Here is a 67,983-nt window from a genome sequence, read left to right on the forward strand (position 1 = left end):
GAATTATGTCCAAAAAATAACTGCATTCAAAAATAAAACAATGTAAAACTTTAGAGCCTACAAGTCCACTCGGTCCTATTTCTTGTTCAACAAATCGCTAAGACAAACAAGTTTGTTTACATTTATGGGAGATAATGCTGCCCACTTCTTATTTACAGTGTCACCTGAGAGTGAGAACAGGCGTTCACATGGCACTGTTGCAGCCGGCGTCGCAAGATATTTACATGCCGGATGCACTAAAGATTCATATGTCTCTTCATGCTTAATCCACCATTCCAGAGGACGTGTCCAGGCTGATGACAGGTTCTGCTCGATAATAGCAGAGCAGACCGACGCATCATCTGAGTCAGTTGCCACCAGCAGAAGTCTGATTTTCTTTTTGGGTGGTTCGGGTTCTGTAGTTTCTGCATTGGAGTGTTACTTTTTTAAGACTTCTGAAAGCATGCTCCACACCTCATCCCTCTCAGATTTTGGAAGGCACTTCAGATTCGTAAACCTTGGGTCGAGAGCTGTAGCTAACTTTAGAAATCACACATTGGTACCTTCTTTGTGTTTAGTCAAATCTGCAGCAAAAGTGTTCTTAAAATGAACAACATGTGCTGAGTTATCATCCAAGACTGCTATAACATGAAATATATGGCAGAATGTGAGTAAAACAGAGCAGGAGACATACAATTCTCCCCCAAGGAGTTCAGTCACAAATTTAATTAAAGCATTAATTTTTTAATGAGCGTCATCAACATGGAAGCATGTCCTCTGGAATGGCAGCTGAAACATGAAGGGGCATATGAATGGTTAACATGTCTGGCACATAAATACCATGCAATGCTGGCTAAAAAAGTGCTGTGCGAACAAACGCCTGTTCTCACTTTCTGGTGACATTGTAAATAAGAAGTGGGCAGCATTATCTCCCGTAAATGTAAACAAACTTGTTTGTCTTAGCGATTGGCTGAACAAGAAGGAGGACTGAGTGGACTTGTAGACTCTATAAAGTTTTACATTGTTTTGTTTTTGAGTGCAGTTATGTAACAAGAAATTCTACATTTGTAAGTTGCATTTTCATGATAAAGAGATTGCACTACAGTACTTTTATGAGGTGGACTGAAAAATACTATTGATTTTGTTTTTCATTTTTACAGTACAAATATTTGTTTTCAAAAATATTAATATAAAGTGAGCAGTGTACACTTTGTATTCTGTGTTGTAATTGAAATCAATATATTTGAAAGTGTAGAAAAACATCCAAAAATATTTAATAAATTTCAATTGCTATTCTATTGTTTAACAGTGCAATTAAAACTGATTAATCATGATTAATTTTTTTAATCGTGATTAATTTTTTGAGTTAGTTGCGTGTGTTAACTGTGGTTAATTGACAGCCCTAAAAACTACTGCTAGTAAAATTTGCTGGTGACACAAAAATTGGTAGCATGATAATGATACAGGCAGGTCAAATATACAGAGCAGTTTGGAACACTTGATAAGTTGTTCTCACTTGAACAACTTGCGTATTAGTACAGCCAGACACAAGGTCACATATCTAGGAATGAAGAATGCAGGTTACATTGGGGGTGTGTGGGACAGGGTGGGGCTGACTGTATTCTGGAAAGCAGGGACTCAGAAAAGGATTGAGGAGTGATGGTGCAAACCAGCTGAACATGAGCTCCCAGTGCCATGTTTTGGCTAAGAGGGCTAACACAATCCATGTATATACTAGCAGGGGACTATCCAGGACCAGTAGGGAGGTGAGATTACCTCGGTATAAGGCCCTGGGGAGGGCATTACTGGATACTGTGTCCAGGTCTTGTGTCCACACTTCAGAAAGGACATTGACAAATTGGGTATGGTTCAGAAATGAGTCTGGAGAACTGGTCTTGGAGGGAGAAATAAAGGAGCTCAAGAGAAGATTCAGGGGTGATGATCTGTAAGTACCAACATGGGAAAAGGGGATGGGAGGAGAGGAGGAGCTGGGCAAGAGGGAACAGGCAGGGAAGCAGAGCTGGGAACAGGCAGGGCAGCAGAGCTGGGCAAAGGAGGGGGAGGCAGAACTGGATGATGGGGCAACAGGAAGGGAGGTAGGGGCAGGAGACGGGAAGGGGCGGGGAGCCTGGGTGGTGGCAAGGGGTGAGGAGCTGTCCGTTTATTAGTCTCTATCAGTGTGTGCTCCGTGTGGGAAACTGTCCCCTTCAGAGAGTCTGGCAAGAGCTAGTTGGAAGCCGTGGCAGAGACTCACATTAGGCAATGCTGATGAACAGTCTACGTTTGTGCAGGGAGCTGGGATTTCCAGCTCGCGCGGACAGACCCAGAAGCACCTATGAATAGCTGTGTATCGTGGGTGGCTGCTCAGGCAAGGCAACTGAGTACATATCCAGGGATCGGAAGGGATTTTAGTCAGGGCAGGTAGCCCGAGCAGCCACCAAGGCCACGCTGCCATTTTAGGTGCTACCTCATGCAGCTCTCGCGTGGGTGTGTCTGCGGGAGCTGGCAGTCGCACCTCCCAGCTCAAATATAGACGTACCCTCAGTGAAGCAGAGCTTTGTCAGACTCCCTGACTCAGAGCGATCATTAGCTGCAGAAACCATCCTGTCTTGCAGACTCCATCTACTGCGGCTGAGCCAACTTCTCCCCACACCTAGGAATTGTCCCCAACTCACACACGTGCACACCCCACTTCCCCTGTGGCTCGAATCACTTCCTCCTGCCTTCATTCCACTTCTCCCCTTGCCTTCAACAGCCTCTGCCCCTGCCCCGCTAGGTCAGACAGCCCTGGCCAGCTGCTGCGGGGGTTCAGGTGGCTTCCTGCAGTTTGCTTCCTCTGTCTCAATCTCTCAGGTGCTACGCTAGCTTCCCTGCACTGGGGACTCTAAACACCATACTTGAGACCTTTCCTCCTTCAACTTTTTCCCTCTGCTTTTCTGGGAATTGTCTTTAGCATGAGGCATTGAAATCATTTGCGTGGGTCTTCCAGCCATTTTGAAATCCAGATGCTGTAAACAACCTACCAGCCCAGGGAACCAGCCTGGAAAAAGACTTTTTACAGCTATACCTCAGCCCAGCCTCACTACTGTCAAAAGCTTTAAAATTGTTCTTTTCTAGTCCCTCACTGCTTCAGAATTCTTGCAGGCACTCACTGACCTTCCCTCTTCCCACAGCCATGCACAGCCAGCTCAGGCGTCCTGCTTTTTATCCAGGATGCCCCAGCTCAGAGCTCTGCTTGACAGATTCTCTGAATTAATGGAATACCACAGGGGCCCCTTGCAAAAAAAAAAAAAAAAAAAACACAACCTGGGAAAATTTGATGTTTGCTTCCTTGCTCTGAAATATTTCCCAGATGTCCTTTAAGAAGCAACCTCCTTTTTGCAGAGGTTTGACCTTTCTGGAGATGGGAATTCACCAAGGTATTTCCCATTGGCTGCTCAGCAATATTAGACCTGCAGCAACTCACAGCAAGACTCAGAAAGAGTCTGACTCAGTTTTATTTCTTGCACTGAAAGTAAGTCACTGAATGTCTGTTTTAATCCATTAGAAAATGCAGGGGAATTTGGAGCAGTCCCACAGCCAGATACTGGTCTTATCTACACTAGTGTAGATCAGAAGTTAGTCCTCTGAAGTCCATGGAATTAGAAGAGTGTAAAGCAGCGGAAGATTAGAGAGATAGTCGCAGTCTCCAGGGAGATTTCCACCCGAGAACATCAGTAGCTAGCTGGTAGGTGTTTGCATTATCGGTGGGAGTTTATGATTGGCAGATTATGGACAGACTTTAGCTTCTCTAATATCTGCAAATGAAAAAATCAACAGCAATGTCCAGTGAGCGGAAGGATGGGTTAGCGGTTAAGGCACTGGCCCAGGACTGCTTGTGTGACCTCAGGCAAGTCATTTCATTTCTGTGTGGCTCAGTTGCCCACCAGCACGATGGGATAATAATCCTTCCTTTCTTCCACCCTCTGTCTGTCTTGTCTAGAACTCTTCATGGCAGAGTCTGTCTCACTGTGTGCAGCACTCTGGTGCCCTGAACTTGGGGAACACCTCTCGGCACTCTCACGATATAAATACAAAACTGAATAAATGCATTTCTCAAAACCAAACCCTTCCCAGCAGCTCTCTGATATGTCGGCTATTCTTGCAGGTTCCCTCAGGTCTCTAGCTTGCCCACTCCTTCCCCAGCTTAAAGCAAAGGAGCTTACCTGGAATGGATTCTCCTGTGGGTGTGGTTATTGTTCTGTGCTCAGTACTATCACCAGCCCCTTTCTCCAGGGCTTTGAGCTGCATGGGTCTGCCAGAGCAGATGACACTGGGGTCTCCTCTATGTATTTCTGGAGATCATCAGGGCAGGAAACTGGAATGTTCCACAAGGAGAAGCTACTTTTCTGATGGACAGTCAGGTGATCCTTCCACAGAGGATGTGGAAAAAAGCTAATGTACTCAATGCTTTTTTTGCCTCTGTCTTCACTAACAAGGTCAGCTCCCAGACTGCAGCGCTGGGCATCACAACATGGGGAGTAGATGGCCAGCCCTCTGTGGAGAAAGAGGTGGTTAGGGACTATTTAGAAAAGCTGGACGTGCACAAGTCCATGGGGCCGGACGAGTTGCATCCGAGAGTGCTAAACGAATTGGCGGCTGTGATTGCAGAGCCATTGGCCATTATCTTTGAAAACTCGTGGCGAACAGGGTAAGTCACAGATGACTGGAAAAAGGCTAATGTAGTGCCAATCTTTAAAAAAGGGAAGAAGGAGGATCCTGGGAACTACAGGCCAGTCAGCCTCACCTCAGTCCCTGGAAAAATCATGGAGCAGATCCTCAAAGAATCAATCCTGAAGCACTTACATGAGAGGAACGTGATCAGGAACAGTCAGCATGGATTCACCAAGGGAAAGTCATGCCTGACTAATCTAATCGCCTTCTATGATGAGATTACTGGTTCTGTGGATGAAGGGAAAGCAGTGGATGTATTGTTTCTTGACTTTAGCAAAGCTTTTGACATGGTCTCCCACAGTATTCTTGTCAGCAAGTTAAGGAAGTATGGGCTGGATGAATGCACTATAAGGTGGGTAGAAAGTTGGCTAGATTGTCGGGCTCAACGGGTAGTGATCAATGGCTCCATGTCTAGTTGGCAGCCGGTGTCAAGTGGAGTGCCCCGGGGGTCGGTCCTGGGGTCGGTTTTGTTCAATATCTTCATAAATGATCTGAAGGATGGTGTGGATTGCACTCTCAGCAAATTTACGGATGATACTAAACTAGGAGGAGTGGTAGATACACTGGAGGGCAGGGATAGGATACAGAGGGACCTAGACAAATTGGAGGATTGGGCCAAAAGAAATCTGATGAGGTTCAATAAGGATAAGTGCAGGGTCCTGCACTTAGGACGGAAGAACCCAATGCACAGCTACAGACTAGGGACCGAATGGCTAGGCAGCAGTTCTGCGGAAAAGGATCTAGGGGTGACAGTGGACGAGAAGCTGGATATGAGTCATAGAATCATAGAATATCAGGGTTGGAAGGGACCCCAGAAGGTCATCTAGTCCAACCCCCTGCTCAAAGCAGGACCAATTCCCAGTTAAATCATCCCAGCCAGGGCTTTGTCAAGCCTGACCTTAAAAACCTCTAAGGAAGGAGATTCTACCACCTCCCTAGGTAACGCATTCCAGTGTTTCACCACGCTCTTAGTGAAAAAGTTTTTCCTGATATCCAATCTAAACCTCCCCCACTGCAACTTGAGACCATTACTCCTCGTTCTGTCATCTGCTACCATTGAGAACAGTCTAGATCCATCCTCTTTGGAACCCCCTTTCAGGTAGTTGAAAGCAGCTATCAAATCCCCCCTCATTCTTCTCTTCTGCAGGCTAAACAATCCCAGCTCCCTCAGCCTCTCCTCATAACTCATGTGTTCCAGTCCCCTAATAATTTTTGTTGCCCTTCGCTGGACTCTCTCCAATTTATCCACATCCTTCTTGAAGTGTGGGGCCCAAAACTGGACACAGTACTCCAGATGAGGCCTCACCAATGTCGAATAGAGGGGAATGATCACGTCCCTCAATCTGCTCGCTATGCCCCTACTTATACATCCCAAAATGCCATTGGCCTTCTTGGCAACAAGGGCACACTGCTGACTCATATCCAGCTTCTCGTCCACTGTCACCCCTAGGTCCTTTTCCGCAGAACTGCTGCCTAACCATTCGGTCCCTAGTCTGTAGCTGTGCATTGGGTTCTTCCGTCCTAAGTGCAGGACCCTGCACTTATCCTTATTGAACCTCATCAGATTTCTTTTGGCCCAATCCTCCAATTTGTCTAGGTCTTTCTGTATCCTATCCCTCCCCTCCAGCGTATCTACCACTCCTCCCAGTTTAGCATCATCCGTAAAGAAGGATGTGGAGTAATTGGAGAAAGTCCAGCGAAGGGCAACAAAAATGATTAGGGGTCTGGAACACATGACTTATGAGGAGAGGCTGAGGGAACTGGGATTGTTTAGTCTGCAGAAGAGAAGAATGAGGGGGGATTTGATAGCTGCTTTCAACTACCTGAGAGGTGGTTCCAGAGAGGATGGTTCTAGACTATTCTCAGTGGTAGAAGAGGACAGGACAAGGAGTAATGGTCTCAAGTTGCAGTGGGGGAGGTTTAGGTTGGATATTAGGAAAAACTTTTTCACTAAGAGGGTGGTGAAACACTGGAATGCGTTACCTAGGGAGGTGGTAGAATCTCCTTCCTTAGAAGTTTTTAAGGTCAGGCTTGACAAAGCCCTGGCTGGGATGATTTAGTTGGGGATTGGTCCTGCTTTGAGCAGGGGGTTGGACTAGATGACCTCCTGAGGTCCCTTCCAACCCTGATATTCTATGATTCTATGATTTTTATTAGCAGTCCTTGAACAGCCATTCTGCCCCATTTGCATCTATGCAAGCCCTGGGGCCTCAGACTCCTGGCATTGGTGGCTAGTTGGTCACACTCCCCATTCCTAGCGGCACACCAAAGGGCACCCTGTATGCTGGAGGGCAGGGCAGCACTGCAGCTGGTTGCAGCTGGCTTATGTTGCTGGGTTATGGCGTGTTTAAATAAAAATAATGTGCCTGGTAACACCAGCTCCTTGTGCCTGAATAGGAAGAACACACACCACTCTCCAAGCCCTACAGATGAGCTCGGGGCAGCACCTTTGCCCATCTCCCACTCAGCTCTGCAGGTTCTGACCCACAGGTTCTAACGCACTCCTCTGCAATTTGGCAAGATGTTGATTTGAAACCCCAACCACACTGCAAATGCAGATGACTGGCAACGACGACATCGGCTCTAGCAGCAGCATTTGGGCAATGAACTTTCCTGTGTCCCCTCCAAGTGTCATTCAGTAGAAACTCAGGAGGTTGCTGGACTCTGGCTAGCCCACAGTGGCAGCCCTGTCCCTACTGATAGGGCCTGAGGGAGACCCTGTGCCCTGATTCTCTCTAGCAGCAAGAGGAGTAAGTTCAGTGTTTGTCACGAGCAGATTCAGCAGGCAGAGGGTGGGTTGATTTTAAATGCCAGAGTTGTATGTGAACCATGATTTACTCAGCTTCCCATGGCCTTGGGTAGTTTTCCATTTGTTTATACCTAGCACATTTCTCCCTCCAGTGTATTTTGTCTCCATCTCTAGCATCTCCATTTTCACCACGGCGTTAGCACTGGATTGCCAGTTTTCACAGGCTGCATAAGCCTCTTTTTGTCAGGGCAGCCTGGAATCAGCACACGGGTAGTAGCCCTGCAGAAGAGATCATAGAATATCAGGGTTGGAAGGGACCCCAGAAGGTCATCTAGTCCAACCCCCTGCTCAAAGCAGGACCAATTCCCAGTTAAATCATCCCAGCCAGGGCTTTGTCAAGCCTGACCTTAAAAACCTCTAAGGAAGGAGATTCTACCACCTCCCTAGGTAACGCATTCCAGTGTTTCACCACCCTCTTAGTGAAAAAGTTTTTCCCTAATATCCAATCTAAACCTCCCCCACTGCAACTTGAGACCATTACTCCTCTTTCTGTCATCTGCTACCATTGAGAACAGTCTAGATCCATCCTCTTTGGAACCCCCTTTCAGGTAGTTGAAAGCAGCTATCAAATCCCCCCTCATTCTTCTCTTCTGCAGGCTAAACAATCCCAGCTCCCTCAGCCTCTCCTCATAACTCATGTGTTCCAGTCCCCTAATAATTTTTGTTGCCCTTCGCTGGACTCTCTCCAATTTATCCACATCCTTCTTGAAGTGTGGGGCCCAAAACTAGACACAGTACTCCAGATGAGGCCTCACCAATGTCGAATAGAGGGGAACGATCACGTCCCTCAATCTGCTCGCTATGCCCCTACTTATACATCCCAAAATGCCATTGGCCTTCTTGGCAACAAGGGCACACTGCTGACTCATATCCAGCTTCTCGTCCACTGTCACCCCTAGGTCCTTTTCCGCAGAACTGCTGCCTAGCCATTCAGTCCCTAGTCTGTAGCTGTGCATTGGGTTCTTCCGTCCTAAGTGCAGGACCCTGCACTTATCCTTATTGAACCTCATCAGATTTCTTTTGGCCCAATCCTCCAATTTGTCTAGGTCCTTCTGTATCCTATCCCTCCCCTCCAGCGTATCTACCATTCCTCCCAGTTTAGTATCATCCGCAAATTTGCTGAGAGTGCAATCCACACCATCCTCCAGATCATTTATGAAGATATTGAACAAAACCGGCCCCAGGACCGACCCTTGGGGCACTCCACTTGATACCGGCTGCCAACTAGACATGGAGCCATTGATCACTACCCGTTGAGCCCGACAATCTAGCCAGTTTTCTACCCACCTTGTAGTGCATTCATCCAGCCCATACTTCCTTAACTTGCTGACAAGAATACTGTGGGAGACCGTGTCAAAAGCTTTGCTAAAGTCAAGAAACAATACATCCACTGCTTTCCCTTCATCCACAGAACCAGTAATCTCATCATAAAAGGCGATTAGATTAGTCAGGCATGACCTTCCCTTGGTGAATCTTCCCTTGGTGAGATGCCAGGGGCAAGAGAAGTGTGCTGAGCCACCCCTACAGTGTCCAGTGAAAGCGGTCTGCTAGGAATCTGGGGGGTGGGGGGTTAAGGGCCTCTATCCAGTTACTCAGATCAGCAGCACTGGCTGTAACTGTATCAATGTATATGTCTCTCCTGATACCACCATATTCATAGATGGCCAGCAGGGACCACAAGTCTTTGGACAGGAAATCTGGCAAGACTGCATTTCTCGTGTCATGTTGTCAAGGTTCCTCCCCCACTCTGAACTCTAGGGTACAGATGTGGGGACCTGCATGAAAAACCTCCTAAGCTTATCTTTACCAGCTTAGGTCAAAACTTCCCCAAGGTACAAAATATTACACCTGTTATCCTTGGACTGGCCGCTACCACCACCAAACTAATACTGGTTACTGGGGAAGAGCTGTTTGGACGCGTCCTTCCCCCCAAAATACTTCCCAAAACCTTGCACCCCACTTCCTGGACAAGGTTTGGTAAAAAGCCTCACCAATTTGCTTAGGTGACTACAGACCCAGACCCTTGGATCTTAAGAACAATGAACAATCCTCCCAACACTTGCACCCCCCCTTTCCTGGGAAATGTTGGATAAAAAGCCTCACCAATTTGCATAGGTGACCGCAGACCCAAACCCTTGGATCTGAGAACAATGAAAAAGCATTCAGTGTTTTACAAGAAGACTTTTAATAAAAAAATAGAAGTAAATAGAAATAAAGAAATCCCCCCTGTAAAATCAGGATGGTAGATACCTTACAGGGTAATTAGATTCAAAAACATAGAGAACCCCTCTAGGCAAAACCTTAAGTTACAAAAAAAATACACAGACAGAAATAGTTATTCTATTCAGCACAATTCTTTTCTCAGCCATTTAAAGAAATCATAATCTAACACATACCTAGCTAGATTACTTACTAAAAGTTCTAAGACTCTATTCCTGTTCTGTCCCTGGCAAAGACGACTACAGACAGACACAGACCCTTTGTTTCTCTCCCTCCTCCCAGCTTTTGAAAGTATCTTGTCTCCTCATTGGTCATTTTGGTCAGGTGCCAGCGAGGTTACCTTTAGCTTCTTAACCCTTTACAGGTGAGAGGAGCTTTCCCCTGGCCAGGAGGGATTTCAAAGGGGTTTACCCTTCCCTTTATATTTATGACACACCCCCCAAATCTCAGCTAGGGTGAAACACTGGCTGGGATTTCTTCCTGGAGCTCTAGGAAAACAGAGTTAATAAGACACATGCATCTCTAAATATACTACCAAGTACATAAAGACTAACAATATTTTCCACATCTCAAGGACGATTTTAACCAGTTGATTCTGGGAAACTTTCACAGGAGAGTGCATCAGCCACTTTGTTAGAAGCTCCTGAGATGTGTTGGATGTCGAAATCAAAATCTTGGAGAGCTAAACTCCACCGAAGATGTTTTTTGTTAGTTTCTTTGACGGTGTGAAGCCACTTTAGTGCAGCATGGTCGGTTTGCAGGTGGAAACGCCGTCCCCAAACATATGGGCGTAGCTTTTCCAGAGCGTAGACAATGGCATAACATTCTTTTTCAGTGACTGACCAGTTGCTTTCCCTCTCAGACAGTTTTTTGCTGAGAAACACTACAGGGTGGAATTCTTGATCAGGTCCTTTCTGCATTAAAACTGCTCCCACACTATGCTCGGATGCACCTGTGGTTACTAGGAACGGTTTGTCAAAGTCTGGGGCCCTTAGTACAGGGTCAGACATGAGTGTCGCTTTAAGCTTGTTAAAGGCCTTCTGACACTTTCCGGTCCACTGAACAGCATTTGGCTGTTTCTTTTTGGTTAGGTCTGTCAGTGGGGCAGCGATTTGGCTGTAGTGTGGTACAAATCATCTGTAATAACCGGCCAAGCCTAAGAAGGATTGAACCTGTTTCTTTGACTTTGGGACAGGCCACTTTTGGATAGCATCCACTTTGGCCTGTAGGGGGCTGATAGTTCCTTGACCCACCTGGTGTCCAAGGTAAGTCACTCTGTTTAGGCCTATTTGACACTTCTTAGCCTTAACAGTCAGTCCTGCCTCCCTTATGCGCTCAAGGACTTTTTGTAGATGTTCCAGGTGGTCTGCCCAGGAATCCGAAAATATGGCCACATCGTCAAGGTAGGCGACTGCATATTCTCCTAATCCCGCTAGGAGACCATCTACAAGTCTTTGGAAAGTGGCGGGTGCATTTCGCAGCCCGAAAGGGAGTACATTAAATTCATACAGCCCGAGATGTGTGATGAAGGCTGACCTTTCCTTGGCAGATTCATCTAGCGGTACCTGCCAGTACCTCTTGGTTAAGTCCAAGGTAGAGATGAACTGGGCCCGTCCCAGTTTCTCTAATAGTTCATCTGTGCGTGGCATTGGATAGTTGTCTGGGCGAGTTACAGCATTTAGCTTACGGTAGTCCACGCAAAAACGTATTTCCCCATCTGGTTTGGGAACTAGAACCACTGGAGATGCCCATGCACTTTCAGAGGGGCGGATTACACCCATCTGTAACATATCCTGGATCTCCCGTTCTATAGCAGTTTTAGCTTGAGGAGACACCCGGTAAGGGTGGACCCTAATTGGGTGAGCATTACCTGTGTCAATGGAGTGGTATGCCCATTCAGTCAGTCCTGGGGTGGCTGAGAACGTTGGCGCGTAGCTAGTGCACAGCTCCTGGATCTGCTATCGCTGCATACGCCCAAGGGTCATGGAGAGGTTCACCTCTTCCACACCACCAGCACATTTCCCTTCGTAGTAGACACCTTCAGGCCACTCAGCGTCGTCTCCTCCCTGGGCTGTAAACTGACAAACCTTTAATTCTCTGGAATAAAAGGGCTTTAGAGAATTAATATGGTACACCTTAGGCTTTCGGTTGGAGATGGGGAATGCTATGAGATAATTAACAGCTCTCAGGCGCTCCTGGACCATGAATGGCCCTTCCCACGATGCTTCCATTTTATGGGCCTGGAGCGCCTTTAAGACCATGACCTGGTCTCCTACTTTGAAGGAACGCTCTCTGGCATGTTTATCATACCAGGCTTTTTGCTCTTTTTGAGCATCCTGTAAGTTCTCTGGCAAGGGCTAAAGAGGTTCAGAGGGTGTTTTGTAGGTTGGTTACAAAGTCCAGAATATTAGTTCCTGGAGAAGGTGTAAATCCCTCCCATTGCTGCTTCACCAACTGCAATGGCCCCTTAACCTCACGGCCATATACAAGTTCAAATGGGGAAAACCCTAAACTGGGATGTGGTACAGCTCTGTAGGCAAAGAGCAACTGCTGCAATACTAGGTCCCAATCATTGGAGTGCTCATTTACGAATTTACGTATCATGGCCCCCAAAGTTCCATTAAACTTCTCCACCATGCCATTTGTTTGATGGTGGTAAGGAGTGGCAACCAAGTGATTTACCCCATGAGCTTCCCAAAGGTTTTTCATAGTTCCTGCCAGGAAATTAGTCCCTGCATCTGTGAGGATGTCGGAGGGCCAACCTACCCTGGCAAAAATGTCTGCTAGTGCCTGGAACACACTTTTAGCCCTGGTGTTGCTTAGAGCTACTGCTTCCGGCCATCGGGTGGCAAAATCCATGAAAGTCAGTATGTACTGCTTTCCTCTGGGTGTCTTTTTCAGAAAAGGACCCAGAATATCCACAGCTACTCGCTGAAATGGAACTTCAATGATGGGGAGTGGCTGGAGAGGGGCTTTGACCTGGTCTTGGGGTTTTCCCACTCTTTGGCACACCTCACAAGACTGGACATAGGTAGAAACATCCTTGCCCATTCCCTCCCAGTGGAATGACCCCCCCAAACGGTCTTTGGTCCTGTTCACCCCAGCATGGCCACTAGGGTGATCATGGGCTAAGCTCAAGAGCTTGGCCCGGTATTTAGTTAGAACTACCAACTGTCTCTGAGGATGCCAGTCTTCCTGGTGTCCCCCAGAAAGAGTTTCCTTGTATAAAAGTCCTCTTTCTACAACAAACCTGGATCGATTAGAAGAGCTGAGAGGCGGTGGGTTGCTCTGTGCCGCCGTCCAAGCTCTCTGGAGGCTTTCATCTGCTTCCTGTTCGGTCTGGAATTGTTCCCTTGATGCTGGGGACATCAGTTCCTCATTGGATTGTGGACCTAGGCTTGGTCCCTCTGGAAGCGATATAGGGGATGGAGCTGTTTCTGTTGACTGTGAACCGCTCTCCGCTGGTGCACTATGTTGGGATTCAGGCTCCGGCTGAGCCTCTTGTGTAGGGTTATCGGCTGCTGCCAGTTCAGGTTCGGTGGGGCCCTCTGGTGTTGAGGTTGCAAGTACTGGATTCAGTGCTGGCACGGGGTCTGGTGTTGGTTGTTTGGCTGGTTCCGGTTCTGGGACTGGTTCCGTCTGGGTCTCTGGGACTGGATCCACTACTGCTGTTGCAGACATTGGCCTGGGGTCCAGGTCCATCACCTCTGACTGGGTCCTGATAGAAGTTTCCGGAACAGAGCTAGGCCTCACGGCTTGTTTAGCCTGGCTGCGGGTGACCATTCCCACCCTCTTGGCCTGCTTCACATGATTGGCCAAGTCTTCCCCCAACAGCATGGGGATGGGATAATCATCATAGACTGCAAAAGTCCACATTCCTGACCAGCCCTTGTACTGGACAGGCAACTTGGCTGTAGGCAAATTGAAAGAGTTGGACTTGAAGGGTTGAATCGTCACTTGGATCTCTGGGTTGATTCAATTGGGGTCCACTAAGGAAGCATGGATAGCTGACACTTGTGCTCCGGTGTCCCTCCACGCGGTGACCTTCTTTCCGCCCACACTCACAGTTTCCCTCCGCTCCAAGGGTATCTGGGAGGTATCTGGGCCTGTGGACCTCTGGTGTGATTCCGGTGCAATGAACTGTAATCTGTTGGGGTTCTTGGGGCAGTTGGCCTTTACATGCCCCAGCTCGTTACACTTAAAACATCGTCCAGCTGATGGGTCACTGGGGCGAGGAGGGTTGCTGGAGAACGGGGTGGTGGGACGATAAGGGGTCTGGAGGGTTCTTTGGGAGGTAGGTGGGGCTTTGGGCGGCCCCCGGTAATAGGGTGTGGTCTGGGGTGGTCCCTTCTGGTCTCCGCTCCAACTGCGACCAGTTTTCTTCTTCTCTGCCACCTCCACCCATCTGGCTCCAATCTCTCCTGCCTCAATTACAGTTTTGGGTTTCCCATCTAGGATGTATCTTTCTATTGCCTCAGGAACACCCTCTAAGAATTGTTCCATTTGCATTAGGAAGGGCAAATTTACTGGAGATTCAACACTTGCTCCTGATATCCAGGCATCCCAATGTTTCACAATGTGGTAGGCATGTCGGGTAAATGACATGTCTGGTTTCCACCTTAGGGCTCTGAACCTCTGACGAGGCTGCTCGGGTGTTATCCCCATTCTGACTCTCGCTTTGGATTTAAACAGTTCATACTTGTTCATGTGTTCTTTAGGCATTTCAGCTGCCACCTCAGCTAAGGGTCCACTGAGCTGCGGCCTCAGCTCTACCATGTATTGGTCAGTAGAGATGTTGTACCCAAGGCAGGCCCTTTCGAAGTTTTCTAGGAAGGCCTCAGTATCATCGCCTGCCTTGTAGGTGGGGAACTTTCTGGGATGGGAAGGATTACTAGGGTTTGTTGGGATATTCTGCTGAGCCTTTATCTTCTCCATCTCCTCCACATACTTCCTCTCTTTTTCCTTCTCGTCCAGTTCTTTGTCCCTCGCTTCCATAGCTCTCCTGTGAGCAGCCGCTTGGTGTTGTTCTGCCTCCCTTTCTTGTTCCTTCTTCAGCTGCATGAGTTCTATCTGTCTTTCATGTTCCCTTTGTCTTTCCTCAGCCTGAAATTTGGCTAATTCGAGCTGTAGTCGAGCCACAGATTTTGCCATTCTAACCTCTCTGTTTTTACTAACTTTACACCCGAGGTTTAGAAATAAACAAACAAAACTTGGCTGTAAAATTTTGCTGTGCTGGAATAGAATACCTATTCTCTAATAGTGATTGTCAGCCTACAGAAAAAGACAATTCCCTTGTCTCTGCTCTGGGCCCAAATTAAAGTAAAAAACCTCCAACTACTTGGAAACCTGCTTACCCAGCCCAAAGAAAAAAAAAATTCCTTTTCAAACCTGTGCTCCTTGTAATACAAAAGAAATCAAAATCCTAAAAAAAAAAAAACCCTGCCACTTTTGTCTCCAGGCAAATGGGTAGAGCACACACCCCCTATTTACTTTTAGGAAGAAAAGAAAAAAAAAAAACTCTGGGTTGGAAGACTGTGAATTTCCCTGCAGGAGTTAAGTACCCTGCCTCCAGGCAAAGAAAACCTGCAATTCACAAAGATAATCCCCTTTTGTCTCTGCTTGGCCACAAAGCAGAGAAAAACCAAGCTGCTTTCAGTTTCAAAGCTTTCTGGACTTCTTAAAAATTCCTTTTTAAAATCTGTATTTCTAGTTCAAAAAATCTCAACTGGATCTCAAAATGATTTCAGGTTAATCCCACCACTGTGCCACCATGTCAAGGTTCCTCCCCCACTCTGAACTCTAGGGTACAGATGTGGGGACCTGCATGAAAAACCTCCTAAGCTTATCTTTACCAGCTTAGGTCAAAACTTCCCCAAGGTACAAAATATTACACCCGTTATCCTTGGACTGGCCGCTACCACCACCAAACTAATACTGGTTACTGGGGAAGAGCTGTTTGGACGCGTCCTTCCCCCCAAAATACTTCCCAAAACCTTGCACCCCACTTCCTGGACAAGGTTTGGTAAAAAGCCTCACCAATTTGCTTAGGTGACTACAGACCCAGACCCTTGGATCTTAAGAACAATGAACAATCCTCCCAACACTTGCACCCCCCCTTTCCTGGGAAATGTTGGATAAAAAGCCTCACCAATTTGCATAGGTGACCACAGACCCAAACCCTTGGATCTGAGAACAATGAAAAAGCATTCAGTGTTTTACAAGAAGACTTTTAATAAAAAAATAGAAGTAAATAGAAATAAAGAAATCCCCCCTGTAAAATCAGGATGGTAGATATCTTACAGGGTAATTAGATTCAAAAACATAGAGAACCCCTCTAGGCAAAACCTTAAGTTACAAAAAAGATACACAGACAGAAATAGTTATTCTATTCAGCACAATTCTTTTCTCAGCCATTTAAAGAAATCATAATCTAACACATACCTAGCTAGATTACTTACTAAAAGTTCTAAGACTCCATTCCTGTTCTGTCCCTGGCAAAGATGACTACAGACAGACACAGACCCTTTGTTTCTCTCCCTCCTCCCAGCTTTTGAAAGTATCTTGTCTCCTCATTGGTCATTTTGGTCAGGTGCCAGCGAGGTTACCTTTAGCTTCTTAACCCTTTACAGGTGAGAGGAGCTTTCCCCTGGCCAGGAGGGATTTCAAAGGGGTTTACCCTTCCCTTTATATTTATGACACATGTACTGAATGAGTGCATTGACTGGGGGGAGGGTGCGGGGCTAGCAGATTGCTGCTAGTGTTCTGATCCAGAGCTCTTCCCTGGGGAATGCCTGGCAGCGCTGTGCAAAGCTTTGGATATGCAGGCCGGACAGAATGCGGGCAATTGATTCTCAGGGAAAGCATGCAGCCAGCTGGACTTGCGCAGGCCTTCCCTGAGGGGCACCAGACTAATCTGGGGGGTAGAGGAGGGGAGCAGTGGGGTGAGGGACAGCGTATTCATAGAGTGAGAACCTCCCACCCCTGCTCTAATGGTCATTCCTGCTCTCTGGCCTGGCCTAGGTCTCCCATCACTGCTGGAGAGGGGCAATGGCCTTACTGTGCAGGGACAGGGCTGGGCAGCTGGCCTCAGAGTGTCCAAATCTGATGGAAACAGGGAGTTCATTAGACTCTCCTGGAGAAAGGTCCGGAATACTGGTAGCTTTTATGCCCTGCCTCCAGCTGCTTTAACACCTGCACAACAGCAAGGGGTGCTTCTAGGAGTGAATGAGAAAGGTCCCCTGGCAGTACGACCACCAGCTGGGGAGAGCGCTCCTCCACCCCAGGGCCTGTTAGCAATGAACTGAGACCTCCGCCTCTGGATAGGGGCTGGCTTCAGCAACTCTCCCACCTGCCTTGGCCTGCTGCTCTCCAGTGTATGGTGCAGAATGCACAGACTGGGAGAGCATTCCAGGAGCTGACTACTCGACCTCCTCACATGGGACACAGGGCACTATGATGGCCACTGAATGCAGAAACACTGGCCGGTGCTGGCCGGACCCCAGCTGTCAGGCTGCTATGCATGGAGACTGCAGACCCCCACTTGCCTTCCAGCTCCCCCTGCAGCCACTTTGGGGATGCTCTCTCTGAGGGTCCCATGCTGCTTCTGTGCTTTGCACTGAGCACTCATGGTGCCAGATTGCTAGCGGGCATGATGCCAACTGGGACTGTCTGGGAGGCTTCATAACTCCACAAAGGATGGGGGAGGGAGGGGGCTATTGTTTGCTGTTATGGTTTGTTATTGGTGTGCAGAGCAGCCCTCTGGCCCAGGCCTCGCAGGGGGCAGGTGGGAAAAGCTGCCCCAAATCCCAGCACAGCAGCTTCTGGCACCCTCAGCCTGTCCAGTTGCTCACATGCCCTCTCCTCAACCCTCCACCTGTCCTCCTCCTCCAGCTTTCTCTGCCGGGATCAGGGCAGATGCCTGGCTGGTTGTGTGCTCTCTGCCTCTGAGGGGCATGGACAAGCCCGTATGCACAGCCTGCTCCGAAACCTTGCTCTGTGTGGTCCGACAGAAATATGCAAGCTCTGATAATCCCACTGGGGGTTCAGTGGAATGGCCGCAGGCAGCAGAGCACTCGCCCTCAGGCCACCCCGCAGTGTGAAGCCCTCACCACCCGCAGCCCATTGCTAAGGCACCCATGGCTGGCTCATACAGGGAGTCCATTAGCATATGCTGCACCAGGGCCGTCCGCAGGGAAATCACCTGTGAGGCCAGCTTGACATTTTTACTAAAATGCAGAAGGCGAAATTTTCACCTCATAAATTTCCCTCTCAGGTGTCGTGAGTCTTTGCCATAACTTGTTGCCATCTGTTGTTTTTGCTGCGTCAAAAAGCCCCTCTGCTGAGCACCAGCCTATGAAATATGCATGAAGTGCCTTTCCTCCCTTCCAAACTGTCATCTCCTCCAGCACTGAATCCGCTTCTCATCTGTTTGTCTTGCATTCATTTTTGTTTCCTTAAATTTTATGGATTCTCAGTCCATCAATAATAGACTATTCCCCGGTGTGGCATGATCATCAAGGTGTGGCTGAGCAGCCCAGGGAGATGGGGAGAGATTCATGCTCAGTTGTCTCTCTAGAGGAGCGAGGGCCCTTGTCCTCTGGGATTCGCCCCCCTCCGTGCCAGATACCTGGAAAGGCAAGGTGCCATTGTATCCATGGGGTAAGTGAAGATCAGAGAGTGGGGATGGTGCTTATCTGTTGATCCACACCTGGTTTGTTCTAAGAGACAGGAAATAGAAGGCTGTCGGAGGTGTGATTTCAAGCCCAAAGAGATACCCCCAAACTGCCTCTGATTGAGCTAGCATGCTACACTACCACTGTGGCATCAGTGGCAGGAGGGACCAGCTGCCTGAGTTTGGGGGTTTCAGATGGGTATGTACTCAGTGAGGCTAGCAACTACACTGCTGTGGCTATGCTGCTATTTTTAGTGTACTAGCTTGATCGGCGTGACTATGGGTATATCTCATGGAAATCACACCCCTGGCTAGAAGTGTAGAAGTGCCCTTAGAGGTTGGCCAAGTAGAAGGCCCTGCTCATTCTGGAGCTGGCAAGGGGGATGGTCCTTCACTGAGCAGGGGTGGAGGGAACAGCAGCTGACAGAGGGCTCAGCGCTTGTCAACAAGGAGAGATGGGAGGGTTTGGAGGCTAGACCTGAGGGTCAGGCACAAGTGACTGAGGGGGACTCAGGATATTTTAGCAATTAGGGGGTCCAATAAAGTTCTTGAAGTGGGGAAGGTCACAGATCCAGCATAAAAACAATTAAAAATTGAGCTGGGTTGCTGAGGGCTGCGCTTTCAGTACTGTCTTCCCAAAGCTCCTACTCCCAGATTATGATAGTGCCTCACTTTGTTCAGATCACTTTAAGGACTGGGTCATTGTTTTATAAATTCATATTCATAGATCCCAAGGCCAGCAGGGACCATTTTGATCATCTAGTCTGACCTCCTGTATCGCACAGGCCAGAGAACCGTCCCCAAATCATTCCTAGAGCAGAGATTTTAGAGAAACATCCAATCTTGATTTAAAAATTGTCAGTGCTGGGGAATCCACCACGACCCTTGGCAAATTGTTCCAATGGTTAATTACCCTCTGGGACAGGCTGTACCAATCCCTCACAGGTGAGGCAAGCATTAAAGAGCTGCTCTGGGCCCAAGAGGCCATGCCCCCCTCGACTCTGCTGGGCATGATCCCAGTGGAGGGAACATTTAAAAGGGAACACAGGAGGGACCCCAAATCCAATCCGTGATGACATCGAAGGGACTGAAACAAGGTTAGGAAGTGACCCAGGGAGTGCCTTAGGGAAGAGGTCCCCAAATTGTGGGGCGCATCCCCCTAGGGGGGCAAAGAGTAACAGCCAGGAGTGTGTGGTGGAGCCTGGGCCAGCTCCCCCGGGGGACAGGGAGGGAGCACCACCCAGCCCCTCCCTGCCCCCAGCTCTGCTCTGGTCCCATCACCAGCTGCATCCCTGACTCCCAGCCCCTGCCTCAGTGTGGCTCCACTTCCACCCCCACCTCCAGCCTTGGTCCCTGGTTGCAACCCCACTCCCAGCCCCTGACCCACCCCAAGCTGTGGCCCCAGCCTAAGTCCCCTTACTCATGTCCATGCCCCCCCATACCCACAGCCCCACTCCCGGCCCCCTTTATGGGGGCAGGAGGGTGCGGACAGGGGCAAGGGGGAGTTACCCTCAAAAGTTTGAGGACCACTGACTTAGGGCCCTGAGCCCTGTGCAAGGGCCACTGTTTCGAAAGACCCTGGATTGGAACCCAGTGGAGTAGGTTGGGCCCAGGTTCTTCTATCCCCCCACTCTCATCAGCAGGGGACACACCCCAACTATTGCTGCCAGGCAAAGTGGCCTTTGGACTCTTGCCACTGGGTGACACTACCCTGAACTGAAATTGCCAGCAGCTGGGAATGGGCGACAGGGGATGGATCACTTGATGATTCCCTGTTCTGTTCATTCCATCTGGGGCACCTGGCATTGGCACTGTCAGAAGACAGGATACTGGGCTAGATGGACCTTTGATCTGACCCAGTATGGCCGTTCTTGTGTAAAGTGACTCTTGGACTCTCACAGTTAGGCATTTCACCCCCAAGTATCACCATTAGGCAGTACTACCAGCCCAGAGCACACAGCCAACTCCCGACACCCTCACTGCCAAAAATGTACACATTATTTCAAGTCTCAGTTTGTCTAGCTTCAACTTCCAGCCACTGGATCACGTTAGACCTTTCTCTGCTAGACTGAAGAGCCCATTATTAAATATTTGTTCCCCATGTAGATACTTCTAGACTGTGATCAAGTCACCCCTTAACCTTCTCTTAGTTAAGCTAAATAGACTGATCTCCTTGAGTCTCTCACCCTAAGAGGCATGTTTTCCCAGGACATGTTAAGGACATAAGATTCTTCCCACTGGGATATGTGGGGATGTGAGCACTTGAAGGGCACTCATTGCAATATGGAGGGAAGCAGAAGAGTCTGGTCATGCTGGTGATGTTTTTCATCTGTCCGGTTATAGGTGTAAGCCAGGTCTGAATGAGTTCCAGCATGACAGCTAATGATGAGCTGGGGGAAAGGCTTTAGGACCAGCATGTGTTTACATGAATACACCCCCTCTGCCTAGGTATCCAGCTGACAGAGCTGTGTTGCCTAAGTGATCAATTTTGGCTGTTGTTACAGATCACTTTAGTAGAATGCAGGGGTAACAAAATGTTGTTATCCTGATTGTACAAGTGAAGGGCAGCAGAAGTGTGCTTGGCCTGTCCTGATTGAAGGGGTCACCCTCAACTGAACTGCACTCGCTAAGCCGGGGGTTCAGCTGCCAGAGCCCAGTGGGGTTGGGGGCGGGGGAGAGAAAGAGAGACAGGTCAGGTCAGGTGTTGTTTGTGTTTGTGTTGTGTTTCTGCCTGTCTAAAAGAGTCGTAGGCACCATTTGACATGCCCCTCTCCACTGTTTAAAGACAGAGCCATTTGTTTTTTTAAATAACCCCTAGAACTGAAATCACTGATAATCAGGTCTAAGTGCTCAGCCTGAGACCTGCTGCAGGACAACCTTTCTGCAGAAAAGACTGCCCAGCCTGCACTAGCAGTGAGGGTCCCTCCCACTAGCTGCTGAACTCACTGAGAGCTGAGTGGAACCTCAGGAGACTGACTCATAAAGGTCACAGTAGAGAGGCAGGTGGCAGTATAAGGAGACGGTGCTGGACTATCGGCAATGGAGCAGATGATGGCGCGGTGGAGCAAACAGTGACATGACAAACAACAGCATTGGAGTGAATAACGGCATGGCAGCAGGAAGTGACACAGAGTGGACAGCAGCAACTGTGAGCCAGTCACAGTGGCAACAGCAGTTGAGGCATTGCTTGACATTCCTCCTTCGAACCCCAGCCCCCCATGTGGGAGGTGAAATCATGTGAACGCACCTCTGAACTCTGGGTCTCCACTGACCAAGGGCAGCAGCTGTGAATGGAGGGAGAGTGGAGTACTGTGTTAAAGGACCTTTTTTTGGTTGGACTTTCACACTGTAAGGTGAGAAATGGAGAAATGGAGGCAAAACGCACCGCCCAACGTACTCTAGGCTGGGTATTTGCTCATGGCCAGATGTGTTCAGATCATGGTTGTGGTATTTTCTCAAATTAATGCCAGCTTCCGTTCCACTTTTATGGTTTTCTCTGCTATACACAGACTTAGTGCTTGCAAGTGAGGAAGTATTGCCTCTTAGAGGCGCCTCGGGGTGGTGGTTAATTTTCTCAGATTACTGGGTGGAGTCTCGAGCTGGAGCTGTGTTGTATTGTTAAGTGGGACCCCTGGACATTGATCCCGGCCCTTGTTACTGCCAGCTCCACCTGGCAGAAGGGTTACATAGGTTGACATATCCATGGCATGAGGACATTATGGTCCAACAGGGCTCTCATTCAATGCAAGGTGGAATCCTACCTTGAATGGTCCCTTACAAAATGAACTAACTACTCTTGCTAAACAATCTGTTCCATCTGACCTTTAGCTGTGATGCTCGGAGTACCTTTCCCAGACCAGAAGAAGAGCTCTGTGTGGCTCGAAAGCTTGTCTCTCTGACTGACAGAAGTTGATCTGATAAAAGCTATTCCTCCCCCACCTTGTGAATCCTGGGATAGTGGGACTGACACACTGCATATGTTAAGTCCATGATATTAGCCCCATTGCAGGTGGATGTTAGGGTCTGCCAGGGCACTAGTCACAATATAGAAGGAAGTATTAGAGTCTGCTTGTTTCATCCAGGTACAAAACATACCCTTGTGCTCCCGGGAATGCACAGGAATGTGAGGACTGGGGGTAGGATTAGTGCTAGGGTTAGGTGTGGAGCAATGTTAGGGTCAGATTCTGACTGATTTTTTTTTTATAATCTAGTTTATTTTAAAACATCAAATAATTTTTTTTTTAAATTTTTTAACCTCGGCTTTCTGGATTTAACACAAATCACAATGTTTTTACTCTTTTTTACCCTCAAGTTCAACCCACTATGCTGGACTTGGTGTATTTAACCCCCCTGCAGTAATGATGTTCAAAGGAGTTATTTCCATAACGCTATTAAAAGCCTGCTCTGTAGCTCGCTCCTAGGGTCACATTATGGGAATGCATGGAAAGGGTGTTTACAAAGGGAAACGTTGAGCTATGTCTACACTAAAAGAATTCTTCCATCAACCTCGCTGTGTCTCGCTGTGTCTCGACCTAACTACAGTGCTCAGGGTGTGAATTTTTCACAGCCCTGAGCAATGCAGCTAAGTGGATCTAATTTTTAAGGGTAGACTTCTACAATCTTCTACAATATGAATTTAACAAAATATTTTCATGAAACCTCAACAATTAGGTATAACTATTAATTCTTAAATTATTTGTGAAAATAATGGATATATTTCTGTTTGGTTTTGAAGGAAAAATGTGTATTTTTAAAATTGCTCATTTATTGCAAGCTTCCTCTGGTGACCAAACTTGGACATTCCGGGCAAAAAATATATTTAAAATTGGCAGATTTTGAATTAAAAAAACCCCAAAAAACTAAGTGTAAGTTCACAACCCCCTACAAAAATTCAGGGTGGGGGGTCTAGTACTTAAAAATAATGCAAACTATTTCTGTCACAACCACAGTCTAATCAAAATGTGCTTTCAAATGCAAACAAATACTTGCAGGTAATTTCTGCTACTGCTTCATCGGTTCTGCCTAATAGAGGGCTCCTTCTAAGGCCATGTCTATACGTACAGTGCCGCAGCGGTACCAGTACAGCTGAGCCGCTGTAGCGCATCTGGTGATGGGAGAGTGCTCTTCCATTGGCATAATAAAACCATCTCCGTGAGCAGCATAAGCTATGTCAGTGGGAGAAGCACTGGTGCACGTGCGCACATGTGCCGGTGTAACTTATGTCACTCAGAGGGGTGGAATATTCACACCCCTGAGAGACATAGGTTTTGCCAACATAGGTTGCAGTGTAGACATGGCCACATACACACATGTGATTAGCATAACTAGCCACTAGATGTCACTGGGGCTCCCAGAATAACAGAATCTCTTTGAGTTTGTAGTTCTCCATTGGATACACAACACATTTCTATGGGGAATCAGGAGCATGATTCAGAGCCAGTCCAGGGCTCCCCTGGAAACGAGCCCAGTAGGTTTGAAAATAATCATATTGAATTGTAACTCTAGAGTGACTTCCATTCCAGGATCTCAAAGAGGCTTACAAACACTGGAGAACTAACAACACCTCATCTGCCCATAGAGAGTGTGTCTCACAGTGGAGTGGGCCAGTGACACAGCAAAGCCAGGGCTTGATCACAGCTCTGGCTCCCAGTCCACTGCTTTAACCAGTAGGCCATGCTCCTTGTGAATGCAGGGGAGCTCAGATAACTGAAAGGACATTCACTGGTACTAGGGTTGCCAGGATTGGCCTGGAGTCTCCAGGTATTAAAGATTAATATTTAATGTCATGTGATGAAACCTTCAGAAATACGTTCAACCAAAACTGGCTACCCTAACTGGTACCTTTCTGTCTAAAATGGTCTCTGTGCTGAACAGCAGCCTGGTCGGTAGGAGCAGGAGTGGGCTGTGCACAGGGGTCTGTGGAATGGACTGTGCAATGCTGCCCTTTCACTCCCTCACCGCCTCCGTTCCCCAGGGCCTGAAGCGCCCTCCCCTTCTCCTTCCTTCCCCTTGCCTGTGCTATCTGGATAAGTGTGTCCAGCCTAGCACAGGAGGAGATGGTGATAAAGCAACTGTTTGCTGACCCAGCATTAAGCAGTTAGGGAGGGGCTCCCTCTGTTTGCTAGGCCTTTGTATTGAGATTGACTGTCCTGTCCGGGAAGAAGAAAAAGTCGGGTAGATGGGCTGGAGCTGTTGCTGTTGCCTTGTCAGTGTCTGATCCTATTTCCTCTAGGACAAAACAAGACAAGCATGCACAGAGGGAAGAAGACGGAAGGGAAAGCGACTTGTTCCCTGGTGCTGGCTCTCACTGGCAGCTGCGCTGAACGACCTGCCCAGCACCTGCTCTAATCAGCCACCTCCAGCCCTGCAAGCTGTACTCACTGCCTGGCTGGTTACAGTGTTGCCATGGCTGCCTCTCTGCTCACAGCGCTGGTACAAGGGGGAGCCGTCAGTATGCATCCGATGAAGTGAGCTGTAGCTCACGAAAGCTTATGCTCAAATAAATTGGTTAGTCTCTAAGGTGCCACAAGTACTCTTTTTCTTTTTGCGAATACAGACTAACACGGCTGTTACTCTGAAAAAAAGACTCCCCTCAGAGGCAAAAGGAGAGACAGAACGGAGGAGAAAGAAGGTGGGGGAGAAAAATGAGCCATGGGAGTGCAGGGACAGCAGGAACCTGGACTCTCAGCCCAGGGGCTGCAGAGGTCTCAGCTGGAGGTGCTGCGGTCATCGGTTCCCTCTCTGGCCTGGTGTGATTAGAAGATCGCTCAGCGCCAGGGCAATCAAGGCCTGGTGTTGCCATGGTGGGTCACCTGGGAAGCTGGGGGTGGCAGCGGCCAGGATGGTGAAGCTTCCACCCTCCACTCCTCTGCGCCCCGGCTTTTCAATGACCCTCAGATAAACACTGGCCTGAGAGAGCAGCAATCTCCTGCCATTGACACTCCCCAGTCATAGCACGTCGGCCAGTCCAATGAGAATTGTTGAGCAGGGGGTTGTGACCTCCTGAGGTCCCTTCCAACCCTGATATGCTATGATATTCTGTGAACCACCCACCATCTCTCCAGTCGGCCAGTGTGTTGCCATGCCAACTGCGACAGCCGGCCCCATGGAGCCCCCTTAACAGCATCCACTTAGAACCCGTCCCCTGGAGGCACTCCAGGGAGCTCAGGGAGTCGACTCATAGAGTGAAATCTGCACACGGCAACGAGAGACCCTGACTCCATGGGGATGTTCTCACCCCTTCCAGCACCTTCCTTCCCCTGCTCCTTCCCCCCAGCACCTCTCCCCGCTCCTCCCCCAGCACCTCCCCCCCACCACTTCCCCCACTCCTCCCCCCAGCACTTCTCATCCCCTCTCCTCCCACCCCACCCAGCACCTCCCCACTCCTCCCATCCCACCCAGCACCTCCCCTTGCTCCTCCCACCCCTCTCATCCCCGGTCCTCCCCCCAGCACCTCCCCCATTCCTCCCACCCCTCCCAGCACGTCCCACCCCCCAGTCCTCCCACTCCAACGAGGACCTCCCCCCCGCTCCTCCCCCCAGCACCTCCCATCCCCTCTCCTCCCACCCCACCCAGCACCTCCCCTTGCTCCTCCCACCCCTCTCACCCACCGGTCCTCCCCCCAGCACCTCCCACTCCCCACTCCTCCTACCCACCCAGCACTTCCCCACCCCGCATTCCTCCCTACCCCTTCCACACCTCCCCACTCCTACCTCCAGCACCTCCCACTCCTCCCACCCTGCCAACACTTTCCCCCTCCTCCCGCCAGCATTTCCCAACCCCTCCCCGTCGCCCCTTCTAGCACATTCCTTCCCTCTACTTAGCCCCCAGCACCTTCCCACCCCCCACTCTTCCCCATATCTCCACTTCTCTCCTCCCAGCCCTTCCCCAGGCCCCCACTCCTCCCCACCCCATCTAGCACTGACGATCAGGAGCACCAGCATTGTAAATGTGTTAAACAGGCCTGAAAATTCTGATGCCAGCCAATGACAAGCCAGCACTACTCAGAGGCCACGGCTAGCCCTGACCTCTGACACAGCTTAGAAAGGCCCCCTGGACTTTGCTTTGGCCCATGTTTACCCTGCCCTAATCACCAGACACCTCTCCTGCCTCCTGGATTAATGGGGATTTCCTCCCCTCCCTCTTCACGGGTAACAACCCTGAGGTGTGTTACTGCGTCTGGCCATGCAGGATTATTGGAGCAGAGGCTGCTAGTACAACTGGAGCAACCTCCATCCTATCCCTGTTTCCATACACTTTAGAGGCTGGAGCTGTCAGCTGTGGTTGTGTCCAAGGTGCATTGTGCGTTGTTGTGTTGGGAAAAGGCCCTTAAAAATTCTAATTATGATGCCCAACAGGGGCACTTCACTTAAGTGCCCAATGCCCGGGCCTTGCCGGGCCGTTTGATCTCCTGTACAGAATCATAGAATCATAGAATATCAGGGTTGGAAGGGACCTCAGGAGGTCTAGTCAGGGGTGAAAGTAAGTCAAGTGACTTACCTGTACCCTGGGGCCAGCTCTGGCTCCCAGAAGGGGTGGGGCCTAGGGCAGAAGGGGCAGGGTTGAGGGGGTCAGAGCCAGCCCCAGCCCACCCTGTAAGGTAAGTGCCCCCCCACCAGGGTAGCAGCAGCAGCCTGGGGCTCCGGGGGCTATTTAAAGGGCCCAGGGCTCCCCTCTTCTACCGCTCTGGCCCTTTAAATAGCCGCCAGAGCCCTGGGGAAGCGTCGGGGCTCCAGCGGCTATTTAAAGGACCGGAGCGGCAGAGGCAGCTGGAGCGCCAGCCTTTTAAATAGCCCCTGAAGACCCCGCTACCCCAGGGCTCCGGGGGTTATTTAAAGGGCCCGCGGCTCTCCTGCTTCTACCGCCCCGGTCCTTTAAATAACCGCTGGAGCCCTGAAGTAGCGGCGGCGGGGCTCGAGTGGCTATTTAAAGGGCTCAGGCGTAGAAGCAGGGGAGTCCCAGGCCCTTTAAATAGCTGCCGGAGCCCTGCAGCCGCTACCCCAGGGCTCCAGCAGCGGGGCTCTGGAGGCAATTTATAGGGCCTGGGACTCCAGCCACTGCTGGGAGCCCCAGGCCCTTTAAATTGCCCCCTGGGGAAGCCAGGCTGCCCCAGTACGGTGCACCAGCTCTTGCCGGTACGCCGTACCGGGGCATACCAGCTTCCTTTCACCTCTGCATCTAGTCCAACCCCCTGCTCAAAGCAGGACCAATCCCCAACTAAATCATCCCAGCCAGGGCTTTGTCAAGCCGGGCCTTAAAAACCTCTAAGGAAGGAGATTCCACCACCTCCCTAGGTAATGCATTCCAGTGCTTCAACACCCTCCTAGTGAAAAAAGTTTTTCCTAATATCCAACCTAAACCGCCCCCACTGCAACCTGAGACCATTACTCCTTGTTTTGTCATCTGGTAACACTGAGAACAGTCTAGATCCATCCTCTTTGGAACCCCCTTTCAGGTAGTTGAAAGCAGCTACCAAATCCCCCCTCATTCTTCTCTTCTGCAGACTAAACAATCCCAGTTCCCTCAGCCTCTCCTCATAAGTCATGTGTTCCAGTCCCCTAATCATTTTTGTTGTTTTTCTTGTAGTGTGGGGCCCAAAACTGGACACAGTACTCCAGATGAGGCCTCACCAATGTCGAATAGAGGGGAACGATCACATCCCTTGATCTGCTGGCAATGCCCCTATATATACATCCCAAAATGCCATTGGCCTTCTTGGCAACAAAGGCACACTGTCATATCCAGCTTCTCGTCCACTGTAACCCCTAGGTCCTTTTCTGCAGAACTGCTGCCTAGCCACTTGGTCCCTAGTCTGTAGCAGTGCATGGGATTCTTCCATCCTATGTGCAGGACTCTGCACTTGTCCTTGTTGAACCTCATCAGATTTCTTTTGGCCCAATCTTCTAATTTATCTAGGTCCCTCTGTATCCTATCCCTACCCTCCAGCGTATCTACCTCTCCTCCCAGTTTAGTGTCATCTGCAAACTTGCTGAGGGTGCAATCCACGCCATCCTCCAGATCATTAATGAAGATATTGAACAAAACCAGCCTCAGGACCGATCCTTGGGGCACTCCGCTTGATACCGGCTGCCAACTAGACATGGAGCCATTGATCACTACCCAGCTTTCTATGCACCTTATAGTTCATTCATCCAGTCCATACTTCTTTAACTTGCTGGTAAGAATACTGTGGGAGACTGTATCAAAAGCTTTGCTAAAGTCAAGGAATAACACGTCCACTGCTTTCCCCTTAGCCACAGAGCCAGTTTTCTCATCATAGAAGGCAATTAGGTTAGTCAGGCATGACTTGCCCTTGGTGAATCCATGCTGACTGTTCCTGATCACTTTCCTCTCCTCGAAATGCTTCAAAATTGACTCCTTGAGGACCTGCTCCATGATTTTTCCAGGGGCTGAGGTGAGGCTGACTGGCCTGTAGTTCCCCGGATTCTCCTTCTTCCCTTTTTTAAAGATGGGCACTACATTAGCCTTTTTCCAGTCATCCGGGACCTCGCCTGATCACCATGAGTTTTCAAAGATAATGGCCAATGGCTCTGCAATCTGAAGACTGGGTTTGATTAAGGAAGGCAAAGCCATACTGGGTACGTGCAGAGCATGGTGGGCTGCGGCACTGCAATAGTCACACCTTTCCCAAGAGCTGAAGGGGGACCAGGCAAGATCCTAGCTCGCTGTGTTGTTCTTATGATGCATGGCCATTGGATCCCAGATTCCCTGCAAATCCCTGGGTGCACCTACTTTCATGCCCCATAATGCACTGAGGCCTTCACAGCCTGGGGAGATGGAAATGTAACCAGGGAGCTGCTCTTTGATTTCTTTGACACCATCAGGGGCCTGTAGTAGGTTCAGGTCTGAGGGGGCAGGTTAGGGTTTGGGGCACTGTCCCTAGGGGCAGGTTAAGGAGTGTGTTGGGCATAGTCACTAGGGGCAAAATAGGGCGGTTGGGTTACAGTCCCTAGGGGCAGGATGGGGGGTTGGGGTACTGTCCCTGTTGGCAGGATAGGGTGGGTTTGTGCCACCATCCTTAGGGGGCAGGTTAGGGGGGATTGGGTCACAGTCCCCAGGGACAGGCTAGGAGTGCTTCGGGACTAGGGTGACCACCTAGCAACTATGAAAATAGGTGGGGGGTTAATGGAGGGGAAATAGGTGCCTGTATCAGACAAAGCTCACCAGGAACACAGGACTGGAGGAGAGGGGTCATGGAGTGCAGCCCCCACCCCTCATGTAGGGCCCTTCATAACTCTGACTGTGGGTCCTGCTCTGCTGTGCCAGCTCACCAACAGGCGACAGGGGGCGCTGCAGGGAGGGGGCGGGGCTACACCCTAAGGGGGTGGAACGCTCCAGATAGTGGGCGGGGCGTGCCAGGGGCGGGGCGGGGCTACGCACTAAAGAGGCGGGGCACTCCAGGGAGGGGTGGGGGCAGAGCTCCCTCTATTTAAACCGGCTCAGGCCGGCGCGCGGCGGTCTCCCGCATCATGGCGAGCGGTGCCCGGCTTCTGGTGGTCCGCGCCGCCTACAGCCTGCACGCTCCCCGCTGCCTCCGCTCCACCGCCGCCGCCCGCCAAGAGCAGCCGGGGGAAACGCCGCCTCCGCCGCCTCCTCCTCCTCCGCCGCCGCCGCCCGAGCGGGGCTCGGCGCGCAGCGAGCCCGGCCCGCGGGGGACGCCCCGAGTGCAGCCGCAGCCGCCCGCCGTGCACTTCGGGGACGCGCGGGAGGCGTTTCGCAGCAAGCGCAGCGCGGAGCTGGTGCGGGCTCTGGTGGTGCTGGGGCTGTGCACGGTGGAGCCGTTGGTGGCGCGGAGTCGGCAGGTGAGCGGAACCCCGGGGCCCCGTGCGCGGGGCGGGGGGTTCGGAGCAGGCTCGCCGGGGCTCGGCTGCTGTCCCGCGGGGCTGAGCTGGGGCCGTCTTGGGAGCGGTCTGGGCCCCTCAGGGCTGCTCCTGTGGCCGCACATCTCCCGGCGCTCTGCAAAGCAAGGTGTGGGCGTCCGGGCAAGGCACAAAGCCTCAATGACACCCCCCCCGCGAGTCAGCTAGGGGATCCCTCGAGCCTGCCTGTGACTGATGCCTTCTGGCCTCCTTCCTCCCTTAGACGCGGGCACTGGGGTGTCTCTGGACGGGTGCTGGGAGAGGGGGTCTGGGGTCAGGTGCTGCTAGGATCTCATCTTTGGTACGTTTCAGAGTAGCAGCCGTGTTAGTCTGTTTTCGCAAAAAGAAAAGGAGGACTCGTGGCACCTTAGAGACTAACCAATTTATTTGAGCATGAGCTTTGGTGAGCTACAGCTCACTTCATCGGATGTCACGGTCTCACTGTCGTCGTCGTACCCCCCCCCCCCCCCGGGCAGCGTGTGGTCCAGTGCCTGGAGCGCGGGCCGAGACCTGGGCTCCATCCTGGTGCTGGTACGGAATGGTTCTGGGACCTCGGGAAAGATCATGTGCCCTCCCTCCTTTCCCTCCTCTGTATAAATGGGGATCGTGATTTGGACCCTCTTAGTGGCTCTAAAGTGCTGTGGAGGGGCAGAGCTCTGGTGTGACCAGCACTGGCTGGAGCCTGAGGTCAGACTAATCCAGGCCCCTGCAGCTACTGGTGCGTCTGGGTCTTGGCATTCCCAGAGCACTGTTTCTGAGAGTTAATGCAGAGTTGTTACCCCAGGTATGGCGGGGCAAGAAGGTGCCTGTGCTGGGGAAAGCTGTCTTACACGGGGAAAGCTGTCTTTGTGTCTTGCAGCTGATGAACCTCAGCCAGAAGCTGCTGGGGCAGCAGCTGTTTGAGAAGCTGATGAAGATGACCTTCTATGGGCAGTTTGTGGCTGGCGAGGACCAAGCGGCCATCAAACCCCTGATCCAACGAAATCGTGCATTTGGGGTGGGCTCGGTGCTGGACTATAGTGTGGAGGAGGATCTGACGCCAGAGGAGGCGGAGCGTAAGGAAATGGAGTAAGCATCTGAGTGCTTCTCACTACTTGTTTGCAGATTGCAGGCAATTAAAAGCAAAGCTTTAGGCAACCTGTGCTGAGGGATGTGAATAGAATCAGAGAATATCAAGGTTGGAAGGGACCTCAGGAGGTCATCTAGTCCAACCCCCTGCTCAAAGCAGGACCAATCTGCAATTTTTGCCCCAGATCCCTAAATGCGCCCCTCAAGGATTGAACTCACAATCCTGGGTTTAACAGGCCAATGCTCAAACCACTGAGCTATCCCTCCCTGCCCTATACAACACGGCTAGTACTGCTAGACCTCCCAAAGCTTGATCAGAACTGGGACCACCTTTGGGGAGCTTTTGTGGTTCATGAGGGGAGCAAGAAAATAGAGCTTGGCTCTTCAAACCTCCTGATGTACAAAGGTATCCCAGGGAGTGCTGAGAGGGGGACAGAGCTAGTGTGTGGGGTGAGATGAACTAGGCAGCAGGTTGTGCTCCAGTCGTGGATGTAACCTAAGGGGGAACCATCCGGTGAGGATTTTCCCTTTTTTATCTGCCTCTGTTATTCCAGGGCTGCTGCTGGCACAGGAGAAGGAATGATCTGATAGTGTGAGTTAAGCTCCTTTCTTCAGGCCTTGTTGCTCAAGCAGCCTAGTTATAAAAGGGAATGGCTGGAGCTTGTTGTGTCCATGATGAGCTTTCCTAGGGAATCGCACCCCATAATATGTGACGTCCAGGATTTGGCTGCTTCTGTTCTGTCTTCTGGTCCCTTTGCTTTCCTTTCCTGGCCTTGCTTCAGGCCCATGACAGCTTCATCATATCTGTTCTCCCTCAAACTTACCTTAAGGTTAAGATTTGAGCTGGTGACTTGGGAGACAGTTTCATGCTGTTACATGTTCACCATGGCCATTTCAAATCATTCGCTCATTCACACTGTAGTTTGTGCTGCATGGACGTGCTGACCTTGCCTTGCTGTTCTGGTCATGTTCTCCTCAGACTAGCCCATGTGTGAAAAGAGAACGTACAGTTCAGATTTCTAGCTTCCCAGGTGCTGACACTGCTCTGCTTTGGCACCAAAAAGCCACCCATCCACCCCTGCCTCCAAAGGATAGTGTAGTTGGAAAATGCTCAGTGGCACCCCTTCTGGGACATCATCCCTTCTGCTTGCCCTTTCTCAGAGACCGAAAGGTGGGGCGAAGCATTTATATGTTCCTTTTCCTGTGTGGAGAAAGGGCCTCTTTTCTGGGGTCCCAATTTGAGATGTCTTCAAAGTGTCTGATTTTTAAGAAGTACTGAACACCCACCCTCTGTAAATTTGGTCCCTAAGCTGTCTTAGGTTGGATCTCCAAAATCACTGGTCACTTGGAAATTCAGGGCCAGTGCATGTTATGCTCAGTCAGGACCTGTGTGACCTGACATCTGATCTGTACATCCTTTTCAAACCCGGAACCGTCTCTGCTGTGGGATCAGAGCTGCGTTTGGCAAAGCCGGGTTGTCTCTGGCCTGTGGTGCTGAATGGAACCTACACCAATACAGCATGTGCTTTGAACCCATGTGCACATGGTCTATGTCCTTCCCTCAGGGAGGTGGGCTCAGTGCTGCTGAATCCTCAAGCCTGGCCTGGGGCAGTTTGCTGTGACCTTGGTAGTGGGCAAGGACTAGATTACTGTGGAGCACCTGCTGCAGTTGAAGGGAAATTGTCTTCTCTGCTTGCAAGTACCTGGGACAGAATGTGCCCTTTCAAACTTGCCAACGACTTGAGCTTCTTCCTGGTAATGCAATTGGTCAATAAGGCCCATCCCCTTCAATTTGATTGGCTGTAATAGAGGCAGAGCCTTTAGGTAAGCACTGGAGCTGCCAAGTTCTGTGCTGCTTCCCAGAAGGCTCAGATTGAGTACCCCCTTCAGGCAGATCTCCTAGCTAGCCTGCCTGCCTCCGCCTGGGAGCTGGTGCAGGGATCCCTCCCCATCCTCTCGGAGGTGTCCTTGAGTTCTGCCCCAAAAGGACAATTTCTTGCAAAACTTGTGTCCCTAGATTCCTCCCAAGGTTTGTCTACGCTACAGGTTACATCCGTATAACTTGTCCCCCCTCGGTTATGAATAAGCCACCCCCCCAGCAACATAAGTTACACCGACCTAAGTGCTAGTATGGACAGCAGTATGTTGTCAAGCAGAGCCTCGGAGAGGTGGATTTATTATGCTGACTGTGTTACCTGCATGCTCTAGGGCACCCACCTTTACTTAGTTCCTAGGGATCAAGGCGTACTCTTCTGTGGGTTTGCAGGACCTTTTTACCAGCGAAAGAGCCTTACGCAGAAATTCTTAACCTCCCTCTGTTAACAATCACAGAGCAGAATACACATGCTAAGAATACAATGCTGTGCTCACCAATCCTGGTCACGCAGGCAGACTTTACCTGTTGGCGAGGCAAGATCGGTCTCAGCTGAGTTCTTGTTGCTGCACGTCAGGGTCATGCATAGGATTCTAGCAGCTCTGCTCTTGGGCTGTGTCTTGGAGGTAAGTTCTTCTTCCAGGTCTTTTTTTCTTTTCCTTTTTTTGCCCAGCCAGTCTCCTTCTTGGAACCCAGTTTATATAGTGAAACTGGAGTCCTGCTTAGCTATACCTTAACCCAGGGGTGGCCAACCTGAGCCTGAGAAGGAGCTAGAATTTACCAGTGTACATGGCCAAAGAGCCACAGTAATACATCAGCAGCCCCTGCATCAGCTCCCCCACCCTGCTCACAGCGCCTCCTGCCCACCGGCAGCCCCACCAATCAGCGCCTCCCCCACCCTCCCTGCACCTCCCAATCAGCTGTTTTGTGGCATGCAGGTGGCTCTTGGGGGAGGGGGAAGGAGTGAGGGCATGGCAGGCTCAGGGGAGGGGGTGGAGTGGGAGTAGGGTCTGTGGCAGAGCCAGGGGTTGAGCAGTGAACACCCCCTGACATGTTGGAAAGTTGGCACCTGTGACTCCAGCCCCAGAGTCGGTGCCTATACAAAGAGCTGCATGTGGCTCCGGAGCCCCAGATCGGCCTCCCCTGCCTTAACCAATCATTTTACTAAAATGTTATGCAGTTCCTTGTCCAATCCTAACATATTGCAAAACAATTCTTTGTCTAATCATGCCCCACCACCTTAGTTGATTTAAATATTGCAAAATTAGTTATGCAACAGACAAAGAACCAGACAGATAAACAGGGAAGCAGGGACCATAGACAAGATAAAATAATGAAGTAGAGACTTCACAACCACAACTGTTGAAGTGATTCCTTGCCAGACAGAAGACGATCAAACAAGTTTTCTTTAGGCATCTGAAGATCTGTTTCTGTATCCGGTGGTGGTGGGTACTATTAGTGCAGGAGCCTTCTGAACAGCCTGATATTACATTGTTTTAAAGTAATTTAGAGGGAACTTGAGGATGTGACCTTTCGCTTCTTGGCTCATGGCTGCTGCTCCCCTAATGTGGCTGCAGACCTCACAACGGGAGAGCTCTCTCCCATTGGCATGGGGCATCTTCACCAGACAGATTGCAGCATCTATGTAGCTGCACCAGTGTAGGGCTTCTAGTGTAGACTAGAGGGTGCTTGTGTAAATCACTGAGTTGAAGTTGCCCTTATTTCCACTCTAAGCCCCTGTTTTCAGGCATTCAGAACTTTCTGAAACTTCATTTTTGGGTAAAAAGTGTCCCACCTTGACCATTGTAAGAATTCCTTTTTTGTAAGCTGGAGGGAAAAAATTCAGCTGCTTGAGAACAAGGATCAGCGGGTGAGGGAAGGGGAGTGCCTCGCCAGTCATTGAGACTATGCCTGCCCGGCACACGGCAGAGCTGGCTGGGGCAGAAAGCTGAACATGAGATGATTCTCACTGCCAAGGACATCTCCAGTGTTCTGGTGAAATTTAGTTTTGATTTGGTAAAGCCGTGACTTTTGACCACCAATAAGCTGGACGTACACAGTGCACTTGGCGCAGGGGTTTATGCTAAGCTGGTAATGGTTGTGCTCTCTCTGTACGTGTGGCTAAGTTGAGTGTGCAGTGAAGAGTGTGATGGCAGAGGGAGTCCTGCTCTGCCCTGGAGCCCCACAGCTAAGGAAATTGATCTGTGTTTAGCAGTTATCAGCTGGCAATCTCTGTGCCCTTGCTGCTGTGGTGCTGAGGGCTAGACCAAGGCAAATGTTGTGGAGATATTTTTCATAAAATTCCATGCTAAATTTTTATCAGTTCACTGTGCCCATTTTTGCATCCTCTGTTTTGGAAAATGGGGAAATTGAGGCCCCAGCCATTCCCATAGAAACACTATGGCATAGTCGTCTGTGTTGGAGCAACAATGAAATGCTTTCTCCCCAGAAGAGCAGCTTCAGCTTCTGCCTCTCCATGAGGCTTTCACCAAAGCAGGGTGGTCAGAATTAACCCTCCAGCCAAATCAGACCCTGATTCACCATTCCCTTGTGCACTTAGTGCATTGGGGCTGGTTGGTAGCATATCACACCCACTGCACAAGGTGCAGGGCAATGGTTGGCTGAGCCCAGAGACAGCAGAAATAGTGTCCAGCGAGTCTGGGGAACCAGTGACATCTGGAGTGTCCGTTAGACACGAGGTGGGCCTCACACAGGCGCAGCCACAGCATACTAATAGACTCATCATCCCCCCCACCCCCCTCTTGAGAACCACACAGCAATACCAATGACTGCCCATCATCCAGCTAGCTAGGAAGCTGCAGCTGTTCCTCTTGGTAGGAACCTAGTAACCCTGATTGTCACTCAGAAACTGGATGACTGTAACTAGGAGCATCAGTCTAGGCCACTTTAACTGTAGCCCATGTGTTTCATGGCAGCACCAAGGCACGTGGCACCAGAATGCCACTCCAGGTTCAAGTCACTGGCTTGGTCCTAATCTCTAAAGCCCCTGCTGGGCTGTGACCAGGCCTCCAGAACACCTGGTTTTTGCTGTAACTCCAGAGACCACCGCCCTCATCATGGCCCAAACTCCAAAGCCAGCATGATGCTCTTGGCCCTGAATCGGAGGCTCTTCCAGGGTGGTCCCAGGCTGTGGGGCACTGTGCCAAGTAGATCAAAATACACTTTAGCTCTGCCTCCTTCAGAGCTGGGCTGCCCATAGGAGTTCACAAATGGGGAAGGAATTGAACCACCGTCAGCTGAGCCCTGGGAGATGAGAGGTGCTACTATCAGGTGTGTAATTCCTCCAAATCCTACCAGACCTCCGGGCTCTGGGCTAGTCTCATCTTGTGTGCGCATGGAGCTGGCTGTTTTGGCGCAGGGTGTGTTGGTGTCCCAGCAGGCTGCTTTGCACTCTGTTAAAGGGGATGTCTTTTCTCTCCTGACAAGGTTTATTCCCGTGTTGCTCCATCCCGTAAATTGTTGTAGGCAAATATTTACGCAAGTCTGGGTTTGCTGCTGTGAATTTGCTGGCTGGGACTAACTTTCCAAAAAGGACATGGGAGCTCGTCTGTTTATTCAGTTGGGAAAAGGCTTTTCTTCTTTTTGGCTTTATTAAAATGCAAAATCCCTTCTATGAATGCACAATTCTGACCAATACTTTAAAAGCCCAGGCCAGGAACCAGAAAGCTGCACTGTATTATAATGCGAAAGGAATGCTGAGCAGGTGGGCATGTTGACACGAGTGCGCTCTCCCATATTAACAAACCAACAGGGAACTTCTTGCTGCTGTTCCAGTTTGTGTTTTACTCGGCCTGGCGCAGGGACACCAGGCGGGCCCGTTTCACTTCCTGCTTCTTAGCCTCTAGCTGCACAGTTGCTCTTGAAAACCCCAAGGGCTGGGCTACACAGTGTATAGATGTGAAAGCACATACAGTTAAGCCAGTGCAACCCCTTAGTGTGGGCACAGGGATGCCTGCGTAAAAGGTGCTTATTCTGCTAAATGTACAGCACTGAGTGCCTTGTATGGGGATCACTGCACCTGCACTACGGAGTTGCATGGCTTGAAATGTGTCAGTCTCCAAATTGGTACACAACCGGGGTAGGCTGGCCCTAGCAAAGCCTAGTGTCTGCACGTTGAAAATTCCTTGTTACTAGTGAAATTAAGAAATCCTCTTCACGGATGGAATCTGGGGCCTGCCACCACTAGCAGTACTCGTAGGAGGACTGTGCCTTGCTGTATTACATGTCCCTTGCTCTGAGCTCTGTGGCTGCTCTCTCTAGGCAATACCTCTGTTAAATGCTGTCTCCTGACTTTTCTCTTTCAGCTTTCCCTTGGGGGGGGGGGGGTTAGGAGGGGCTGGTATTTGCAGCTCTCTGGGCTTGTTTGAATTTCTGGTGTTTCCTCCACTCACTGTCATGATCACATTAATGCACACCTGCAGCGGCAGGTGGGTTATTGCCTATACTGCTCTTGGTCTTAGTAGTGCCATTGGCCATTGCACAGAGAATGCAGAACGCTGAGTTCAGCAAGGGGGCCCCATGCTGCTGTGCTCGCTGCAATTGGATGTCTTTGTAGCTTGTTCATATGGAATTTCATTCTGCTTCTAAACCAACCAGGACCCATTGCTGACCCCAGGGCGCCACCAGTCCTTCCCCCAGCTTCATGCTAGACCTAGCCACTTGTTTATATGCTAATCTACGTTGCCTCTGGTTTAGAGGAGAGACTCAAATTAGCAGGAGGTAGTTTTGCATGAGGGTGGTCCCTCTCGCTGTCCCTATCAAAATCCGGCCAAATGGTGCCTTCCAGCCTTGCTGACTGCTTGTGAAAGATCGTTTGCTGCATATGAGGGGACTTGCACTTTTTTAGAAAAACCTAGTAAACTAAATACAAAAAATATTAAAATTAGGGCTGTCACGCGATTAAAAAAATTAATTGCGATAAGTCACACTGTTAAGCAATAATAGAATACCATTTATTTAAATATTTTTGGATGTTTTCTACATTTTCAAATATATTGATTTCAATTATAACATCGAATACAAAGTGTACAGTGCTCGCTTTATATTTTTTTATTACAAATATTTGCACTGTAAAAAACAAAAGAAATAGTATATTTCAAGTCACCTAATACAAATTCTGTAGTGCAACCATTTTCTAATGAAAATTTAACTTACAAATGTAGAATTATGTACAAAACATAACTTCATTCAAAAATAAAACAATGTAAAACTTTAGACTCTACAAGTCCACTTAGTATTACTTCTTGTTCAGTCAATTGCTCAGACAAACAAGTTTGGTTACATTTACGGGAGATAATGCTGCCTGCTTCTTGTTTACAGTGTCACCTGAAAGTGAGAACAGGCGTTCACATGGCATTTTTGTAGCTCGTGTCACAAGATATTTACATGGCAGATGCACTAAAGATTCATGTCCTTTCATGCTTCCACCATCATTCTAGAGGGCATGGACACTGGGGCAACTTTGCTCTCCTCACCTATGGCAGTGTCTCCACCCCAGAGCTGGCTGCCCCGTGGGGTGGGGTAGGAATCTCCGCTAGCATTTTCCAAGGCACTGAAGGTCCCACTGATTTTCATGTGGCCAGGAGTGTGGGGGGTTTGCACATGACTGACTCCGATGGACTTAGGCCCGAAGGAGGCTTTGGAAAATATCCCCTTCCCCACCAGCAAAGTGCTCTGGCCCCGGAGGCGCGTGAGAGAAGCGCTTCTATGAATGGCCATTGCCGGAGTGAAGAACAGGGAGGATGAGGGGCTTGTGGGGATCTGGCCAAACCCCAGTGGCCTTTTGGGTACAGGGAGCTGACCCATGTGAAGCCAAGAGAGCTGGTTGTGAGGGGGTTGGACTGTAGTCTCACCATCTGCTTCCTTCCTCTAGGTCCTGTACCTCTGCATCTGAGAAGGAGATGGGGGGTGAGTGATGCAACCGCTCCTCACACAGCCTAGTTGGATGCTAATCTATTGAGACTCTGGCCCAGACCATCCTCCCCAACATGCTCCAGGGCTCTGGCCCTCACCCTTGCCTGGGGCATGATGGCCAATTGTACCTTGATATGTTCGTAAACTGTGAAAACCCAGGCATAGACTGTGTTTAAAGCGCTCCAGGGGAGCCTCGGCTCGTGGGGGTCTCAGATTGCTACGGAGCTACGGTCTGTCAGCTGCTGAGTTCTCACATAGGTATTAAGACTGGAACATCTAATCTGCGTTTGTGCATAGCACAGGCCAGGGAATCCCACCCCATGAGTCCTGCCTCCAGCCCATTGGCTTGTGGCTGAGCTAGAGCAGATCTTCTAGAAGGACCTCGATCCAATGAAAATCTAGCCCTGGGACTTTCTCCTAGGGCCTGAGAGATCCCCAGAGGCTTGGGCTGATGGGAATGGTAAGAGTAAGGGGGTTTGTTCCAGGGACATGTGGCTGTTTGCGATCTCCCCCGCTCTGCCGTGTCTGCAGCACGCTCCCCCTACCTGTCCCCAGGTGCTGCCCAGAGAGAGAAGCAGTACCGTGCGCATCGGGAGTTTGGGGATCGCCGGGACAAGGTCATCAGTGCCCGCACCTACTTCTATGCAGACGAAACAAAGTGTGACCAGCACATGGACACGTTCCTGCGCTGTATCGAGGCCTCAGGTAGGTGCCCTGCATGTGCCACCCCCAGAGTGCCCCGTGTCTGCTGTTCCTGACTGTCCCTCTGGGAGCACCTGGCAGTGTGCCCCTCCCCCAACAGGCTGCATAGTCACCCCTGGGCCATGGCTCTCCAGGTGCTCTCCTGCTGCAACTGTCAGCGCTGTGTGGCTTGCTGCAGAGGCCAGGGGCTGCTGCAGTCTCTGGAGGGTATCCAGCAGGGGCGAAGGACAGATCTGCCAGCTCAGATTGGCTTTCTCAATTCCTCCCCCTCTCCAGATTCCCCTGAACTGCTTTCCTTTACTTGCCCTGGAGTTATGGATGCTGCAGTCACCTCAGCTCTCTCCTGCTTTGTTTAGGTAGCAGCTCCGAGGACAGCTTTTCGGCCATTAAGCTGACGGCTTTAGGAAGGCCTCAGTTCCTGGTGAGTGACTTTTGGTGCCAGGGCTCACACGATGGCAGAGGGAGAGGCAGGGAGGAGGGGTGCTCAGGCTGAGACAGGCTCTGGAAGTTACTTGGAGACTGTTCCAGGTGGCAGGAGCTGCAGAGGAGGTGGCTCTGGCGTGTGAAAGGACGGCAGCCCCTAATGCTGGATGAGGGCTTTGGGACCAAATCTGCCTCACTACTCTCCTCGCAGGCAGCACCCCGCCACTTGGGCTCAGTTCAGCGAGCTGGGTGCCAAGCAGGATGGTCCCTCCTGTTGGGTCCATGCCAGGCACATGCTTATGGATTGTGTCTGTCAGTGATGCTCAGTAGACTCCCTGGGGAGACCAGTGTCCTGATCAGGGCAGCAGCTTGGGCCGTAGTCCATTCCTAGAGAGTCAGAGCTCCTATCTGATGTAGAAGGGCCTGAGCTTGCCTCTTGCTTTGAGGATGGAGATCTGGCTAAATGCTGGGCTATCTCACTGGGACCCCTGCCTAGTGTCAGCGTTAGGGGCCTTGATCTTTACTAGGAGGGGCCTGGGGTAGTGGGAGGTGCCAGCACTGTCCTGTTTGGGGCCCAGCAGGGCCAGTCCTGCTTACTTGGCGTGGCAGAGTGCCCAGCTGGGTGGATAATGCCCCTAGGGTACAATCACGGCGGTGGGTCTTAGCCATCCCCACTGGGGAGAGGAGGGAGAGCTCACCCTGCAGTCTGCTCCCCCAGCTGCAGTTCTCGGAGGTGCTGATGAAGTGGAGGAGGTTCTTTCACCAGATGGCAGCAGAGCAGGGCAAGGCCGGGCTGGCTGTGGTGGAGACTAAGCTGGAGGTGAAGAAGTTGCAGGTGAGCTGGGCGCAGCGCTCCCAAAGGAGCTGTCTTCCCCACTCTGCCCCATGGGCATCTGTGCTGCTCATGCCCTGGCTGCATCACCCTCCTGGGGCACTGCACCCCCACATTTCTCTGGGGGTTGTGAAATGCTTTGGGGCGTTGGGTTAAAGCACTGGGGAGGACTGAGTTGCTAGAGAGAATTCTTTCCCAGGTGTCTGGCTGGTGGGTCTTGCCCATGTGCTCAGGGTCTAACTGATCACCATATTTGGGGATCGAAGGAATTTTCCCTGAGGTCAGATTGGCAGAGACCCTGCGGTTTTTTGCCTTCTCCTGCAGCATGGGCATGGGTCATCTGTTGGCTTGAACTTGTGCAAATGCTGGATTGTTTGTAACTTGAAGTCTTTAGACCCTGATTTGCGGACTTCAGTCACTCAGCCGGCAGTGAGGGGTCTATTACAGGAGTGGGTGGGGGAGGTTCTTTGCCCTGCAACGTGCAGGACCTCAGACTCTATGTTCAGGATGGTCCCTTCTGGCCTTAAAGTCCGAGTCTGGGAGGAGCATTGTTCTGGTTCCATGCTCAGTGAGTGGAAGAGCATGATGCAGCAGTCAGTATAATCCACGCCCTATTGCTCCCTATCCAAGCAGGCTTATTTCTGTGCATTTCCCCCAGTCCTTCCCCTGGGCTGCGGTTGCACTGTAATCCCCATTCCCCTTCATCGGTCCCAGTGCACTGTAAATCTTTTGAGATTTATTGTTGCCCCTTCGAGGCAGAGCAATGCGGGGAGCCCCTCTTGGCCGGTACCTGTGAGGTCTGTCCCAGGTGCTGGTGCATGTGCCTGCATAGCTCCTGCAGTAGCCCTCTTGCAGCCATGAGGCTAGTGCTCCCTTCTCTCCCAGGAACTGCTCAGCAGCAAGGGAGAACCCCCTGGGAAGCTCCGAGTGGCTGTTTGGTACCACTGAGCCCACGGGAGCTGTCTGCATCTCAGCCACCTGGCGTTGTGGTGGGCAGGGACTGGCACAGTCCAACCCCAGCCATCGTCTCGAAGCAGGGTCATGGCTCAGGGCAGAGTCCAGGCCTGCAGTGCGAAGGCAGCGGGCTGCTGCTCACTGCAGTGTTTGGGGACAGCAGGTGGCAGCAGGGACTCTGACCTGCTCCTTTCTCATTGCAGGAGACCCTGGCAAACCTTGGGATTGTGACCAAGGCAGAGAGCCAGCACTGGTTCACGGGCAAGGACCTGGGCATGTCTGGGTGAGCTCCCTGCTGGGCCACAGCCAGCCTGACCCTCTGGCCTTCCTGGAACATGCTGCAGAGTGGGGGGGTGCTACAGAAAGGAGCATGTGGAGGGGTCCCAAAGGCTTCCATTTCAGCCAGTGTGTGTACTGTCAGAGGGACTGGGGTAGGAGGTGGAGAGGGCAGCTTCCCAATTCTAGAGCAATGGCTCAGGGCAGGGGTCCTGGGAGAGGCTGCCTTTCTCAGAGGCCAGGGAGCTGCACTGGGAAGGGGTAAAAACTGGTGGTGGCCATGTTTGTTGTGGGCATTTTGAGGGGCGTGTTAGTTCTCGGAGCCATAGCTGGCTCGGGTGGAAGAGTTTGACTGGGTAAGTACCCAGAGTTGCCATGCTGATCCTGCTGCTCTGCCAGGCCCCTGGTGACCAAGGAAAATCCCAGTGCTGGGATCTACACCCAGGGAGCTCTGCTGAAATCCTCCCCAGTTGGGTCAGGACAGGCAGCAGTGGGCTCTGGGTCACTGATCCATCCCAACTAGTGAGGAAGTTGCCAGTGCACCCCTTGGGGAGTTTGCTTGGAGCTGGCGCTAACGAGAGTCTTTCTGGCTGCAGCACTGTGGACTTGCTGGACTGGAACAGCCTGATTGACAGCCGAACAAAACTCTCCAAGCTGCTGCTCATCCCAAACATGAAGGTGGGTGAGTGGCACTATTTTGGCCCAGGGAGAGGCCCCAAGGGAATCCTCCTGAGCAGTAGAGCTCACCCCAGGTAATGGCACGGAACACTGCAGCTGGAGAGTTTCCTTGGTACCATACCTTCCAATGTTTTAGAACTGACTGGCTAAAACTTCCAAGTAACCGGGATCAGCCAGTCACATGGGAGGTGCTTCCTGTCAGGTACTTCATCCTGATACTCGTCTGATCCCTTGATTGCATCCCATTGCTTCTACGTACACCATGCACCATAAAGAATTCTCTCCCCTTGGGGTCTGCACCCTTCAGCCCTGGGTTACCCTCTTTCTTGAACTGGATGTGGGAGATGATTGGTCAGATGCACATGGTGGAGCTCCTTTAACACGAGTGTATGCAAGTGAACTCCCAGGCTAAGCAGAGCCCTGTGTGGGAGCAGGTCGGGGGGAGGGGTGGCTAGAATCCATCTGCCCTGGGTGGGGAAGACTCCAGGGTCCTGGCTGAGGCATTCCTGCCTCTTGGGGATCCAGCGCCAGCAGTTCAGAGCTGTAGCAGCGCTGCAGTACCCCCTCGTGGCTGGGCTGGGAGCTGGGCCCTGCGGGTGTCGGCAGCCGAGCTGTGCTCTAATCTGCTCTTTCCAGACGACAGGGTGGGGTGGGGAGGGGAGACCAGCCTGGGCATCCGCCTCAACCCCACCTCTGCACAGCCCAGTGCTGCTGTGCTGGCCTGAGCAGAGAAATGGGTTGGACTCTGACCAGGCTGTCTCAGCCAGGCCTGTCAGTGGAGCCGTTCCCCTAGCATGGAACTAGGGCAAGTTCTGGGTTAGGGGTGCAAGCATTCTCCTCTCTCAAACAGCTTCTTCGGGGGGCTCCTCAGATAGAAGGGCTCCATCCTGCTTCCCAGGCCCTGCCGGGCCAGCAGCTGCCATTACCCCAGTCACCTAACCCTCTACACCAGCGATTCACAAACTGGGTGTCACACTCAAAGGCTTGCTTTGTGAAAGCGGTCACCAATACAAAAGTTTGAGAGCCACTGCTCTACGCCCCTTCTGTAACATCTGGGGAGCAGCAGCTCTGGCTCCCAGTCTAAGGTGGCTGGTGCACAGGGTTGGTGAATGGGGCTGGGGGGATGCCCCTTAGAATCTGGAGCATGCTGGTACTCCTACTCCTTGGAACCTGATCCCAGCTTGGGCCCCCCCTGCACTTTGATGCAGAGAGTTCAGCACACAGTGCTTGTCCCACATGCCTGCGTCCCACGTGTGTAAATGGGGAGGGAGTGAATAGCTGCATGGGCTCTCAGGGTTAGCGCTTGTCCAGAGGCCTTGTGCCATGTCCTGCTCTGCACCTTGGGTGAGGGAGGGAAGGATTATGGTCTGTAATGTCCAAGCTGTGGCCGCAGGGGCATAGCACTGAGGCTGTCTGGTGCTTCTCCTTTCAGACCGGCCAGTTGGAGCCCCTGCTCTCGCGCTTCACCGAAGAGGAAGACCTGCAGATGAAGCGAATGTTGCAGAGGATGGACATCCTGGCCACGGTTAGGAGCGGCCCTGCCTGGACTGTCATGGGGGTCTTGGTGGGAAGTTTCCAAGCCGGGGTGAGGTAGAGTGGGCCCTGACCTCAGGGTGAGGGAGATGGACCTGCTCACCCATGACCCAGCATGGCCTCGGTACCAGAAGCGTTTTGGGTGAGCCCCAGATTGTAAGCCCTGCTCTCTGTGGCCTGTACGCTGCTGTGCTAGGGTCACAGGGCTCTTCCAGCAGGTGTTCCCTGGAGGCATTGGCATGCAGGGGTGAATGCTGCCATCTGCAGGACCCCTGCAGTACTACATAGCAGTGGGCTCAGCATTGGCCCTGCAGACTCCACCTGGACAGAACCTAGTCACTGCTTGTGGCCTGACCTGAGGAGTGTCCTTCCCCTTGCAGAGAGCCCTGGAGCTGGGAGTGAGGCTGATGGTGGACGCTGAGCAGACTTACTTCCAGCCAGCCATCAGCCGGCTCACCCTGGAGATGCAGCGCAAGTTCAACATGGAGAAGGCAGTCATATTTAACACCTTCCAGTGCTACCTGAAGGTGAGAGTCTGGCCAGTGCCACCTGCGGGCAGGGGATCTAGGGCCCAGCCGTGTGCGGGGTGCAGCCTGCATGCCTGAAGGGCCCCGGGTGCAGTGGTGACGGTAGTGCTCCAAGCAGTGGTGGCAGGCACTGGGATGGAGATAGGTCATGCTGCAGGAGGGGATGCTTCAGTGCCAGTTTGTGCAAGCAGCCCTGTCTCAGGGCAGAGCTACTCCAGGAGCAGGCTTGGAGCCTTGCTCCCCAGACAGCATTTCAGTGGATGTCACCGCTCTGTCTTTCCACTGCAGGAGGCATACGACAATGTGACGATGGATATGGAGCTCTCTCACCGTGAGGGCTGGCACTTTGGAGCCAAGCTGGTCAGAGGCGCATACATGGAGCAAGAGCAGGCTCGAGCTGCCCAAGTCGGCTACGAGGATCTCCTCAACCCTACGTATGAAGAGACCAGCAAGATGTACAAGAGGTAGGAGGGCCCGAGCTGGGATGCCGGGGTGAGGAGGTGGTGCCCTGGGCACTTCCCTGGGCCCACGTGTGATCTGTCCTGCAGGTGCCTGGACTACGTTCTCAAGGAGATCAAGTACAGCCGGAAAGTCAGTATGATGGTGGCATCGCACAACGAGGACACAGTGAAGTTCGTCCTTCACAGGTAGGGCACTGATGTGGCAGCGTGGCAAGAGCCGTGGGTGCCAGGCCTCGAATAGCAGTGGGAGACGGTGCTGCAGCAGAGCAGCTGTGTGGGAGCCTAGCGTGGGGCTAGCAGGGGCTGCTGCAAGAAGGGATTGAGAGGTGGCAGCAGAACTGTGTGGGTGACGTTTGCACAGCATCTGACTGCACTAGGAACGGTGGCTGGCCATAGCTGGGGAAAGAGGCTGGAAGGGAGGGGGCCTGTGCATGGTCTGGAATTGAATTAATGTACCTTCCTGTTTCATTAGGAGAATAGCCCCAGGGCTGCAATTGAATTGGGGCCCTTGGGGGTCTGGCAAATAGGAGATCAGACACTGGCAGAAGCCACTTTCAGGAAGGGACTTGCTTGCTCTGTGGTGACCTTTCTGGCCTGCAGGTGTAAATGTGTTCGCTCACACCAGTGCTGAATACCAGACTCCTGGGTTCTTGTATCACTGGGCGTATGAAGGCTAGCGGCCAGACAAAGATATGCTGTGGCTGTAAACTGTTCGATACAGCACTGTGTGCTGGGCAAGGGCATGCAGTGATTCCAGGGAAGAGCTGTGCCCGGCACTTTGAGGGGATGGGCACTAGTTACCCAACTCTGCTGTGCTTCTCTTGCAGTCTACTTTTTTACTCTATGGGAAGTTAATTTAGGCCTGTGGGCAATAGATCTCTGAAAAAGGAGCAGGATTCTCATGGTCCCTCCAGCTCACTGTCAGTCCTTCTAGTGTAGTGTTTCCTGCTGGGCATCTCCTGGTGTGACTCTGGTGATTCCATTACAGAATGGCAGAGCTTGGCATTCATCCCTCTGAGAAAAAGGTGTACTTTGGGCAGCTGCTGGGCATGTGTGACCAGATCACCTTCCCTCTGGGTAAGTGTCTGGTGTATTCCTCTGGGCGCCCAAGATGGGGAAGGGGTTGCTGTGCTGCGTTCAGTCAGAGTAGAGATCCATCTGGCTGATCTTTTTTTAAAAAAAAAAAGCCTTGAACAAGATCTTTCATGCGTGATTACTAGAGACGAGTCATGAGGTAGGAGACTAGGTGTTATCATGGATCAGAAACTGGTTGAGAGGACAAAACAGGAGGAATACATCGCTTTTGTCATGGCCAAAAGTTAAAGAGCAGGTGCCAGAAGGCTGCGTGTAAGGAGCAGGGTTTAGTGATCTGGGAAAGGGACGAGTAGTGAAGTGATGCAATTGGCAGAGGATGTAACTTAGGTTAGTCAGTCCAACATGGGCACGGCAGCACTTCTGAGGGGCCTAGCCAGGCAAGAGGGCAGCTCAATACTGAGCAATGCAGGAGAGGACACAATTAATAGCTTGTGCACAACCTTGCCACATTGTAACTGTGTGAACTCAGGACAGGGACCGGCACGTGTGTCCAGCTTACTGAAGATCTGCTCACTGCATGGTTGTGGTCAAGTCAAACAAACAAGATGTTAAGGTACATAAGAAACAGGACTGACAATATAATCATAATGCTATTCTACAAATCAGTGGTTGGTGCACATCTGGATCCTGTGTACTGTACCTTTCACCCTATCTCAAAGGATGTTGCACAATTAGAGGGGGCACAGAGACAAGTGACAATGACCAGAGGCAGGAAAAGCTCTTGGATGAAGAGATGGAGAAGACCAGCACTGGTCTCCTTTGAAAGGAGATACATAAGCCATATGATAGAAGTATATAAAATGGCTGATCTGGAAGGGAGATCATGTGCTTGTCCTCTGTCTTAGCACAAGAGCAAGGAACATCCAATGACATTGGAAGGTGAAAAAGTCAAAGAATAGAAAAATGTTTTCATTCTAGGTGTAACGAGACTGTGGAACTCACTGCCAAGTGTATTATTAAGGCAGAGAACTAGCCACATTCAAAGGCTATTGGACACTTCTATGGGTAACAAATAGCTCAAGGAGTTAAATGCAATTTAAAAAGCTCAAGAAAAGACATCAATCCTCCTGCTTCTGGGTTGGAGCCCACTAACTACTGGAGGTCAGAAGGGGACTCCCCTGGGGCAGGTGACTATCCCATCACTACCTATTGTGAGATGTCTTGCACCTTGCCCTGAAGCAGGATACTGGCCTAGTGGGCCATAGTGCTGACCCAGTCTGGCAATACCTGTGTGCACACAGGCCTGGCTGCAGGAGCTCTGATGCACCTTCACGGTGGACCCGCTGGCTGCTCTTAGTCACTAAGGCTTGTGGGACAACTGGAAGAGCTGAGTCAAGAGGTTTCTTCTCCTTGGCCTGTGTAAGTAGCCATGGCATCAGATCCCATCCTCCACAGAAGTCTCCCCGCATATTCTGCTGACACATGCATGTTGGCACTTGCCAGCATTCCTCTGCTATGCCTAGAGGGAAGGGGTAGAAACATGTGCATGATGCTGTGGCTACTGTGGAACTAAATTGACATGGGAATGTCTTGTGGGTGGAGTTGTGGTGTGGTCTGGCTATGGCACTGTGCAGAGCTGCCCAGCGCTGCCCCACCCTTGCTTTAGTGACTTGTAGGACATCGCTGTTCTAGCTGCCTGGGCTGGCGTGAATGAGGAGTGCTGAGGCACCCAGTAACTGTTCACATGCCTGTCACTAGCGCAGTGGTGGTGCTGGGCTGTTACTCCTCACCCCGCTAGAGTCTCAGCAGTTTCCTTGGCAAGCTGAGGGTGGCTTGGCCTCTCCAGTCTCCTTCAGCCAAGTCACTGGCCCGCTGGCTGGAAAAGATCATGTTTATGTCATAACTTGGGTATTCTTGGTTGAGTGCTTCTTGAATTGGCCCAACCCTCCCTGCTTCTGGGGTTTCCCACCGTTTCCTCCTGTGACACCAGCCACTTCTCTCTCTCTCTCTCTCTTCCCCAAGCTCAGGGGAATTCCCAGTTCTCCCCCACCCCTACCTTTTTCAAGGGGATCCTTTTTTTAAGGGGATCTTATGTGCCTCATACTGCTGAATGTTTGACATGTTCTCTATGGCTCATCTTCCTCAGCTCTGCTTCATGGGAGAGTCACTTAGGTTCAGATTGGAGTCTGAACCTTTCTCTCTTGAGTCATAGAATCATAGAATAATAGAGTTGGAAGGGACCTCTGGAGGCCATCTAGTCCAACCCCCTGCCCAGAGCAGGACCAATCCCAACTAAATCATCCCAGCCAGGGCTTTGTCAAGCCTGACCTTAAAAACTTCTAAGGAAGGAGATTCCTCCACCTCCCTAGGTAACGCATTCCAATGTGTCACCACCCTCCTAGTGAAAAAGTTTTTCCTAATATCCAACCTAAATCTCCCCCACTGCAACTTGAGACCATTAGTCCTTGTCCTGTCATCTGCTATCACTGAGAATAGTCTAGATCCATCCTCTTTGGAACCCCCTTTCAGGTAGTTGAAAGCAACTATCAAATCCCCCCTCATTCTTCTCTTCCGCAGACTAAACAATCCCAGTTCCCTCAACCTCTCCTCATAAGCCATGTGTTCCAGACCCCTAATCATTTTTGTTGCCCTTTGCTGGACTCTCTCCAATTTCTCCACATCCTTCTTGTAGTGTGGGGCCCAAAACTGGACACAGTACTCCAGATGAGGCCTCACCAATGTTGAATAGAGGGGAACGATCACGTCCCTCGATCTGCTGGCAATGTCCCTACTTATACACCCCAAAATGCCATTGGCCTTCTTGGCAACAAGGGCACACTGTTGACTCATATCCAGCTTCTCGTCCACTGTAACCCCATGGCCCTTCTCTGCAGAACTGCTGCCTAGCCATTCGGTCCCTAGTCTGTAGCAGTGCATGGGATTCTTCCGTCCTAAGTGCAGGACTCTGCACTTGTCCTTGTTGAACCTCATCAGATTTCTTTTGGCCCAATCCTCCAATTTGTCTAGGTCCCTCTGTATCCTATCCCTACCCTCCAGCGTATCTACCACTCCTCTCAGCTTAGTGTCATCCACAAACTTGCTGAGGGTGCAATCCACACCATCCTCCAGATCATTAATGAAAATATTGAACAAAACTGGCCCCAGGACCGATCCTTGGGGCACTCCACTAGATACCGGCTGCCAACTAGACATGGAGCCATTGATCACTGCCCGTTGAGTCCCTTTGTTGGTATCTTCTAAGCATTTCCAGAATTGTTCTTCCGCCCCTGTGGCACCTTGGGGCTGCTCTTGCTCCTCACTACACCCTGTCTTGAGGTCTCTGCAGATCTCTACTTGAAGCATGAAAGGGTTCAATGTGCTGCTGTCACCACTGTAGTAAACGTGGTGGGGTGTAACAAAGGAATGAGAAGAAATGGTGTTAGCAGATTATGTAGGGTGACTTTTTTTTTCTGTTGGGCTGGGAAAGTGCTGCCTTGAGGCCAGGGTGCAAATTCCTTTGCTTGAGAGGTTAAAATGAGTGCTCTTTGCCCTGAGTAACTTTCCAGAGGCCACAGAGGTGGTCTGGAATTGCACCTGGAAAATGCTTCTAAAGTCTTGCTCTGGGAGGCCAAATCCTGAGCTGGTGTGAACTGGTATCTCAGCAGTCGATAGAGTGGGATTGATTTGCACTAGCAGAGATTCCTGCCCACTGTATCCTGTAAGTTACCTTGATTTCTCTCCTCAGGGCAAGCAGGTTATCCAGTCTACAAATACGTTCCCTACGGCCCTGTGAACGAAGTGTTGCCGTACCTGTCCAGAAGGGCTCTGGAAAACAGGGGCTTTATGAAGAGAGCCAAACGCGAGAGGGAGCTCCTCTGGAGTGAGTTGAAGAGAAGACTGATCACTGGCAGCCTTTTCTGTAATCCAAGCCACTAACCTGTCCTGCCTTGGGCTGGGATATAGAAGTAGAACCGCTGTCATGCGGCAGCAAATATCCCAGACTGGCAGACCTAGTGGCTTTTTAATAGAACTGCTGCTGTTTTTCTCCAAGTACCCTTCTCCACCAATCTCAGTCCTCTGCAAAGACACTCTCTAGTGCATTAATATCTGACCTGCACCAGTGACCCTCTAGTAAACATCTCTGCTGCAGGCCCATGTCACTGCCCCTGCTGTGGGATGGTTCAGCAGCCGCTGTTTCCTTAAGTTAAATGCAGTTAAATGTTGTCCTAGGACACCATTGCCTTTCTGGGATTTAATAGGACTGCAGAATGGCCCCTAGTTAAAGGCAGGGCTCTGGGAGAGAGCAGCCATAGGTGTAAAACAGTGGGAGACTCTATCATGTCCCTGCAAGTCATAGCCACCTGCTTGTGACTCCATCCAACTTCCTGGTGCTGTCATGATCACATTCCTGGCTCCTAGGAGGATGGATGGCATGCCCCAGGGGTCAAAGGTTAAGTCATCGGAAAGCAGTTGTAGCTTGGCACCCCCACTAGCTCTCCAGGGTGGGGTGAAGATGGTGAGAACCGGGTGTTCATACTGTAGTGGGAGGTTCCATCCAGGCAGCTCTGGGGCCTGCACATTGCTAGGGGTTACTTAAATCTTGAATTGTGTCCTCACGTGGCGGGTGTCCCTGGTTTACAGATAGGGAAACTGAGGCACAGAATGATTGTGTCTGGTCTGAGGTCACATGGGAAGGAAGTCTAGTAGAGCCAGGAATGATTCTCACGCTGGTGCCTTTCACACCCTTTCCTGCCCCACCTCCATGCCCTCACCAGCCAAAGCCTGTAGCCCTGACACTTGATGCTGGTCACTAGAGCCCAGGGCCTGCCTAGCTGATGGAGTGTGTAGGGTGGGGGGAGATTGGTGAGAAACAGTAGCAGAGCATGCCAGTGGGGTAATGCCTCTCAAAGCTGCTGCTCAACCTATCTGTGAACAGAGTCTGGGGGCCAGCACGGCTGGTCTCTGATGCACAGACTGCACACAGCCAGCCTCTGGCAGCTCTTCCCTTGTCCTGCAGCTGAAGGAGGAAGGGTGGGGTGCCAACTGCAACACAAGGGGAAGCACCTGTGCTGGGAATGAGGTTAAATTGGACGGGGGGGTTCAGGGAGGGGAGGGGGAATGTGCTGCTTTAGAACAGAACTGTGTTTTTTATAAGTGGCCCAGCTGTCTGCACCGCTGGGTTTTCTTGGATTTGTAGCTGGCTGCGGTGACACCCTGGGTTTGAAAAAAGAACTGTGCATGTATTAAATCTACCAATGTTCCCAGACCAGCATCAGTGCTGTTTGTCAGGCCTGTGAGCCTGGGCTTCAGGGGAGAAGGACCTACCCCTCAGCAGTCCTGGCTTGGGCTAGCACGGTCATGTTAAATGAGTACTGTTGAGTACCTCTTAGCAATCTGCTCTGAGCCTTCATCCTCAGCCCCAAAGCAGGTAGCAAAAAGGGCAGGGAATAAAATGCAGGCTGCTTTTGGAGGAGGGAAAAATTCGGGAGCCAGGGTCTTGTGCGACTCCAAGGGTAGGTGGAAGGGCCCTAAACTTTCAAACTACTGTCCTGCCTCTTCTGGAAGAACTAGCACAGAGTGTCCTTTAAAATGACTTGGTAGCTGCTGAGCCTATTGCCACTGTTTGCACCTGCTCCTGGGGCCCAAAGCTGATCCCACAAATGCAGAAGGGGGGGGTCCTGCCTTCCCTGCTGCAGGCCAGGGGTCTAAGGCGTGCCTGTGAAGACATAGAGGTATCTGCCTCTTACAGTTCCCTCCTCCCCCGGTCAGTCCGCTAACTGAAGTGCTGCCAAGCAGGGTATGAAACAAAGTAATGTGGAAATGGTTTCCTGGCTCATAAAGCTTCCCCTTCAGGAGAGGGAGGAGTCCTAAAACAGCTTTCTTTCATTAGAAGACCAGGAATGTGCCCAGCTGCCTTTGGCACTGCACAAGGGAAAGGAGAAAGCAGCCCTTAGTTCTCATTCTTGATTCTCCTGCTGCAGGATTTGAGTAGTGCCCCTGCCTGAAAGGTGTTCAGGGGATTAGCGCTGCTGCAGCCCCTAGGAGTGCTACCCTCCTTCGTTCCCCTCTGGGTTCCTAGAGGCTGTATGGGTGGTGGCCACCCTAGACGGTGGGAGGCTGTGCCTCCCTAAACAGCCAGGCGTGGCTCTGAGCATGCTCTTCCCCCAGACCCCTTCCTGCTCTGCTGCTTGTCCTGTGCGGTGGCCCCAGCTCAGGCTGGGGCCATGCCTCCCAGGGCTGTGGCGGCTGCAGCCGCACTGCCCACCCTCCTGGGGCTGTGGGTACTAACCTGGGGCAGGGGCCTGCCTCCACAGTGGGGGACTATGGGCTCTGATGTGGAAGGGGTGGGGCTGGGAGCTAGCCTCCCCCCAGCCCATGGTTCTTGCGCTGCCCATGACAGACTCCTTGCTGCTAATGCAGCTCCTGCTCCTCCTCCCCTCAGCACACAAGTCTTCAAGCAAAGTCCTTGGGAGAGGGCTTACTCCCCCTGTTGCTCACACGAAAACCACCACACGCTGAAGATAAGGGCCCTACTTACATCATTACCATTGTGTTCACCACTGTCACGACCTCACCCACAAATTGCTGTCTAGTGTGGCTGACTCAGGATGTTAACAGTATTGTAGCCATGTCAGTCCCAGGGCATTGGGGGTGGAGTGGGGTTAATACCTTTCATTGGACCAACTTCTGTTAATGAGAGGCACAAGAGTGAAAGCTTGTGTCTAGGGGTGTTAGTGAGAGTCTCATGGTCTGTGATGAATTCAGTGAAACACCAGCTCCTGGAATCATATGAATATGGGAGAATCTCAGCTGACCTTTAAAACAAGGGTCAGTTTCTAGCCCTCCTCCATGGGGAGAAAAGCTGGAATGTGGCTCCTAGAGGCTGGGATGGAAACACCAGAAGGTCAACGTATAGAACCTGACATTTTTAAAGTCGCAGGATTTTGAAGGGCCTGATTTGTGATTCATGATTGGAAGCCTTAGGGTTCACAATAGAGTATCAGCAAGTGTTGCACAAAGTTCCTGCTGGAGTAGAGAGGGGCAAATAAAAATTTGGTGAAAAGTAAATGTGCTCCAAAAAGTTCATGGGGAGGAGCACTGCACCTACTCACTAATCAGGGTCAAATTCAGCCAGTAGTTTCACCTGGAATGTGTTTGGAAAAGTCACGGTTGGGTTTGGTTGGACATTTTTTTAAATGACCAGTTTTGACATTCAATTGTGAATTGACATTTTCCGAACAATGTTTTGCCATGACATTTTTGAAATGAAATGTCGATTTAAATCTGTGTTTTGTTTAAAAGTGTTGATTTGACTCCCCGGTCAGTGTTTCATGTGACCTGAAACTGGGTTTTTTTAGGTTTTCGTTTTGGGGTGGAAAAACTGAAGCAATGGGGTTTTTTTTGTTTTGGCCACCTAACTGAACCATCAACTATTGCCCTGCTCTGTCCGTGAGTGTATTCCCTGTAAACCCAGCCCCTGGGCATGTGCTTCCTAATTTACCAGGGGGCTCAGCCAGAACTCAAACACTTCCAGATGTAGCCCTCCCCCTAATCCACAGCCAGCCACAAACATCCTAAACTGCTCCACCCTGAGCACTTCTCCGGCCCCTCCCTCACTAACCCCACAAACTGCTGACACCCCTCCCCCCCAAATCCTTCCCCTAATCCACTGCCCCTGGGGTCTTCACCGCAATTTCCTCCTGAACTCTCTGCCCCTCCACTCAAGTGCTCCCCCTTCTTCTTGGAGTAGCGACCCCATGGGTGCTGCACTTCAGGTGTGCATCTGCATGTGCCCCTCAAGCCCTTATCGGAGAGTTCTAGCTACTGGTGCCCATTCAGCCCACACGTGCCCCCTAAGCCTCTTTGTGGCAGACATAGAGGCTATATACAGGTGCATAGGCAAACCGCCCTCAGTTTCTTCCCTACCACCTCAGCCCAGGACAGAACCCTGGTGTGTCCGCCTAGAGTGCTCAGCCTTCTCTGTTTGCTGTGGCCGTTAGTTTAGAGTGGTTGCTAGTTGGAGGTAAGAGGACTGTTCTTTCCCTTGGGACCCTTGTCTTCTGGAGGACTCTTCCTCTGGTACCGGTGGGCCCATAAAGGCCTGGGGCTCCAAGGAGAGGCAGCACAGCTGATATTGCTCCTGTGCCCTCCACCACTAAGGAGGGTAAGCACAAGGTACCACTGAGCTCGGTCCCATCAGCACTGAAGCGTCCTGCTCAGCCATGGGTGCTGTGACACACCAGTCATAGTTACCAATGCAAGCTCAGCTGGGGGTGCCTGGACCCTCTGTACCAAGCAAGCATTGGTGTTTGACACTCACAAAGCCTGTAGTATGCTCATTACTGGCACTGGCAGCTCCAGCCACAGCAGCCTCAGGTATGGTGTCAGTACCAGGGTCCTGTCCAGTACCACAGAAGTTCTGATACTCGAGGGATTGCTCAGTGTTGGATGAACCAGAGTCCCTGTTGTTGTCAGGTACTGAGCATCTCGTGGTACCAAGATCTCGGTCTCTGAGTGGCTGCTCCCTGGCAAAGGTTTCTCCTCTGTCCTCAGTGGCTGCTCCCCCATGGGAAGATTTTGAGGAAAAAGAAGAGGATTCTGTTTGAGGTTCTCCTACCTAGCCCTGTAGGAACCTGCCCTTGCACAGTGAGGACTCTGTGGCTCATCAAGCATGGTGGAATCAGCCCTGTATGCAACTTCTGCTCCCTTATAGACCCCCACAATGACCATATTGGGACCCGTGGGCTGCTTATCTGCAACAATCCAGTAAACTACTGGTACTGTCCTTTAGGGAGACCGGGGTTCCACATCCTCCCTCTACCCTTCCAAGGCAGGAGATGTTGGAGGGCAGATGAGGAAGTCACCCCTGAAACTCCCATTTTGTTGTTGCCGCTGGATGAGGCACTCAAGCTTCCCCCTCTTTCCATCGATGAAAATTTCAGGTCCTCATTAGAAGGGTAGCGAGTGCCCTACAGATCCCTCTGGAGGATGTCAAAGACTAGCAGCACAGGCTGCTTGATATTTTGCACTTAGCAACACCCTCCAGAGTGGCACTACCTGTCAATGAGGCTCTCCTGGATCCAGCTCAGACAGCATGACAGAGGCCATGCCACCAACATGCAAAAGGGCAACAAGTAGTAGTATGTGCCCTTAAGGACTCAGACTTTGTTTTCCCATCAGCAACCTAACTGCCACATGATGGATGCTGTGAATGAGCAGGATAGGCAGTATTTTTCAAGGGCTACCCTGTGACAAGGATCAGACTTTCATGCAAAGAGATCCAGTCTTTCCTTACTCGTCCCCAATATTGAAGGTAATATTGAGGTGGCCATGGCCAAAAAAACTTAACTAATTACAAGAAGTTTACAGCCTTTATTAAACATCTGCCATGTGACTGTAGGGAACCATTCCAGTCTATTGTTGCAGCGGGTCAACTGTTGACCAGACCAGCTCTCCAAGCATCCTTAGCTGTTGTGGATACGGCTGCCAGATCTATCTCCACGGTGATAGTTATGCACAGGGAGTCATGACTCCAACTTTCAGGATTTCCAATAGAAGTTCAAAACACAATAGGTGACCTCCCCTTTGATGGACATAAACTCTTCTCAGAGACCACAAATGGCTCCTTGCTCACGCTTAAGGACACCAGGGCTACCCTACATTAGTTGAGTGTTTATAGGCCTACAAGCAAGAACCATTTCAGTAGGTTCCAGACTGCCCAAAAATCATGCCCTGCTCAGTTCTCAAGGCACCAAAGACCCAGGGAACTCCACAGAAACAGACAGATTTCAGAGGAAGAGGGCCACCCTCTGCAACCACCAAGGTGTCATCTAAACAGCAGCTTTGGTGGGTTGAATGAAGGTTCAACTCCTTCCATTCCTCTGATTTTACAGTTACACCCTCACTCCCTTTGGGGACCATGTTGTCCATTTTCACCAGGCCTGGGAGCGGATCACCATAGACCAATGATGGTCATAACATCAGGCAACACCACCCAGTTTTTGCCACTCCCTTTCACACCCATTCCCTGTCCCTCTTCAGGGACCCTCTCATGGTCTTCTACTAAGGCAAGAGGTGGACTCTCTCCAGCTAGGAGCAATAGAGCCAGTCCCTTCCCCTCACAGGGGTAGCGGGGGGGGGGGGGGTCTATTCATAATATTTCCTAGTACTGAAAAAGGACAGAGATTGGAGGCTACTCTTAGATCTAAGACAGTTGGACAAATTTGTGAAGCCTGAAAAGACCAGGATGGTGACTCTTAACAATCATAATTCCTGCTCTAGAGGAAGGGGATTGGTTTTCATCCCTTTACCTACAAGAAACCTCTTTCCATATAGCCAAACATCCATCACATAGGAAATATTCACTGTAGGCAAAGATCATTTCCAATAACAAGTGCTTTTCTGTTGGTCTGTTTTCAGTGTTCTTGAAGGTTCTAGCAGTTGTGGTGGCTTACTTGTACCTCAGTGACTGGCTTCTCAAAGGCTGCTCTTTCCAGGCGGTGTTGTCATCCAGTCAGAAGGCTCTGTTCTAGGAGTTGGGCCTACAGCTGTCTGTAAAGAAACCAACATTAGTACCAGTGCAAGGAATACCATTTATAGGGGCATACATGGACTCCGGGACAGCCGGTGTGTACTTCCTTTCAAACAGATTTGTGACTGTCGGGACTGCTAGGGGTGATTCAGGGAAGCCCTCAGACATCACTAAGGAGCTGTCTTCAACTCCTTGGCAATATGGTAGCATGTACCTTTGGGACCAATCGTGCAAGGTTACACTTCCACTGCTTCCAATGTTGGTTGAGAACTGCCTGTTCTCTGACTAGGGACACCTTGGACAGGCAGGTCATGGTCCCCTTGCATGTGAAGAGCTTCCTGAACTGGTGGAAGGAGCAACACCATGTCTGGCCTGTGTTGTTCATAGATTTTAAGACCATCAGGGATCTTTGTCATCATCTAGTCTGACCTCCTTCCTCATACAGGCCAGAGTCCTGACCCACAATAATTCCTGGAGCAGATCTTTTCAAAAAACATCCAATCTTGATTTTTTAAATTGCCAGTGATGGGGAATCCACTATGACTCTTGGTAAACTGTGTTCCAATAGTTAATTACACTCAACCCTTAACAATTCACACCTCATTTCCTGCCTGAATTTGTCTACCTTCAACTTCCAGCCATCGGTTCATATTATATCTTCTGATAGATTGAAGAGCCCATTATTAAATATTTGTTCTCTATAAGTAGGTACTTCTAGATTGTAATCAAGTCTCCCCTTATAGAATCGTAGAAAGGTAGTTTTATAAACATACTCTTCACTCCCTTATCCAAATCATTAATGAAAATAGTGAATAGTACCGGATCCAGGACTGACCCTGGTAGGACCCCACTAGATACGCCCTCCCAGTTTGACAATGAACCATTGGTAGAACCAGGTTCTCAGACTCGCTGCCATGGGGCTTCTTTGTGGGGTAGACACTCTTTATACTACTACTCACATGCAGCTCAGAACACAGAAAAACACAACAGCTCCACCTAGGACAGGGAGTCACCTTTATTAACCCTTGAGTGGAAACAAACCACTTCGACCCACATTCCTCCCCTGAGTGACTGACGTTTGGGTTTGCAGAAGAAAACAAAGACCAATCCACTGTTTAAACCCTGGATCACTCAGTAAACTGGGCACAAACAAATGTGGTTTAATGCAGCCAAATGCAAAGTCATACATCTAGGAACCAAGAATCTAGGTCACTCTGACAAGATCCACAGCTGTCTCCTGGAAAGCAGGGACCTTGAGAAGGACTTAAACGTTCTGGTGGAAACCAACTAAACATGCCCTCAGTGCACTGCAGCGTACAGGAGGCCTACTGTGACCCTCGGAGGTTAAGCAGAGGAACATCAAGCAGGAGTCAGGAGGTGAGTTACTTCTGTGTATGGCATGAGTGTATATGGCATGTGTTAGGATAATACATCCAGGTCTGATGTCCATATTTCAAAAAAGGAGGTTGAAAAATTGGAAAGTGTTCAGATAAGAGCCACACGAATGACTTGAAGTCTTGAAAACCTACCTTCCCCTGGGAAACTAAACCTCAAACTATTTTAGTTTATTCAAGAGAAGGTTGAGATATGACTTGATCACGGGCTGTAAGCACCTATGTGGGGAGAAGATCTCTGATAGCAGAGATATTTAAGTTAGCAAACCAAGGCAGGCCAAGGTTCAAGGCCTGGAATTTAAAGACAGAACATTCAAACTGGAAATAGGTAGATGTGGAAGGATTTGAGGTTGGTAAATGTCAATTTCACTGTACACACACAAATGGATGAAAAAATATTTCCATCAATAATAAGAATTTACAGATAGGCAAAGTGTCGGGGGGGGGGGGGGGGGGTAATGCTGCTTGAGAACTCATCAGAGTCAAAACCCAGTAATCTAGACTTCTGAATCTGGCTTGTTGCAAATGGGCTAGTGAATGAATATTGAAAACAGTTATGATTTGACTTAAGGGTATTTACTTTGCATACTTTGACATGATGTTGACAATTGGTGTTTCAATGGTTTATAAAGCTTTACTTTTTTGAAATTCAAAAGGGCTTCTGTCATGAAACAATTGTCTGACCTCTCCAATAATTCCCCACAACTGTGAAAAATTAAATTGGTCATAAAAATGCTTAAAAATAAATATCAACATTGTCCAATGACATGTTTAAACAATCAAATTCTGACAAGCCTAGAACTAAGTCACAAACTTTTAACTGAGAATAATTAGCCATTGGAGAAACTTACCAAGTGATGTAGTGGATTCTTCATCACATGAAGTCTTTTTACATCAAGACTGGCTGTCTCTTTCTAAAGGATACTCTGTATCACAACCACCGGTCATTAGACTTGATAGTGTTAATTAATCCTCTGTTAATTCCATGTAAACATTGTTAAAAGCACATTAAGGCTGCACAATGAAGTGCTGAAGAGGCAGGAAATGTCAGTTATGTCCATGCAGCCTTAGTTCCGCCCTCTGTTGTGTATGCATTGTGATCTAGTCCTTAACCCTATGATCACGTACGTTGCTTCTGCAGAACCCCGGCCTGCTCAGTGCACAGGATGGACTGGAAACTGAGTGGATGAGGCAGCTGAGCTAGGTTTATTTTTATCCTCAGGCAGGAGCCCTGCCTTGAGCACTGCCCCTCCGGTGTGCTGAGTGATGTATCCCTGGGCAAGGCGGAGCTTGTCCAATATAGTAAATTCTAGAAGTGCAGGCAAAAGGCCTCTTGTTCCTTTGTGACATGGAACAAGGCTAAGTCAAGGATCCCTTATTTTCTGTCCACATTGGCATAGCCCTGCACGCATGGCACTGCAGGCATATTCCAGAATACATTCCTCTAGGGCACCAGTGCTCCTGCCTTAAAGCAAAGACTGGAATATTGTCCGTAATAAATATAACATGGCATGTAGGAAATACAGCACTGTCCCTTGGAGGAGCCCAAGAACTGCCAGAGACCCATGGTCCATCTTGCCCAGTGCCTGTTCCAAAAGTGGCCGGAGCCAGCTGCTTCAGAGAAAGAGGCAAGAACCCTGCAGTGGATAATGGTGGACTAACTTGCCCCACGGAAGTTTCTCACTGTACCCATTGGTGACACTCTCAGGGGTACTCAGGGTTGCGAGGCCCCTGCCCTTCATGCGAGGACGTCTTGTCTAGTCCTGCTGTGGATCAGCTCCCTAAAACCACCAGCCTCTGGTAGCACAAGAACTGCCTCCTAGGCCTCGCTCTCTCTGTACAGCGAGTGCTAGAAATGCCCCGAGGCCTCCAAATGTTCCCTGTAGTATCCAGCCCCTGCTCCCCTGAACACGGAGTTACCAGGACTGCTGTTGCCAACACACCAGCTTCTTAGCTAGGCCTCAGAACCCAGCTCTGTGTAACACACAGGAAATAGAGCCAGCAAGAGTGAAAACAAGAATATTAGCAAAGAATGGTCTACAGCTAGTGAGTCAGAACACTGGAAACAAATGGCTACATATAAAACACAATCAATAACATGCTTTCTGGAGCCTAAACATAACTACCAGGTTTGACCTCCTGTCTAAAGAAGCTTTTCTCACCCAAAGTTATCTCCAGTGGTTTCAGCCAGGCCTGGCTAACAGCCCTCTTTCATGAGGGCACTTGCTGTCCACTTACCTCCTAGGTGAAGGATGCCAGGGTGTGAGGTTCTGCAGAGTGCAGAATGGCCAGTGCCTCCAAGCCGTTACCCAGCAGCGTTAGCACATAGACCCGATGACACAGACCCTATGGACGTACCTACCACAGAAAGTACCACCCCAGATGGCCAAACTGACAACTTCTCTCATGGCCCCTTATTGGTCCAGGCTCCCTATTTAAGCCCAAGAGGGGTTCCCAGAAGTGTCTGTGCAACAAGATAGACTCCTCCGCCAGCTATAGCTACAGATCTGCCTGCCAGCTTGCTCTTGGACAACTGACCCCAGCTCTGAGTCTTGGCGCTGACCCCTGGTTCCTGACTCTGCCCATTGTCACTGTTCTTGGCCTCTGACCGTCACTGCTCCAGCCACTAATCCTGACCACCCAAGCCCCAGCTGTGAAAGTTTGCATGGGCTAGAAGACCCCTAACTCCCTCTGTGGAAATGGCCTCAGGCTTACCACCCCCCAGCACACCCCAACGGACACCAGGACCGCAGGAGCAGATTGACCATCTCCAGGCAGAAAATCATGCACGGTGAGCTCAGGTGATGCAATTTTTGGCTGCGAATCAGCCCCTTCAGGAACAAGTGGTCCACTTCCCCAAAGAAAACACTGCAGCCAGGCATGGATCATGGCCCTGCTTCCCCAACAAGGTCCCGGGTAACCCTGCTTGAGCATTTTGGTGGAAGCAGCCCAAAATTCAGAGGGTTCCTCAATCAATGCCACCTATTTTTCCTGCTCCACCCCAGACCTATTCCACAGAGCAGGCAAAAGTGGAAGTGTTAGACTGGCTCTCCCCTCTTGGAACAAAATACCCCAGTGGTGTAGGACTGGAACACTTCCCTGCAAGCATTCTCAACTCTTCAGTGCTACTCAGCCGAAGCCACCCTGCGGAGGCTCTGACTGGGCTGGGCTACCTCATACACCTCACCTTTCCAATGGCTCACTACTGACGCAGAATGGAATGGGACAGCTCAGCTTTATCCGTTTTGAGACAGGCTCCAGGAAGAGACCAAGGACAAGCAGGCCCAGGCAGAAACACTGACCAGTCTGGATGCCTTCATCAACTTAGCTCTCTGTATTGACAACCAGTTGTGTGAGTGAAGGGGGGAGAAAAAAGGGTGTCGTAGCTGTCCCATTGATACCCCAGCCCCATCAGCTGCAGACCAGACTCCCGAGCCCAGGCGGGTCAGTCTGGCTCACTCACATCTGACCACCAAGGTGGGGGAGCGATGCCAGCATAATAACCTACGTTTTCATGGCAGTGAGCCTGGCCCCGCTCTGGCTGCCTGCCCTTTGCAAACACTAGTCCGGAGAGACCTGACTGGAATGTGCTGTGGGCCACATAGGTCCTCCGTGCACTTTCATGTACGGATAGAGTTATGCATTCAGGATGAATCCCAACAGATACCTCCATGCTGGGCCCTTGTTGATTCTGCTGCTGCTGCTAACTTTATATACACCATTACAGCTCAAGCTGTGCAAATGCCCATATGGCTGAAATCTACCCTGGACCTCCTAGAGATGATAGTCTGGTCACTCCTGTCCCCAGGTCCGATGGAGGAAGAGACTGCATCCTGGAAGTCACCATCCAAGGACACCGAGCGACACTGCAATTCAGTGCAATCTGTTACCTGCATTTCCTGCTGATACTCAGTGTCTCTCTACAACCCCCAGGTCTTCTGGTGGTAACAAAAAATCAGCTTCCCCTACAAATTTTGCCTTCAAGTCTGTCTGCCCACAGCTAACAGTGGGTCTTTGGACCTGGGTAGACCCTTCTAGCGTGAGGCAGTGCTCATCTCCAGGGAATCCCGGGCACTTGTGAGAGGTCAGATGGGGCCATACTCAAGACTGACCCTCAATCTACCTGTCAATAACGAGACTATGGGGATGTTTTAGAGAAAAATAATGCAGCTACCCTACCCCCACACCGGGACTACAACTGCCCCATAGATTTGCAGTCTGGGGCACAGGCCCTTTAGGGTCGAATCTACACAATGTCTGAACTAGAGCCAGCTACCCTACATATGTACCTCTTACCTCTGATCCCTGAACTGCTAGACCACGTATGGTCTTCTTGGCTATCTATGAAAATGGACCTGGAGGGTGTGTGTGTGGGTGGGTGGGTGGGGGTTGTGGCTTGGGGCACATCTAGGCAGGGGATGAATGGAAGACCACCTTCCGAATCCATTACGATCACTTAGAGAACTTAGTGATGCCATCTGATCTTGTGAACACCCCTGCAACCTTCTAGCACTTTGTTTACGATGTGTTCTGGGACCTTTTGGACCAATATGTAGTCACCTATCGCGACAATACACTGTCAAACTGCATGCAGTGACTCAAGAGTGTGAGTACCACCCTCAGGGCAGACTATTAGGAACCAGGGCACAAACACCAAATTGGTTGTGAATTCTATATGCGGATTTCATCCACCAGTTATCAAGTGTAAACTCCTCAGACACTATAACAGCTAAACAGGGAGTTACAGACAGTCCTCCTTGGGCACTCCAGTCTATCTGGCTACCCAGGTGAGTTTACCTTTGTAATAGATGGTCTCTTACACCAAGAATCTCAGAAATATTCAGGTTATTCCCAGTCCTAAAGGATCGGTCACTTACCACAGGTCAATCACACCTTAGATCTCACACCAAAGACAATGCTTGTTGCTAATCCTATAATAAACTATCTGAAGATTTATTAACTAGGGAAAGGAAATGAGAGTTATGTGCAAGGTTAAAGCAGGTAAACATCCACACACCAATGAGTTACAATTTTTAGTTTCAAAAGGTAAGAGAAGTTTCTATAATAAGCAAGCTCTATATATCTGTTTGCCAGAAGCTGGGAATGGGCGATAGGGGATGGATTACTTGATTGATTGTTCTGTTCATTCCTTGTGGGGTACCTGGCATTGGCCACTGACAGAAGACAGGATACTGGGATATAGGGATCTTTGGTCGGACCCAGTCTGGCTGTTATGTTCTTAGGCTGGCTGACTGAAAACCTGTTTTTCACCTCAGCTGAAACAGACCTTATGACCATAATTTTCAGTGTATATAGATCACTCCTCGCAAACCAGGCTTGCATGCCTTTCACAATGATACTGTGACCCCCTGGCTTTTATGTGAGACCTCCAATCACACTCTTTAGTGAACCAGAATGTACCTACCAGCTACAGAATATCTCTGTAACCCCTAAGAACTCCTCGGTGCCCCTTGCCATGTGGCACTAAGAGATGCCTGGGCCCACCTCCAGATAATGTCTGGCTCATGCCCTGAAGCAGGCGGACTTAAAGCCCTGATCCATTTGTATGTTGGGTCTAGCATGTGAATGTGGATTACCTACAGACACCACCAAGCTTTTGACTGGCTCACAAGGCTCATGTGCACGCTGTCACAGGACCACCAGCTTTGCAGCATCCTGCAGCTCAGCAGCATGGCCACCAGGGGGAGGCAGTGCTACGTTCCTGTTTTCGATCTCGGGCATCCTTCATGCCTGCTAGAGGCGAGCTGGGGCTATGCGGGGCGGGGGAGGTCACTAGCCCCAGAGCTGCCTGCTGGGCCCAGGCCTTCTGTACTGGGAACCTGCCCTCAGTCCTGCCTCCCTCCCTCAACACAGGCCTGCTGGCTGCACTAGCACATCGCCCCGCCCCTCCTCTGCCGGTTCTCCCACCAAGCTCCTGGACACTGGCCTAGCACGCGTGCATGCGTGCGTGTGCATGTTAAGTGTGCATGTTTCTGTCCTGGGAGTGGGGATCTGCAGCAGGGTTTGGCACATCACGTGAGGAGAACAGACTAGGTATGAGGGCGGGTCTCAGCTGGATACACCCATCCAGACTCACTCAGGCATGAATCCAAGCCTTCACCACAGGGACCATAAATCCCCCTCCTCCTCCTCAATACAGCATCCCCAGTGACTTCTCTGAACCCTCAGCAATTAGCCAGTGTCAATTGCCGGGGACTACCTGGTGGTCTAGCCAGTGGGCCATATGAGGACTAGCCAGAGGGGCCCTGCTCTCTCTGGCTGAGGTCCATTCTGCACAGTCCTGCAAGAGGCTCAGACCCTGTGGGAACCTCCACTCTGCAGGAATCGGACAGCATACCAACTCCAAGCAGCCCAAATGTACTCCGGAGCCCATGGGGGAGAGACGCAGCAGGGCAAGCCTAGCCCTGAGCCCTCAGTAACCAAAGTAGAAATTAACCTGCCTCTTCATGTTAATATCTACTGAGCCATGAACACAGGGGAGCTGTATGCATGGCCCTGGGCTGGGGTGATTGGTGATTAGGGTGTGGAGAGGACCCTCGTAAATCACAGCTTCTTTTCAAACTCTTTAAGATAGAAATACTCCCAAGAGGTCCCATGTGGTAAGCATGCCCTGTGGGTGCAGTGAAAGCTGGTGGCAGATTATAACTGGATGTAAATCTTGCCAGGGTCCTGATCTCCTGACAGGGAAGTGGAGACCTGGTGCTAAATCGGGAAAGACTGAAAACCAGGGAGATCCAGCTTGACAATGAAGGGGTAGGGGGAGAATCAAAAAGAGAAAAGAAGGGCAAACTCCAGTGGCTTCTTGCCACAGAGCCGAGGTCCAGAGGACAGTGAGACAGGCCATTTCTGGGCTAACGCTCCAGGAGCTGAGATTCCCTGGATCCCATATTCAAAGGGGATTAAGGATCCAGTAAATGCTGGGTCACAAATACAGCCACCCATGGCCCAAGGGAGTTTGCCTTCTAGTACAGAAAATAAAATGATCCAAAAAAATAAAACTTCCCAGCCAGAGAAGAACTGGCTGAGCAGTTGTCTTTTGCTGACAGCAAGACACTGCCTGAGAATCACAGCACCGATGCTCCAAGCCACTGGCACTAGAAGGGATGGGGACGCAGGCTGACAAGGAGACAAAAAGCAAGCGTGGAACCAGGAATAAAAGGAGCGTGATTCTGCTGCCCCAAAAGTCAGTGAAAAGCCCCATTGATTTTAATGGCAGCAGGAGCCTCCAACCCTGCATGACTGGTGCAATAGAAGGAAGGCAAGGAATGCAAGCAGCCCCCTGAAAAGGACTCCAGAAATAAGCCCTCTGCACAACAAGAATTCAGTGGGGAGGAAGCAGCCAGTGGGACTTCAAAAGGGGCTGCTCAAAGAATGGGCAATAATGAAAACTCTGTACTGGAAACAGGATGGCAGAAAAGCAGTCAGATACAGGGCCAGGCTGTCAGGGAAATGAGTTCATTCCCTCTTGCTGAGCAGAAGCAAGGGTCAGGGCCCTGCAGGGCAGCTTCCCATTGGAGCAGAAAATCAGGGACGCAGTGTCTGGGTATATTCTTAGGACAACTTGTTTATTAAATGCTATAGACACCAGTCCTGGAACAGAGATGGTCACAAATGACTCGCATCTACTCCCTTCTTTCATGAATCTCAGCCCAACATCAGTGCCCAATCTGCCTCCAGAAGTGACTCTAGCTAGAAGGATTAAGGCAGAGAGCACACTCCCTTGCTGCCTGCCACAGCTCCCCAAACGCACAACTAACATTAACACAGCATTTCTTCAACACCTGACCAGCACTCACACTCTGGGGGGAAAAAATGCATAACATTATGTGTAACAGCACCCCGTGGTTACTCCTGCATTACAGCCCCCAAAGGACCAGGGAATAAGAAGGGATTTCATGATCTTCAGGGAGGACGCAACATGGATGTTATAAAAGCAGCTACAAAACTAAACCGCTTTCAGAAATCTAGCTTTGGAATACAGACAAGGTTGGACAGTCAGGAAGCAACAAGAATTGGCCAGCAGAGTGGCACAATCAGGCCTAAATTTACTTATCCACAATGTATTGCTCATGTAAAATCCTGGAGCATTTGGGATGTAGCACAGGTCCGGAATGAAGCAAACACAGCACTGACTTCCACTTAGGGATAGCACTGACCCTGAGAGCTCTGTCTGGACACCTTAATGCCTGCTGTGATACAAGGTACAAAAATGAAGGGGGAAATCTCTGCAAATGTGTTGAAGCTAATAGAGCCATCAGCATTAAGCAGCAGCGAGTTTGCGACTGGTACAGAGATTGGGTGTTTCTATTCACCCTGCCATCTACCTAAGAACAAGGGGGCACTAAATTAAATTGAAAGTCAGCACATTTAAAATGGCCCTGTTTTGTGCAGTGCACAATTAGCCTCTGGAACTCATTGCCACAAGATATCACTGAGTGCAAAAGTTCAGCAGGATTCAAAAAAGTATTGAGCATTGCTACTGATAAACATCTTTTATAAATAAGAGTTTGGGAAGGGATAGATGCCATCAAGCTTCAGGGCAGGAAACCACTTCTCACCGACAGGAGTTAGGGAGAAACTTTCCCTGTGGACAGGTTAGCCCATAACTGCAGGGTCTTGCACCTTCCTCTGAAGCAGATGGTGCTGGACAGGAGACTGGGCTAGATGGAAGTTGGGTCTGATCCGATCTGGGTATCATTTCTCTTGAATGCTGTGGTGCCTTGTTCAGTGGTCACAGATGACAGTCACGTCTTAGAGAGTGATTCTGGTCAGAATGATGGAATCCTGTCTGAGGTTTGTCAGGGCGTTTGTTGAAATTGGCAATATGGGCTTGGGGAATCATGGTCCCAAAGATGAACAGCACATGAATCTATTCAGAGATTTAAAGGCCAGAAGGGACCATTGTGATCATCTAGTCTGACCTCCTGCATAACACAGGCCAGAGAACCACCCAGAAATAACCCTCCTCGAACTACAATGTATCTATTAGAAAAACATCCAATCTGGATTTTAAAATGGCCAGTCATCCACCACAACCCTTGGTAAATTGTTCCAATGGTTAATCACCCTCACTGTTAAAAATGTGTGCCATATTTTCAACCTGAATTTGTCTACCTTCAACTTCCAGCCATTGGATCTTGTTCTACCTTTGTCTGATTGAAGAGCCCATTATCAAATATTTGTTCCCTATAGAGGCACTTATAGAGTGTAACCAATGGTTTGTCAACACGGTGTTTTAGTCCACACCCGAAGGTTGTAAATGTAAATCCGTGTGGCCTAAACATGCACTAAAATTTCCATACTCACATCAATGTAGTCCCATTTCAGACAATCCTACATTAATCTGCACTGGGGAACTTTTTGTGCACACCAGCAGTGTTTGTACAGGCCAGTAAGTGTGCAACACACTAGTGCAAATTAAAATGTACACCCCTCTGATATGGACTAAAGCAGTGGTACTCAACCAGGGG

At 50.4% G+C, this 67,983-nt stretch overlaps 1 protein-coding gene across 6 annotated transcripts; it reads left to right on the forward strand.

Moving 5' to 3' along the window:
- Window positions 1-29,843: 29,843 nt before the first annotated feature.
- PRODH (proline dehydrogenase 1) lies at window positions 29,844-51,831 on the forward strand. 6 transcript variants are annotated; one of them, XM_073313047.1, is made up of 14 exons: window positions 29,844-30,214; window positions 31,131-31,339; window positions 39,106-39,140; window positions 39,702-39,851; window positions 40,205-40,269; window positions 40,990-41,106; window positions 42,261-42,340; window positions 42,930-43,011; window positions 44,444-44,536; window positions 44,925-45,071; window positions 45,360-45,535; window positions 45,620-45,718; window positions 46,521-46,609; window positions 50,313-51,831. In XM_073313047.1, exons 1-14 carry the CDS (start codon window positions 29,882-29,884, stop codon window positions 50,501-50,503), a joined length of 1,866 nt encoding a protein of 621 aa, XP_073169148.1. In that variant the 5' UTR covers window positions 29,844-29,881; the 3' UTR covers window positions 50,504-51,831. The 6 variants fall into 6 exon arrangements, with proteins under 6 accessions (XP_073169148.1, XP_073169149.1, XP_073169150.1 ...); XM_073313046.1 differs by having other exon boundaries at window positions 29,848-30,214; window positions 39,678-39,851; XM_073313051.1 differs by having other exon boundaries at window positions 30,135-30,214; window positions 31,112-31,339; window positions 39,678-39,851.
- The last annotated feature ends 16,152 nt before the right edge of the window (window positions 51,832-67,983 follow it).

This window comes from Lepidochelys kempii, chromosome 15 (assembly GCF_965140265.1).
Source record: "Lepidochelys kempii isolate rLepKem1 chromosome 15, rLepKem1.hap2, whole genome shotgun sequence".
Taxonomy (NCBI): domain Eukaryota; kingdom Metazoa; phylum Chordata; order Testudines; family Cheloniidae; genus Lepidochelys; species Lepidochelys kempii.

Coding starts and splice junctions, on each gene's coding strand:
- PRODH (XM_073313046.1), top strand. CDS start 29,882: ATGGCGAGCGGTGCCCGGCTTCTGGTGGTCCGCGCCGCCTACAGCCTG. Junction 43,012..44,443: donor TGCTCATCCCAAACATGAAG/GTGGGTGAGTGG, acceptor TTCTCCTTTCAG/ACCGGCCAGTTGGAGCCCCT. Junction 46,610..50,312: donor CCAGATCACCTTCCCTCTGG/GTAAGTGTCTGG, acceptor TTCTCTCCTCAG/GGCAAGCAGGTTATCCAGTC.